Source organism: Tachyglossus aculeatus, chromosome 7 (genome assembly GCF_015852505.1).
Source record: "Tachyglossus aculeatus isolate mTacAcu1 chromosome 7, mTacAcu1.pri, whole genome shotgun sequence".
Taxonomy (NCBI): domain Eukaryota; kingdom Metazoa; phylum Chordata; class Mammalia; order Monotremata; family Tachyglossidae; genus Tachyglossus; species Tachyglossus aculeatus.
In genome coordinates this window covers 14,820,968-14,880,666 of record NC_052072.1, presented here as the reverse complement: position 1 = coordinate 14,880,666, position 59,699 = coordinate 14,820,968, and the positions used below count along the sequence as shown (strand labels likewise).

The following is a 59,699-nucleotide window of genomic DNA, read 5'->3' as shown; positions in this document are numbered from 1 at the left end:
CTTGGGAAGGACAAGTTGGCAGCATATAGAGATGATCCCTCAATCAATCAATCATATTTATTGAGCACGTACTGTGTGCAGAGCACAGGACTAAGCGCTTGGGAAGTCCAAGTTGGCAGCATATAGAGATGATCCCTCAATCAATCAATCAATCGTATTTATTGAGCGCTTACTGTGTGCAGAGCACTGGACTAAGCGCTTGGGAAGGACAAGTTGGCAGCATATAGAGATGATCCCTCAATCAATCAATCAATCAATCGTATTTATTGAGCGCTGACTGTGTGCAGAGCACTGGACTAGGCACTTGGGAAGTCCAAGTTGGCAGCATGTAGAGATGATCCCTCAATCAACCAATCAATCGTATTTATTGAGCGCTTACTGTGTGCAGAGCACTGGACTAAGCGCTTGGGAAGGACAAGTTGGCAGCATATAGAGATGATCCCTCAATCAATCAATCATATTTATTGAGCACGTACTGTGTGCAGAGCACAGGACTAAGCGCTTGGGAAGTCCAAGTTGGCAGCATATAGAGATGATCCCTCAATCAATCAATCAATCGTATTTATTGAGCGCTTACTGTGTGCAGAGCACTGGACTAAGCGCTTGGGAAGGACAAGTTGGCAGCATATAGAGATGATCCCTCAATCAATCAATCAATCAATCGTATTTATTGAGCGCTGACTGTGTGCAGAGCACTGGACTAGGCACTTGGGAAGTCCAAGTTGGCAGCATTTAGAGATGATCCCTCAATCAACCAATCAATCGTATTTATTGAGCGCTTACTGTGTGGAGAGCACTGGACTACGCGCTTGGGAAGTCCAAGTTGGCAGCATATAGAGATGATCCCTCAATCAATCAATCAATCGTATTTATTGAGCGCTTACTGTGTGCAGAGCACTGGACTAAGCGCTTGGGAAGGAAAAGTTGGCAGCATATAGAGATGATCCCTCAATCAATCAATCAATCGTATTTATTGAGCGCTTACTGTGTGCAGAGCACAGGACTAAGCGCTTGGGAAGTCCAAGTTGGCAGCATATAGAGATGATCCCTTAATCAATCAATCAATCGTATTTATTGAGCGCTTACTGTGTGCAGAGCACTGGACTAAGCGCTTGGGAAGTCCAAGTTGGCAGCATATAGAGATGATCCCTCAATCAATCAATCAATCGTATTTATTGAGCGCTTACTGTGTGCAGAGCACTGGACTAAGCGCTTGGGAAGGACAAGTTGGCAGCATATAGAGATGATCCCTCAATCAATCAATCAATCGTATTTATTGAGCGCTTACTGTGTGCAGAGCACTGGACTAAGCGCTTGGGAAGTCCAAGTTGGCAACATCTAGAGCAGGCCCCTACCCGACAGCGGGCTCACAGTCTAGAAGGGGGAGACAGACAACAAAACAAAACGTATTAACAAAATAAAATAAATAGAATAAATCATCATCATCATCAATCGTATTTATTGAGCGCTTACTATGTGCAGAGCACTGTAGTAAGCGCTTGGGAAGTACAATAAAATAGAGTAATAAATACATAATTATGTATTTATAAATACAAAATTATGTATTTATAGGGATGAAAAGGAGATGAAGACTGGGAGGTCCCCGGTGCGACAACCTCTTCTCCTTGTAACCACCCCAGCGCCTAAAACAGTGCTTCGCACATAGCGCTTAATAAACATTATCATTATTTTCAGCGCTTAGAACAGTGCTTTGCACATAGTAAGCGCTTCACAAATACCATTATTACTATTCTCTTCCTTCTATTACTACTATTACTATTCCTTCCCTTCCCCACAGCACCTGTTTATATGTATATGTTTGTACATATTTATTACTCTAGTTAGGTATTTATTTATTTTACTTGTACATATCTATTCTATTTATTTTTATTTTGTTAGTATGTTTGGTTTTGTTCTCTGTCTCCCCCTTTTAGACTGTGAGCCCACTGTTGGGTAGGGACTGTCTCTAGATATTGCCAACTTGGACTTCCCAAGCGCTTAGTACAGCGCTTGTATATATTATTTATTATTATATATTATATTATATATTATTTATATAACTCCTTGAATGAGTCACCTACACGCACTGCCTTAAATTCCTCAATGCCAACTCTCTCCTCGACCCCCTCCAATCTGGCTTCCGTCCCCTACATTCCACGGAAACTGCCCTCTCAAAGGTCACCAATGACCTCCTTCTTGCCAAATCCAACGGCTCCTACTCTATCCTGATCCTCCTCGACCTCTCAGCTGCCTTCGACACTGTGGACCCACCCCCTTCTGCTCAACACACTATCCAAAACCTTGCCTTCACAGACTCTGTCCTCTCCTGGTTCTCCTCTATCTCTCCGGCCGTTCATTCTCAGTCTCTTTTGTGGGCTCCTCCTCCCCCTCCCATCCCCTTACTGTAGGGGTTCCTCAAGGGTCAGTTCTCGGTCCCCTTCTGTTCTCTATCTACACTCACTCCCTTTGTGAACTCATTCGCTCCCACAGCTTCAACGATCACCTCTACGCTGATGACACCCAAATCTACATCTCTGCCCCTGCTCTCTCTCCCTCCCTTCAGGCTCGTGTCTCCTCCTGCCTTGAGGACATCTCCATCTGGATGTCTGCCCGCCATCTAAAACTCAATATGTCCAAGACTGAACTCCTTGTCTTCCCTCCCTAACCCTGCCCTCTCCCTGACTTTCCCGTCACTGTTGACGGCACTACCATCCTTCCCATCTCACAAGCCCACAAACTTGGTGTCATCCTTGACTCCGCTCTCTCATTCATCCCTCACATCCAACCCGTCACCAAAACCTGCCAGTCTCACCACCGTAACATCGCCAAGATCCACCCTTTCCTCTCCATCCAAACCACTACCTTGCTGGTTCAATCTCTCATCCTATCTCGACTGGATTACTGCATCGGCCTCCTCTCTGATCTCCCATCCTCCTGTCTTTCCCTGCTTCAGTCTATACTTCACACTGCTGCCCGGATCATCTCTGTGCAGAAACGCTCTCGGCATGTTACTCCCCTCCTCAAAAATCTCCAGTGGCTGCCTGTCAACCTACACATCAAGCAAAAAAGCCTCACTCTCTGCTTCAAGGCTGTCCATCACCTCGCACCCTCCTACCTCACCTCCCTTCTCTCCTTCTCCAGCCCATCTCGCACCCTCCACTCCTCTCCCTCTAAACCTCCTCACCGTGCCTCATTCTCGCCTGTCCCGCCATCGACCCCTGGCCCACATCCTCCCCCTGGTCCGGAATGCCCTCCCTCCACACATCCGCCAAGCTAGCTCTCTTCCTCCCTTCAAAGCCCTACTGAGAGAGCTCACCTCCTCGGGGAGGCCTTCCCAGACTTAGCCCCCTTTTTCCTCTCCTCCTCCCCATCCCCCCCACTCTACCTCCTTCCCCTCCCCACAGCACCAGTATTTTTACTTGTACATATTTACTATTCTATTTATTTTGTTAAAGGTGTGCATTTAGCTTTAATTCTAGTTGTTCTGATGACTTGACACCTGTCCATGTTTTGTTTTGTTGCCTGTCTCCCCCCTGATGACTTGACACCAGTCCATGTTTTGTTTTGTTGTCTCTCTCCCCCTTCTAGACGGTGAGCCCGTTGTTGGGTAGGGACCGTATCTATATGTTGCCGACTTGTACTTCCCAAGCACTTAGTACAGTGCTCTGCACACAGTAAGCGCTCATTAAATACGATTGAATGAATGAATACAACAGCCTGGCCAGTTGACCTGCTGGTTTTGAGATGACACTTTGGTCACTCGATTAATCTCAGAGATCCCTACCTAATAGGGTGTCCATACATGTGGCTTTTTTAAGAGAGTGGGGATTTCAGTTCGTTTGGCCCCATCCTTCATTGCATACTTTAATGTTCAATATTTTTTATTTTAAGCGTCTAAGCTCCCCCTTATTCAGCTTCAGCTGTGATTTTTATGGCTTGGAAGCACAGACTGCGGCAGGGTGGGAGTAGAGCTCTGGAAGAAAAAGGTTAGGGGGTGTTGTTGGAGACTCCATGGAGAAAAACTGTAGGTTTGCGCGGTCTTGCTCATACTTCCACAGAAAAGTGTGTTTGATGCCAAGCACTAGGGCAGATAAAATTAAACAGTTGGACACAGTTCCTGTCCTGCATGGAGCTCACAGTCTAAGTAGGCAGGAGTAGGATTTAACCCCCATTTTACAGATGAAGGAACAATAATTGTGGTATTTGTTAAGTGCTTACTATGTGCCAGCCACTGTACTAAGCACTGGAGTGGATCGAGTTGGACACAGTCTCTGTCCCACATTGGGCTCAGTCAATCCCCATTTCACAGATGAGGTAACTGTCCCAGCGAAATTATGTGAATTTACCCAAGATCACATAGCAGACAATTGACAGAGCCGGGATTAGAACCCAGACCCTCAACTCCCAGGCCCAGGTTCTTTCCACTAGGCCTTGCTGCTTCTGTACTGATATAAAGAGTTGTTCTTTGTACTTGAAGGCATTGCTGACGGTGAGATTTGCCTATGGGCGTGTGGGTGACAAACCTGTACAACTATTAATAATAATAATAATGGTATGTTAAGTACTTACTAGGTGCCAAACACTGTTCTAAACTCTGGGTAAATACTAGGTAATGAGGTTGTCCCACATGGGACTCAGTCTTAATCCCCATTTTACACGAGGGAACTGAGGCACAGAGAAGTTGTGACTTGCCCAAAGTCACACAGCTGGTACTTGGTGGAGGCAGGATTAGAACCCACAACCTCCGACTCTCAAGCTCGTGCTCTTGCCACTGGGCCACGCTGCAGACCCTAAGTAAACGCCAACTACCTATTCATGCCTGGGCAATCCACATGTTCGTGTATCCTAGTGATATGGAGATTGGCTGGATTGGCACGTCCCTCCAAACAACAGCCACCAGAACCTAGGGGTCAGGACCGGCTTGGCTGGACGCTAGCAGCTTCCTGAGCCTTCTGGACATGCATCAAACCACCAGTCCACCATGAGTCCTGACCTAGCCTGGAAAGAACGGAAGGCATTAGGCCCCGAGGCTATCCCCGGGAGTCTTAATGTAAACGTCAGAAGAGGCAGCAAGAGATTAATAATAATAATGATGGTATTTGTTAAATGCTTATCATGTGTGAAGCACTAAACTAAGCGCTGGGATGGATAAAGGCCAATTGGGTCAGACCCAGTCCCTGCCCTTAGTGGGACACATAGTCTCAATCTCCATTTTACAGACGAGGTAATAGGCCCAGTGAAGTGACTTGCCCAAGGTCACACACCAGACAAGTGACGGAGCTGGTATTAGAACCCACGACCTTTTGGCTCCCGGATCCGTGCTCTATCCACTATACCATGCTGCTTCTCCCACCCAGGATCATCCCCAGCAGCGACATGACCCGCAAAGGCTCGACCCCTGTGTTGGAAAAGACCGGACTGGGAGTTTTCTGGTCAAAGGCCTACTGAAGAACTACTATCCCTGCCCACTCATGACACTATCACGGGGATGGAGAGGGTGCAGAAGATGGTATTTTGTCCGGGCCTGCGTTTAGGATCAGCAAGGGAGAACCCAACTCTAAGGTAACAAACTCCAACAGCATCTTAGAGGCTACAGAGGGGCGGTGGTCAGTGCCAAGGTAACCACAGGTCGCTCCATCTACAGATCCTGCTCCACAGGGAGGCCCAGGGTGGAAACGGCTCCACCCCAGCTGTTGCCACTCCCGCCCTTCCCGCAGCTAGGGGTTGTCGGGGTTTGGGACAGTTAGGACCCCAAGGGGCCCTTCAAGTAACGCACCCACTGATCGGCCCACAGCGACCCAGAGAGCCGCAAGGTTTTCTCATCATTTTAATCGACTTTAATGATTATTGCTCATCTGCGAGGATTAATATTGCATTCATTAAAAATCATTCATATACAAAATAAACCTATTCCATCCAGGTTGCTCATAACATGCTCCCTCCGCTGTAAGATCTCATTCCACGGTCGTCTTGGTTACATGGCTTTAGGGAGATGGAGCTTCTACCTAGTGACACGGTAACAGATACAGGAATGGAGGGGCGAGGGGGCCCTGGTGGGAGTGTGGACCTTGGCCTTCTGGAAGAACCGGCCCCCAAAGGGGGGCTTGTCCTTGCCCCACCGGTGGATGGGATGTTCTGATTGACTGGGTGGGGGCCCGCCAGGCCACCTCAGCCAGTCGGAGCCCACCTGTTCGCAGCTCTGCAGAGAATAGGGGCCACTGCCCAAGAGGGAGAGGATGGGCCTGGTGGTAGAGATGCTAGAGGGCAAGAACCTAGGCAGGAAGTACCTACTAGGCATGAAGAAGCAGGCTGGAAGCCTCCCTTTTGTGTGGTCCAGATGACTCCCTCTGACCAGGGTGGGGGATCAGGGAGAGAGGGAGGCTAGTTCAGAGAGGGAACTCTGCCCTTTCACCACTAACTCTTGGGCAAACCCACAAAGAGTCAAAAGAAGGGTTTGAGATCCTGAGCAAGTGTCCCTCGAACTCCTGAGTACCAAGCCCTCCTGACCCAACAGGGTCCATGGGAAGCTAGCAGAAGTTTCTCTGCCCCGCCCCACTGAGGCCACAGCTCTGCTGCTGTTTCCAGAGTTGGGGTGACCCTAACTTGGAACCCACACCAAAGCCCAGGGCCCTGGCTGCTCTTTCCCCCTTACCCACTGCTGGAACTTTGGGGAACAAAGGTACAGTTGGCCAGGTGGTGGTTTGCTCTTTGAGGAAAGTCCCCAAAATTAAGCTGAACATCTAACCCAGTGACAGGTTGGGAAATTCACCTTCGGCTCCCATGAGAGGCTGGTGGATCTGACTGGTTAAGCTGCTTCAGCACCAACTCCTGGATTCTCTAAGCTACGGAACTAGAAATACAGTGGGCCATATCTCCATGGGTCTCTCCAGACCCGGGCATCCTGTCACACCAATTCCAAACCCTTGCCCCAGATGAGCAAAGGAGGGAAAAGAGAAACCAACAGCAACCACCCCAACAGTTCCACAGTGTTAACGCTAAAAGTTTTCCTTTAAAAAAAAAAATTCTTTTTTTTTTTTTACAACAGAACAAAGTGGGGAGGAGGCCCCAAATGTCCAACTGGGTAAGGTGCGGTTTGACGAGAGGCTACAGGAAAATGAAACGTTGCACGTTTGAACTCAGGCGGGGTGAGGTTTGCAACGGCCGATGCTCTGGGGGTCCTTCTCCCAGCTGGCCATGGAATCACCCGACACAGAAAGCAGGGCTTGGGGCTTCGAGGGGAAAGTGTCCCAGATGCCCTGGGACCTGCCCTTCCCCACGGGTGGGGGAGCGGCAGTCTCCTCCAGCACAAATTAGGGAACACTGATCAGCAGCAGCTTTTAAGGCAATTGAGAAATTGCAGATTGTTCCCCTTTAGGAGGGAGTACCTCAGCGTTCCCCAATAGAAGGTACCACCCAGTTAAGACTAAGGTCCCTTGGAGAGGGTGAAGAGAACCGCAGGAAGGAATCAATCCTGCGAGTGGGGATGGGACTTCACGCCTTTTCAAGTGAGTTGGATGAGAGGCCCGGTGGAACCCTCAAGGTTCACCTGTACACCAGAAAAGCAGAGTCCCTGTGTGGTCTGAAGAGTTTAGACAAAGACATGAGGAAGGGTGGGGGTTGGGGAGGGGATCATGACAGAGAAACTGGAGAGGGAAGGAGCAAAATGATAGGGAGAATGAAAATAAAAGCTGTTGTCGTTTTGTTTTTTTTTTAAAAATCTCTCTTCTAAAGGTGTCAGGTACAGTTCTGGTCCCATGGACTGTGGCCCGTCAGTACCTGTAAATCAATGAGAATCAGTCAATCGGTGCTATTTACTGAGTGCTTAAGGAGTGCACAGCACCGGGAGAGTCTACAGTACAGGTGGTGGACTTGATTCCTACCCTCAAGGAGCCTGTAGTCTAGTTAGGGGAGGCAGACATTAAAATAAATTACAGGTCAGGGAAGCATGTGAGTATAAGGATGTGTACCTATATGCTTAGGGGATGGGACTAAGTGCAGAGGTGAGACAGTAGGGAGGGAAAATAGGGTTGGTGGGGGGTGGACGATGACAGCTTCTTCGGGGAAGGCTTCTTGCAAAAGATATGATTTCAGCAGGACTTTGAAGATGGGGAGGTTGCTGGGCTGTCAGAAGGTTAGGGGGAGGGAGTTTCAGGCAGGAGGGACAGCCTGTGCAAAGGGTCGAGAGCAGGAGAGGTGAGTGTGAGAGACAACGGGCAGCGTCATGAAAAGAGGTGGATGGATCAGATTCTCCATCCCAATCGTCTGGCAGAGAATTCTGGGAGATGGGAAACGGGTTCCCTTTGAATGGTTGACGCCGAACTCCCTCACAGTGACCCCCATATTCCCATCCCCGCTCTGGCGGCCTTCTCTTCCAGGGCAATTCCATACCTTATTTAATTATCTGCTTCTGCCCTGGTCAGAATCTGTCCCAGCTCGGGCCACACCCCTCCTTGGCTACGCTCTTACCTGCTCCACCCAAGTTTATTGTGGTAAACACTCCCTTAGGTGCCCAACCACTGTGCTAAGCACTGAGGTAGATACAGGCAATCAGGAAGAATGCAGTCTCAAACTCTTCCAGGGTTCCTAATCTAAGAGATGGGGTGAGAGGTCTCATCCCCATTTTACAGATGAGGAAATTGAGGTTCGGGGCAGTTACGTGTCTTGCCCAGATTGGAATCTGTGCCTCCCGACTCCCAGTCCAGTGGTCTTTCCACTAACCAAGGGAGTCCCATGTCCCGATGACGAGAGTTTGCCAATCCTGGGCTCCACACCCCCTTTTCTGAGACAGAAGGGAGCCTCCCCATCCTTTGGCCAAGCTCCCCTCCAGCTTACCTGTAATAATTGGGCTTGAAGGGCCCGTTCTTGTTGAGTCCCAGGTATTTAGCTTGGTCGTCTGTCAGCTCAGTCAGATGGGCATCGAAAGAAGGCAGGTGTAAGCTGGCCACGTATTCATCTGAGAAGAGCAGAGGGCCAAGCCGGTTGCTTTGGGCCGGAGCTTCCGGCTGCGAAGCCAACACCCCCGCCCATCCCAAACCTGGAAGACCCCTGGCTCGAGGGATTGCTTAGTCCTTCAAAGGGCAGAAGAGAAGACACCAGCAGCTAAAGGTTCAAGCTAACCACCGGCACCTTTTCTGGGGCCCAGTTCTCCACATCAAGGTCGTAAGATGAGGTTGGTGGGTGCCTGAGGCCCTGTTGGGGCTCGTCACCTGCAGTGGTCCTCACCACCAGACCGGCAAGTCCATTAACCTCCGCCTGCTGCATGACCACAAAACAATCCATTTCCTGTGGAGGAGGGGGCACCCGGCCGGCCTAGTTCAGGGGAACCCCAGGTAGGCACATTCAGAGATAGATGAGGTGGCTTCAGGTCTGAGGCTCTTGAGGAGAACTGGGACCAGAACCTGGTGAGCCCTGGGCAGGGGAAGCTAAGGGCCCTAGAGGCAACTTTGGCTTCTCTTTCAGCTCTCCCCAAGAGCAATCCTTGCTCCTGGCACTCGTCCTCTCCCATCCACCCCAGAAACTCCTGCTCTTTTCTTGATCTGGGCCAGGGGCCAGTCACCAGGCAGAGCAGCAAAGTGGGAAAGGAGGTGTCTTCAGCAGCGGTTGGCCCCTGGGCTTTGATTGTCCTTGGATCTGTGACCTTTAAGCATTTGGTATTCACCCCACCTACAGTCCTAGAACACTTATGTGCAAATTATTTATGTATAGTCATGTCTGTCTCCCCGTCTCGGCTGTGAGCTCACTGTGGGCAGGGGAGCTTGTTTACCAATTCTGTGGTACTCTACTACTCTCCCAAGCGCTTACTGCAATGCTCTGCACACAGTGAGCGCTCAAGAAATACCACTGACTGTTTGAGGTGAACCCCGGGCCACTGAGTACTTGACCTTGCAGACCACGCAGGAGATCTAGTGGGAGAGCCTTTCCCCTGAATGTTTTGAGAGGAAGGGGCAGCTCCCTGTTGCTTTTTGCTCACCCATCTTCTTAGGCAGCAAGTACACATCCTGCTTGTAGCGGCCGTCTGGAGCGTTGTAGAGTTCTATCAGTGCCAAAGCCTGGGGGGTGGGAGAAAGATGGACAGAATAAAACTACATTGCTCTGGACTACTTACAAGGAGCTGGCATGAGGAGGGCACCTCAGAATCAGATCACACCCCAGGCTGAGGCCAGCACCAGCCCAAATGGACCTTAAAGCCCAATTTCCCCAGCTCATGGTTGCTCCTCTATGGAGGGATGGAACAAGCTTCTCGGGGGTCTAGAGCCAGAAGTTCCACTTCAGGGTCTCTGGCTCTCTGGGGAATGTGAAGTAGGAGACGGAGGGAGAGAAAAGAACAGGGGACTGGGGACTCCCACCAGAAGCTCCACAAATTCCTGTTTCACAAGTCCCAACTCCTAAGAGGAATCTACCTGCTCCCAGATGTTAATTCATTCAATTCAATCATATAATAATAATAGTAATAATAATGATGATGGTGTTTGCCAAGCACTGTTCTAAGCGCCGGGGGGGAGGGGGGAATACAATCAATCAATCAATCAATCGTATTTATTGAGTGCTTACTGTCTGCAGAGCAATGTACTAAGCACTTGGGAAGTACAAGTTGGCAACATATAGAGACAGTCCCTACCCAACAGTGGGCTCACAGTCTAGAAGGCAATCAGTTTATCCCACGTGCGGCTCACAATCTCAATCCCCATTTTACAGATGAGGTAACACAGGCACCGAGAAGTTAAGTACTTGCCCAAAGTAACACAGCTGACAAGTGGTGGAGCCGGGATTAGAACCCATGACCTCTGACTCCCAAGCCCGTGCTCTTTCCACTGAGCCACACTGCTCCTCAATAATAATGGTATTTGTTATGCGCTTACTATGTGCCAAGCACTGTGCTACGCACTGGGGGGGATACAAGGTAACCAGATTGTTCCACGTGGGGCTCACCAGTCTTAATCCCCATTTAACAGATGAGGTAACTGAGGCCCAGAGAAGTGAAGTGACTTGCCCAAAGTCACACAGCTGATAAGTGGCGGAGGCAGGATTAGGACCCATGACCTCTGACTCCCGAACCCAGGCTCTTTCCACTGAGCCACTGTACTAAGCGCTTGGAAAGTACGGTATGGCAACAGATAGAGACAATCCCTACCCAACAATGGGCTCACAGTCTACAAGGGGGAGACAGACAACAAAACAAAACAAAACAAGGAGACAGGCATCAACGTGGTCCAGGAGGCTGGAGCTTCCCCAGAAAGAACTGCCTCAGCAACCCTGGTTGCTAAGACCCTCTCCTGCCTCTGCCCCTCCCCCTCCAGGCTCTCTTCTAGGCTTGCCAGCCTAAGCCCCTTGCTAATAACCCCAGGAATCAAGAAAGCCAGTGTCAGTAGGAGGGAGGCGGCTGCTAGGCCCCCAGGCTCATACCTGAGTGGTGGCTGTGATGGACAGGACAAAGGTAGGGACCGTCGAGCAGCTCAGATTGAGAAGGCGACCCTGAAGTGGCAGTGGGAAGGTGGAAAGTGGGTCAGGTTGGTTCTAATTTCCCAGAGCTCCGCCCATTCACCCCCTATTCCACCAGGACCACCAGAGCCAGATGTGGTCTGGGCCGGCTATGGGTAGACAAAGGGAAACTCTTTTTCCCAGGACCCCCACTCCATGCGCGTGTGTGCACACATACACACACCCACACATACTCTCTCTCTCGGGGGTCAAAGCTCACTGCTATTTCGGTGGGCCAGGCCTGAGCACAGGAGTCCAGAGTACCCTTTTGACCCAACGTACCCCCCCCGACCCAACCCCACCTTCAGCTCCTCCCTCCTCTTCCAGTCCTCCAGACCAACCCCCCTCCCCGGGGGACGGACCTCAGCCAGTAGAACAACACGCTTGCCGTCAGGCCAGATGACGTGGTCCACCTGTGAGCGCACTCGCTCCCACGTCAGTTCAGGGGTGCGTAGGCTGGTCTGCAAGGGACAGGACGGGGTTAGCCGGTCTGGTATGGAGGGGTGGGGGGAGGCGGTGGCATGAAGGGGGCCCAGCTCCCAAGGACGGGCACCGTCCTCACCACATCAATCTCCGTGTTGGAATGGCCCATGTTGCACACGATACAGCTGTTCTTCATGCGGTCCAAGTGCTCCCGGGTCACCACATTCTTGTTACCTGGCGGGAAGGGGACAGAGGCTGAGGATGGAGGGGGCTTCTGGGCTCAGTCAGAGAAGGCAGAGGAAGCCAGTGGCTGGACCAGGAAGGGGAGAGGAGGGCTGAGTCAGGGTGGGAGGTGGAGACGGAAGAGCGAAGGAGCAATCCAGAGTGGACTATAGGGCTGAGCTGGACAAGGAAGTGGGCAGGGCTGAAGGGCCCTAGGAGAGATGCTTTGATCCTGGAGCCATAGGCAAGGTGCCGATGTGGCTCCCCTCAGCATTCAAGCCGAACTCAGGCCCCAGCTGGTCAGGAGTGCAGTAAGCACCTCCCACAGGGGCTTTCCAAGATTCGGTCTCACGTCCCTCTTTGTTCTCGGGTGAAAATCATTCATTCATTCAATCGTATTTATTGAGCGCTTACTGTGTGCAGAGCGCTGTACTAAGCACTTGGGAAGTACAAGTTGGCGACATATAGAGACAGTCCCTACCCAACAACAGGCTCACAGTCTAGAAGGGGGAGACAGACAACAAAACAAAACATGTGGACAGGTGTCAAGTCGTCAGAATAAACAGAATTAAAAGCTAAATGCACATCATTAACAAAATAAATAGAACAGAGACGACCCACCCAGCCCGGGTCCCTTGGGAATCTACCTGTGCAGGTTATAACCACGTCCACTTGCCGGATGACTTCATTTAGTTTCACCACCCGGAACCCATCCATGCTGGAGAAAGAGGAGAGAGGTTTGTGAGGACCTGGTGGGCAGCTCATCTGGGCAAGCCAAGAGGGGAGGCAACGGGACAAGTGCCAGCTGCAGAGATCCTGGAGATCCAATCACATTCTGAGAGCCAGGCCTAGGGCCCTCCCCACCCCCATTCTGTGGAGCAGTCTGGCCTGTGACCAGTTGGGTGGATCTCCTGAACACCCACCCCAGGAGCCCCAAGCCTCTATCGAAGTTAAAAGAGAGGATAGCCACTGTCCAGGACAGCCATCACTGTGGAGTTCAGGGAGGAGTCAGCCCCCACCTGCCCTGGGCCATCCAAGAGCTCCGGGATAGTTACAGGGGAGGAGGAGGAGGAAGAGGCCCAGATTATTCCCTAGGCAATAGGCTGCACCTTGGCTTCCATCTCCCTCACAGGCTGGAGACCCAACAGAGCTCAGCAGCAACTCCAGGCAGTTGGGAGAGCTCGTAAGGAGCCCCCAGGACCATGGACCACCCTGCTCCTTACCAGGCCTGGAGAGCACAGATGGGGTCGATCTCCGTGATATACACTATCGCTCCTAGAGCCTTCAGAGCCGCACAGCAACCCTTTCCCACCTATAGAGCAGGAGAGAAGGGAGAGACACACAGAGCAACAGAGAGAGAGGACAGAGATAGAGAGACAGGGAGAGAGGCATGGAAGAGAGAGATGTGTGTGATGGGGGGAGAGGGACAGAATGTGCGGGTGGGCTGCCAGAGGTCTGTCATGCCTAGAAGGGAGGGCCTTCCTCCCTCCCTCCCTCCCCTTCTTCCTCCCTCAGGAAAGAACCTGCTCCTGAGGACAGACAGGGCTCAGCCTGATCTCAGCCCGGGGGGCAGAAGCAGAAGCGGTAGCACGGCCGGCCGGAAGCAGAGGCATTCCAGCCGAGCCCACGGGGCCGGAGAGCCGTGCCTACGATAGTAAGGCGGGTTCCAGGCCTAGGCGGTCACCAGGCAGGAACTCAGGCAGGCTTGCAGGGCACTGAAACCAACAGCAGCTTCCAATCACTCAGCCTTCCCAGAGCCAGTTCACCAAGTACTGGTCACGTGAACTACCACAGTAGTCACTTGGTACTCTAGTGTATAAATTACATTTGGGTCTTTCCTTGCTCTGCAATCAGACTAAGCTAACGACAGGGACTGTCATCTTCTTTGGTCTGTGGCTGGTAGAGGGCTCCACACAGAGTGTGTGTGCAGAACAGACCGTTGGCTGTCCGGTAAGTTGGCCCCTCTGTTCTAGTGCCCAGCCCTCTCTTCCAGGTCCTTCCCGGGCCCAGGCATCTGCCAACCCACCCCTGGTAGGGACCCAGGCTATCACTTTGTTCTGGAAGGCAGGTGGCTGGCTTTGGGTTCCTCTGTGCCCACTGGATGTGTAGCCAGCATTCCAGATAAGACTAGCTCTCTAAGTTGGAGAGCCAGTACTCTACGCCTTCTTCTGTTCATTTCAAACTCGCTGGCCAAAATATAGGTGGGCACCACTGGCACTTGAGTGGAATTAGGGAAATGAGGCTGGGCTACTGTTCAAGAGCTGCTTGAGACTACAGCCTAGGAGTCAGAGGACCTGGGTTCTAATCCTGGCTCCACCAACGGCTTGCTGTGTGACCTTGAGTAGTCACTTTATTTCTGTGCCTCGGTTTCCGCAACTCTAAAATGGGGATTCAGTACCTGTTCTCCCTCCTAGAGGTGGGACAGGGACTGGGTCCAACATAATTAACCTGCACCTAACCCAGAGCTTAGAACAGTGTTTGACACATAGTAAGCACTTAAATACCATAAAAAAAAGGAGTTGGGTAACAGGTCACACTCCACTGATTCTCAATCAAGAATGAATGAAGTCAATTTCTCCCAGCCCCACGCCAATATCGTGGCCTGGAGTTGACAGTCTGCGCCAACTTGGGTCTGCTTGGGGTAGAGGCCCTGGCCACCGTGGAAGGTAAACACTGGCCCAGAAAAGAAGTGAAAACTCTGTCAGTAGTGCCGGACAGGCTCCGGACCACTCCCGGGTAGGACTGTCTCTATGTTGCCAACTTGGACTTCCCAAGCACTTAGTACAGTGCTCTGCACACAGTAAGCGCTCAATAAATACGAATTAATGAATGAATGAATTAGACCGGAATCTCTGCTGCACATGTGGCGGGTCCCGGCTCTGTCACTGGAAAGGAGAGCGATGGCAACTGTGAGGGAGGCAGGTGGGGACAACCCGCAAAGCAATGTCCCTGTCTCTCACTCACGGGCTTACCTCCCCATAGCCACACACTACCACTTGCTTCCCTCCAAACATCACGTCAGTGGTCCTCTTCAGGCTATGGAAAAGAGACGAGGGCTTGGATGGGGGCCGCATCCACGCCCCTGGGCGAGCTACGCTCCCAGACCCACCCGGCCCGAAGGAAAATGCCATATCGGAGCCCACAGTGCTCGCCTAAAAGCTAGGACCCTAGGGGCATGGACGATTACTCTGAGGTCCACCCGCAGAGGGCCGCCACTTGCAGGCTCCTACTCACCCATCCAAGATGGACTCTCGGCAGCAATACAGGTTATCAAACTTCTGTTTAGTAACAGAGTCATTGACGTTCATGGCTGGGACACACAGTTTCCCTGCCTTGGAGAGCTGGTACAATCTAGAAAGAGGAGAGTCCAAAAAAAGCCAGGTGACTGACAAGCAAAATGCCAACACTGCCCAATTTCCTTCCCCATCTCAACTCGTCTGCCTCCCCCATAGCCCGCTAGCTAAGTAAAAAACACCAACTCCTTGTCTTGCCCCTCTTACAGTGACGCACCATCACATCTATCAAGAGTGGTGCAGGGTTTGGCATTTCCCTGAACCCTGAAGAGCGCGAGGGAGATGACTTGATTGGGAATTGAGGAAAAACCACCCACCTCTCCTTGGAGACCATCCCAGCAGGCTGAAGTGGTTGGATACGTCACAAGTCCCAGGATAGGGGCTTGTGGGTAGCTGCTATGGGCTGCCCTACTCTGTCTGCCCCAGGAGAGATGACACCATCTGAAGCCTGGGTAAGTAGTCAGAGCCATTACCTGTGCACTCCAGTCACGCTCTCCTCCACAATGCCTCGGATCTTCTTAAACACATTTGGGTACTTCTTATAAACCCAGTGGGTTAAGTCTCCCCCATCATCCAGGATCTACAGAAGAGCCAGAATACTTCTATGGGCCTCCAGCTCGGCTAGAGCCAAAAGGAATTTTTAGCCCCATTTCTTCAGATGCCAGTCGAGTGAACCTTGCAGTGGTCTTTGCTGGTCTACAGCGGGAGAAAGCTTATGCACTGAAGATGCGTGCTGCAGCATTATTTTAATGGCATTTGTTAAGGGCTGATTATGTGCCAGGCACTGTACTAAGCGCTGGGGGTAAATATAAGTTAATCAGGTGGCAAGAAAATAGGTCTAGAGGAGTGATTTCCAAGGCTGGAATGCAGACTCCTAGCTCTGTTTCAGAGGTCTGCCAGAGAATGTTAGGTAAGAGATCACCCTGGATCTCAGTTCAGCTCCCACGTTTTCTCATTACAGGGAGGAAGCTGGCACTTCAACTGAAAAAAGAGTATCTGCAGCCAGAAGCCCAGAAAGGTCATTTCCTCCTAGGTCCCCCACGAAAGGACACGCCGACAGGCCACGCCCGCCCTTCCTACGCTCAGGCACCTTCCACGTCAGCAAGAGGGAAGACGTCTGCTCCTGCCAGGCAGCACCACCTTTGGGAAAAAGAAAACCCTCAGATTTTCCCATTAATTAGGCGGCTACAAAATGGCGGCAATGATCTGAAGGGGAAGGGTGAGGGAGAGAAAAGTCAGGAGGGAAACTCCATTGGCAGGAAGGGGAGGGAGGAAGAAAGGAAGGAAAGGAAGATTGTGGGTGAGGGTGGGAAGGAAGCCCTAGCGGGCAGCAGGGCTGGAGAGGAAGTTGTTCTTACCATGTTAGCCTGCCAGCCATCCATGCTGACACAGCGGTCGATGCACCACCAGAAATCATCTTCCGACTCTCCCTTCCAAGCAAACACTGCCACACCTTGAGATAAAAAGGTAGAATCCGTCAGCTCTTCTCCAGACTCTCAAGACCGTAAGCTCCTTGAAGGCAGGGATCATGTCTACCATCTCTGGTATTGTACTCTTCCAAGTGCTTAGTACAGTGCTCTGAACAGAGTAAGTGCTCAATAAGTGCCATTAATTGATGGATTCTCCTTCTTGACCAGAGGTCCCTAGGGAAGGCATGTGTTCAGGGCCTCAGGGCCTTCTGAAGATGTGCCCCTTGCAGGTTGCCAAAGGCCCAGCACCAATCCAGAAGGAACCAAGGAAAAGAGAGCACACGGATCCCATGCTGCAGCCTGGGGGTTTCGTTTGGAGGATGAGACGTTCCTTGCATAAGTGTTGCAGGGCCCTAAAGAAGGGTCTGCCTGGTTGGAAAATACTGTGGGAAACATGGGACTACATGAAGCCAAATGCGCGGAAACTTCCTATTGAACATCCCAGGCTGGCGCACACTGATGAATCGGGAAGAGCTCCAGGGACTGTCCTTCTGGGAACTTCCTGGAGAGAGGGACCAGGTGGGCTAAGATTCACCCCCTTCAATGCTATACTCTTTGACTGCCTCCATCACTTCACCCCAGCTGAGCCGAGAGACACCTCAGACTCCTCTCCCTCCCCAGAAAGTTGACCAGAAGCCTGGCTTGGGGGTCCTGCTGAGGCAGGGCAGAGGAAAGCAACTGAACAATCCATCAATCAAGTCAATCAATCAATGGTATTTATTGTGTGCTATGTGCAGAGCATTGTACTAAGCTCTTAGGAGAGTACAAAATAACAGAATTGACGGACATGTCCCCTGCCCGTAATGAGCTTATGGTCAATCACATTTATTGATTGGCCCTTCCTTCCTCTCCCCCTCGTCCTCCTCTCCATCCCCCCCATCTTACCTCCTTCCCTTCCCCACAGCACCTGTACATATGTATATGTTTGTACATATTTATTACTCTATTTATTTATTTATTTTACTTGTACATAGCTATTCTATTTATTTTACTTTGTTAGTATGTTTGGTTTTGTTTTCTGTCTCCCCCTTTTAGACTGTGAGCCCACTGTTGGGTAGGGACTGTCTCTATATGTTGCCAACTTGTACTTCCCAAGCGCTTAGTACAGTGCTCTGCACACAGTAAGCGCTCAATAAATACGATTGATTGATTGATTGAGCGTTGTGTGTAAAGCACTGTGCTAAGTGCTTGGAAGAATACAACATAAGAGTTGGAAGATGCATTCCCTATCCACAACGAGCTTATAGCCTTGAGAGAATACAGAGTTGGAAGACATGTTCCCTGCCCACAACGAACTTACAGTCCAAAGAGGGAGATGGACACTAATATAAATAAATTACAGATATCTGTATCTAAGTGCCGTGGGATCACACTTACCGGCTTCAGCCAGCGCCGCTGCGACCTCATTCTGGGTTGAGTAGATGTTGCAAGCAGACCAGCGACACTGGGCTCCCAGGGCACACAGGGTTTCAATCAATACCTGCAGTTTCAGAGAAGCCCAGGTGAGGACGGGGAGGCTGACGACAGGTGGAGGGAGCAGGGGAGGGTAGTCATACAAACCTTGGCGAAAAGCAACACCCACCAAAGCCGACGGGGCCATGTTCTAATCAGTTGGCACAATAAGACTACCCTGCCCTCTGGCGATGCTCTGGTGACAACTTCCCACTACCTAGGAAGTTATCGGAATTGGGAAGGAGCAGAAATCTGGAAAAGTGTGACCACCGCGCCAGCCCCGCCCCGAGGCCCGGCCCCTCCGGCCGCTCACCGCAGTCTGCGCCGTGATGTGCGTGCAGCCCACTATCTTAGCGCCGGCCAAGGGCTTCTCCCCCTGTGCACGTTTCCTGAGTGAAATCAGAGCAGACATGTCTGTGAAAGAACAGAGGGTTTGAGCTAGGTCTGAGCCCAGATCGAATCAGTCCCGTCCCAGCAACCTCTCAGGTCAGACTGACCCTTCCCACGGTGGGCCTGGAGACCAGCCCGGTTCATTCATTCATTCATTCATTCAATCGTATTTATTGAGCGCTTACTGTGTGCAGAGCACTGTACTAAGCACTTGGGAAGTACAAGTTGGGGGAAGTACAAGTTGGTTGACTTTGGGTAGCACCATGTTTCTTTCCCAATCCCCGGGAGGATCGAAGGCAGTAGGGGGAACCAGCAACGGGCCCGGGAGGAAACCCTTTTCCCGAGCAGGTCACCTTCCATTCCGCGAATTGCCTCGTTTCCTCCATCGCTCGCAGAGAAAGGATCTCGAGAGGCTGGGGATGGAGGAAGGAGAGCCCCACACCGAGCAGGCTGGTGGGAGGCTCTGGTCCTTCGTGGAAACGACAGCCCTGACTAACGTACAGTGAGTCAGACCAAGAAGAGAGACTTCACCCTCAGCGGAAGCCACTTGCTTCGACTTCTCCACGCTCTGTCTCAACCCATCCTGGAGCTGTGCCTGGCTCCCCATCTCCCTCCCCGCACAGCACACACCTGCAACGTGAAACCGACAAAAGGGTCACTCGGCACTTCGGGGACAGGGTGGGCTAGCGGGGAGCCGAGGTTTACCTGTTCAGGCTTCATAGGTTTTTCTGTTTCTGCAGCAGGGAGCACTCTAATGCACAGCAACCATTTCACCCCAATATCCACCCCAAAATTTCAGGCCCCCTGCCCCCCACCTTGGCTTCTGAAAAATTTGTCTTCAAAACTGGCAGCTGCGCTGTGGTCAAGAGACCATACCTCAAGAGTCACCTGCAGAGCTAGCAAGGGGTCCAGCAAACAGATGACCCTGTACAGTGGATGTCAGAGGTGGGTGGGGAGGAGACTTTTGGGAAGACAAAAAGGAACCTTTCTAAATGGGACTTCTGCCCACTGATGTTAGGAGGCGGGAGAGAGGGCAAGAGAAAAGGATCTGAGACTCCGGGGAAGGGCAGGAGAGGCTTCTCTCTCTGCCCCGGAAGCTATAGCACCTGCATGGTGAGAGCAGGCATGGATGAGCAAGAGAGGAGACAAAGATGTCAGGAGGCAGAAGCTGATTCCGGAACTAGCACACAGCAGTGGCACCTGTTAGCATCAAACACAGCGCAGTGTTCCCCTAAAGCAGGCTGGGGAGGGGCCTCCCAGGAGAGCTGCCTCCAAACTCTCCAGTGGTCGCAAACTATCAAATGGAAGGGGCCAAGTGGCACTGGCCATTCCAAGTGGTCTCTCCTGATGGATCACTGAGTTCCACGCTGGGTGCCTGCTGACAGCCCCAGCCCGGTGGGGCTCTGGCAGGGTCCAGTTTGGACTCCATGTGGCATCAGCCCCCCATCTTCAAACTCCCCCTACCTCCATCAGGCATATAAATACAAGGCCAGATGAATCCCATGGCTCTTCTGAGCCACCTGCCACATCCAGGAGCTGAGTTACTTGTGCCCTTTGGATCCCAGGCCCTCAATGGGAGGCAATGGGGGGAGCAGGGTCAGCAGGAAGGGGGTCATCTAGAGGTATGGCCCATGGGCTTCAGCTCCTGGTCCCGGTGACCACCCCTTTACCTTGTTCAGCAATCTCAATCTCCCGGCGCCCAAATTCTGCCTGCTTGATATTCTTCACGCAGAAGTTGCTGCTGCCCTTGGAGTTCGTCTGCTGCTTCTCTCGGGGGGAAACCTCATCATCAGAGCTGTCGGTATATGATGCGGCTAGACCAAGGAAGGAGAGAGAACACAGCCCCAAAACTCAGCATCCCGAAGTCAATCGTGGGCTGGTCTCCTCTGGGGCTCCCTTCCGAGGGCCAGCCCCTCTCGGTCACAACCAGCTACATTACAACTAGCCAATTCAATCACAGCAGAACACCCCCTCACTCTGGTTCCCTTTCTCTTGCAACCCAGTCCCTTTCACAAAATACCTGGTTCCCTCTCCCAGGGCTACTGCCAAGTCCCCTACTACCTACCTCAGACAGGCATCCACTCCCATTGTCCCACCAGGCAGGCAACATTCACTCCCACTTTTGATCGGGGCCTGGCCCTTCTCAAACCAGCCAATCCTACCGCAGAGTTCACCAAATCCCCTCGGCCTGCCAGGGTCCCCTTCAATCCACCCCAAACCTCCCTGTTCCTCACCTTGTCAGTGCCTCACTCACACCTTTGGCTATAGTAAAGGGCCCACGCCCTCAAGGAGCTTGCAATCTAACTCTTGCATCACCTGAACAGCCTTTCTACCAGCTCTGGGGCAACACCGCTCCCAACCTTCAAAGACCAACACCCCTGTGCCTGGGTTTCCTCCAGTCCTTATCCCTGGCCTGGCTGCCTCCCAGCCCCAGTGAACTCTGGTAAAGCTGAAAACTCCACCCAGACAGAGACCAGGTCATTTAGCATGGGGCGAAGCCTGCCAAAGGGCCTCAATAAATGAGAGCTGAATGACGAGATGACCAGTTCTAGGTGCCGTGCTCCCTCCTAATGAAGGTTCCCTGACTTTGAAGTAGCGAGGCTCCCCTCCTTTCCCATCCCAACCCCCTGCCCCCACCCCGACCCTCTAGGGGAGGAAAGGCTTAGGAAGTGAGCTAGCAGCCTGCACTATACCTCAGGAAAATAGGCCCCTATAATGGCAAGTGCTTCTAAGAAATCCACCCTGATTCAGGGGAGGGCAGGGGTAACATTTACATTCTCTAATCTGTAAACTAGTGGTGGGAAGAGAACACGTCTACCTAAACTGTTGCATTGTACTCTCCCAGATACTTAGTACAGTGCTCCACACATAGTAAGCACTCAAATACCATTGACTGAGTGGCAACCACCTTGTCTCTCCACATTAAATTGGCACTCCAAAGACACAAGGTCAACCAATCCTGTGCTCTCCCCCGGACCTCCCAATGAGGCAAAGCTTGAGAGGCGGGGCTCTTCTCTGGGTCCCCAGCCCCTCCCGAGCCCTGGCCCTCAGAGGACAGAAATAAAGCCTGTTTTCTTGGCCCTGTTCTTCCCCAACTGGGCAGGTCCAGGATTGGAGGGTAGAGCTGGGGGTGGGGCATCGAGGGCTAGTCCTACTCCTCCCAAAGGTCAGGTCCCCCCAGCAAGTCGTGGGAGCTCAACCAGGAGAGTCTGGTCTTCCTATTCTGCCAAAACAGGACCTGAGGAGGGAGGGAAAGACCCAGCAAGATGGTTGGGGGGCGTGCGGAATCTACTCTATTAAAAAACTGCCCTTGTTTGGAGGGACAGCTGAGCTGTTGGGTGAACTTTAACAGCCCAAATGCCACCCAGCATTTCCTCAAAATGGAGGGGTACCCAGGGATGGGCACAGCTCAGCATCACCGGTGCCATCGGGAAGCTGGGAGCAGAGGTTCAGGGTGGGCAGGGGGGACAAAAGCCTCCCCAGCAAGGGGTCCATTGGCCAAGATCCCAGTCCTCAGCCATTCCTCATCGGCCTCTGGCCCCAGGCATCATGGCCAATCCGTGGACCCCCAGGGGCGAGCCAGAGTGGGACCTTTGCCTACCTGAACTGTAGCTGTCGGTGGACGACTGAGAGATGGAGCGAGACAGGGACCTCCGGCCGGTCTTAGTGGGAAACTTGGAGAACTCCTGCATGTCATCAGCAAACTGGATTTGCTGTGGAAACAACACAGAGGAGAGGCTGGACAGTCAGACTCCCAACTCTGGGAAGGGACCCTCCACCAGCAGCCTGCTGGAACAGTCCCTGGCTGCCGGAGTGGCAGAAGCGGGGCTGTTGGCTGTTCCTTGCTTATTCATTAAGGCAGCAAGTGGGATTCTCTAGGAGCGCTTCCCGCTGCGGTCTCAGCTAAACCGGCCAACTGGGCGGCTGAATGCCAGTGAGAGAACAGGCCCCCAGAAGCCAACAAACAAAGCAAAACATGTAGACAGGTGTCAAAATCATCAGAACAAATAGAATTAAAGTTATATGCACATCATTAACAAAATAAATAGAATAGTAAATATGTACAAGTAAAATAGAGTAATAAATCTGTACAAATATATACAAGCGTGTGAGGAGGCGAAGGAGGTAGGGCCGGAGGGATGGGGAAGAGGAAAGGAAAAAGGGGGCTCAGTCTGGGAAGGCCTCCTGGAGGAGGTGAGCTTTGAAGGGAGCAAAAGAGCTAGTTTGGCGGATGTGGGGAGGGAGGGCATTCCAGGTCAGGGATAGGTCGTGGGCCGGGGATCAATGCGGGACAAGTGAGAACGAGGCACAGTGAGGAGGTTAGCGGCAGAGGAGCGGAGGGTGTGGGCTGGGCTGTAGAAGGACAGAAGGGAGGCGAGGTAGGAGGGGGCGAGGTGATGGAGAGCCTTGAAGCCGAGTGAGGAGTTTTTGCTTGATTCATAGGTTGACAGGCAACCACTGGAGATTTTTGAGGAGGAGAGTAACATGCCCAGAGCGTTTCTAAACAAAGATGATCCGGGCAGCAGAGTGAAGTATAGACTGAAGTCGGAAGAGACAGGAGGATGGGAGATCAGAGAGGAGGCTGATGCAGTAATCCAGTCGGGATACAATGAGAGATTAAACCAGCAAGGTAGCGGTTTGGATGGAGAGGATCAACAGCACCTCTGTGCACAGAGCACTGTAAGAAACACTTGGTAGAATACTCTAGAATTAGTTGTTGGGTAGGAACCGTCTATATGTTGTCGACTTGTACTTCCCAGGTGCTTAGTACAGTGCTCTGCACACAGTAAACACGCAATAAATACAACTGAATGAATGAATGAAAGAAAGCTTGTCATTTCACAGAAGGGTCATGCTAACCTTTGATTCTGAAGCCCAGATTTTAATTTTCAAGCAACTTCGGGCTGAAGGCAGGGATGCATTTCAGAAATTCTTTTCAAGGAACCTGCAGATGAGCATTTGCCCTTGTGGATAGAGGGGCCCAAGCGTGGGTGTCACATGACTTGGGCGGGCAGAGGAGCTAAGTCTATTCAAGACTTGTTAATGGCAGCTTTTAGGTGGTGTTTTTCACACATAGCTATTATTTTAGGTGGGAAAAAAAAATAGCCAAGTCCAGGGACCCTCCCAGCTATTCTGCATCACCAACCTGCTCCCTGTCCTAGAGTCTACGCCCCCTCCCTTATTCATCTTTTCACAGGGGTCTGAGCCTGCTCCTAGTCCCCACCCACAGCTGGAGAGAAGGCAAGCTTTATGGTTGCAAAAAGAACCACACAAAACAACAACAAAAAGGGGAGATTCTTTTTTCAAGCTAGAAACTTGTTTCTTTAGCAACCGGGAGCTGAAATAGCCACCGTAATCCCTGGCCAGGAATTAACAGAGCTCATCAGGAACCCTGGAGTTTAGCAAATCTGCCCCGTCTAAAAATACTAAGACGGCACCACAAGCAGTTTTACTACCCAAGAGAGTTGCCCCCACCCAACAAAGCCCCACAGAACGGGTCCCTCTGCAGCTAGAGTTGCAGGGAGAAGTTCTTGAGCCGGAACCGATGAGGACCCACTCAGTGGTTACTCTTTGCTTCCCTGACTCAGGTAAGCCGGAACTAGTGGGGGCTCTCACTAAAGTGTTACTCAATCACCTTGCTCCCTCCTACCTCACCTCATTATGGTCCTACTACAATCCAGCCCACACACTTCGCTCCTGTAATGCTAACCTTCTCACCATACCTCAATCTCGTCTATCTCACCGCCGGCCTCTCGCCCAGGTCCTGATTGTGTCCTGGAATGCCCTCCCTTCTCATATCCAACTGACAATGACTCTCCCCACCTTCAAAGCCTTATTTTGAAGACACATCTCCTCCAAGAGGCCTTCCCTGACTTTGCATTCCTTTCCTCTTCTCCCACTCCCTTCTGTGTTGCCCTCTCTGACTCCCTTTATTCCTCCTCCCACCCAGCCCAACAGCACTTATGTACACATTCGTAACTTATTTATTTGTACTGACATCTGTCTTTTGCTCTAGACTGTAAGCTCACTGCAGGTGAGCTTCCCCAACGGCTCCCCCTTTTAGACTGTGAGCCCACTGTTGGGTAGGGACTGTCTCTATATGTTGCCAACTTGTACTTCCCAAGCGCTTAGTACAGTGCTCTGCACACAGTAAGCGCTCAGTAAATACGATTGATTGATTGATTGCAGGCAGGGAATGTGTCTGTTTATTGTATTGTATTCTCCTAAGTGCTTAGTACAGTGCTCTGCACATGGTAAGCGCTCAATAAATACGACTGACTGATTCTTTGTTTTCCTGACTCGGGTGAGCTGAACTAGCAGGGACCCTTCTCAGCCCTGACTCAGATGGGCACCTACCTGTGCCTTGGTTTGTTCTTGGATGTCCCCCACAGTGCCTGGCTGACAGGGGGCTCTTGGTGGTGTTGAGTGACCATCAGCCCAGCAGCTTAAACCAGAGTTGGCTGAATCGAACTGCCTCAGACTGGTTGTCCCCTACCTTCAGGCGATAAAGAAGCACTGGCCAGAAGCCACCTTTGGGGGTCACAGGCTTTTGGTCTGGTGGGACTGGCCCTCCAGACTGGCTCTCCTTGGTGGGTGGCAGACCCAGCACTCGAGAGCTAAATACGGTCACTTGGGACAAAGAACAAGGGCTGAAAGTGGCCCAGAACCCATTCCGGCCTGGTCGCTAACTGCTGCTTAATCAGGCGGGTGCACTTTTGTGCTTGTTTTCCTCCAAACCCATTACTGCTGACCTCTGAAGCGAAACGGTTCAGAGACCACCTCTGGCCAAAGGGGCTTAAACACTGTGGGACAACCTATTTTTTTATGAACTGGTTCTCTAGCACCAAACACCAGCCAATAAACAGACTCGCTGTGTGCCCCTGCCTTGGGCTAATGGATCAGCTGACCAAGGATAGGATAGAGCAGCTTCTTCCCCAACGGCTGGAGACCATACAGTTCCCTTTTACTGGCTGGGACCAGAATTCTCAAATCAGTGCCGCCTGGGGCAGCACCTAAGGGTGGCTATCTCTGGTTTGGTCTCTTGGGAGAGGGGTGATGGGACCTGGAGGAAGGCACTGGGATCTTAGAATGGAAGGGCCAAGATGACCGGAGAAGAAGTTGGAAGAGCCTCCCAAAGGAACAGGAAATCAAATCTGATGTGATCCCAAAATGAATTCAAGGGATTTCTCAATGAGAAAGGCAAGTTGCAGGTGGTGGGGGAGGTTGAAGGAAGCTACCAGCTTCAAGAGGTGTGGAACAGTAGCTTATAACTGTGGTTTTTGTGAAGTACTTAATATGTGTCAAGCACTGTTCTAAGCACTGGGAGAGATACAAGATAACCAGGTCAAGACACAGTCCCTGTCCAACCAAAGGATTCACAATCTAAGGAGGGTGAACAGGCACTGAATCCCCAATTTACAGATGAGGTAACTGAGGCCCAGAAGAGAAGTGACTTGCCCAAGATCAGACAGCAGACAAGTAGCGGAGCTGGGATTAGAACCCAGGTCCTTTGGCTCCCACGCCCATGCTCTTTTCACAAGACCACACTGCTTATCCACAGGGATAAGCTACCTCTCTCCCCTCAAGCCTGCAGCTCCACTCGATTGCGTTCAGAAGAAATGATCCAGGTATACCCAAGAGGTATTCCCAAGCTGCCGAACCACATCTTGTATTCTATTATTTTGTTAATATGTTTTGTTCTGTTGTCTGTCTCCCCCTTCCAGACTGTGAGCCCGCTGTTGGGTAGGGACCGTCTCTATATGTTGCCAACTTGGACTTCCCAAGCGCTTAGTACAGTGCTCTGCACACAGTAAGTGCTCAATAAATACGATTGAATGAATGAATGAATCCTGCCCTTTTAGTCGCTCCCTCTAGTTCTGAAGCAGAGATAACCCAAACACATGCAGCGTTTGGAACCGGATGGGTCTTCTTGCTTTCCTCCCAAGTCCTAGATTTCACGGACGTCCCGATCGCTCTCTTTCCTTCCTCCTTGTCCTGGTCCCCCGGGTCCTCCCCTCCCCTTTCTCCAGGGCATCTCTTCGGACTGCCAGAGGGGAAAAGACAGACGAGAGAAAAGGGCTTCTGAAAAGAGTGCAGACTCGTTGGCACAATCATGATGAGCAATGGCTCTTTTCAGCCAGGTTGGGGAGTCGTCCAACTCCCCAGAAGCGTTCTGAGTAGCAGTTGTTGGCCGCTCCTTGGGCCAAGAGCTGCAAAAGCACCTGGGGTGACTCATCTGGAGGTTCAGGGAAGGGAAGTACAGCGCCTTCGGCAGGTCTGGGCTGCTCACGCCCCCACCTCAGCCCTCTCCCCTGCCCCCGATTTCAGAAGCAGATGGGGCCTGGATGAGTTCTGGAAGAAGGGGGCTGACTAATCACAGCACGGCCTCCACCTCTCACGGCCCACGTCTCCACGGTTACAGGACACGGGACACGCAGCGAGCACAGGTTCTGGCTTCCAACAGAGCTCAATCTGATCCACCCGGGTTGGCTGGAGGAAGGAGTGGAATGAAACCCAAAGCCTTGGGGGGCTTGTCGGCCCTCTGCCCTTCCCTGCACGTAAGACTCGGGTTTAATGCTCGTCTACTGATTCCTCACAAGTGAGCGGTGAAGATCAGGGCCCGATAAGGTGATCCAGACCCTGACCTCCTAAAGGTGGCCACTTGTAGTTTGAAGGAAAAGAAAACAGTGCCAGACACTGCAAACATCACATCAATAAATAGCGTTTATTGAGTGCTTATTATTAATAACATCACTAATAATGATGGCGGTGATGATAATAATAATAACTGGATTCCAAGCACTGTACTAAGCGCTGGGGTAGATATGAGAAATTCAGGTTGGATATAGTGCCTGTCCCAACCAGGGTTCACATTCTAAATAAGAGGGAGAACAGGTATTGACTTCCTATTTTACAGGCACAGAAAAGTTAAATGACTTACCCAAGGTCACACAGGAGGCAAGTGGCAGAGCGGTATTAGAACTCAGGCCCTCTGACTCCCAGGCTCTTTCCACCAGGCCATGCTGTTTCTCATCCTGCATCCAGAGCACTGTACTAATCACTTGGGGAAGTACAATTCAACAGACCCCTAGAGGAAAGCTGAGCTCTAAAGTGCTCTAGATTGTAAGCTTGTTGTGGGCAGGGAAAGTATCTAACACCTCTGATATACTGTACTCTCCCAAGGGCTTCATACAGTGCTCTGCACACACTAAGCTCTCAATAAATACAATCAATTGATTAATTGAGCTGGTAGACATGATCCCTGCCCACAAAGAGCTTAAAGTCAAACATGATGACACAATACGGGGCAGCCTTTTAGCGTGCACAATGTGGTTGGCACTGTGGGTGCTGCCTTTGTCTTTTCAGCCACAAACACACTCTTAGGTGTATTTCACTGCCAGGGGTGCCTTCAAATGTGAGGGACACACACACACACACACACACACACACACATATGACGACAAAAACTAGACAAGAATTTCACGCCAAGAGCCTAAGCTCAGGGAATTCTGGGATTTTCTCTTTCAAAAAGATGAGAACTTGCCAGCTGCCCAAATCCACAGCAAGGCCATTCCCACTGTGGGAGGGAGGAGGTGGGGAGGGGAGTAGGGAAGAATAGAGAGTACTTTGCTAGGCGCTTGGGAAGTACAGCTTTACCTCCCTTGCCCACAAGGAGCTTGCACTCTAAAGGGGGAAATTAATAGGTATAAGTTCATAAGTTCTAGAGTTGGCTGATGGGTTTAAATGATGCTGAGAAATTAATCGGGGAAGACTTATTGGAGGAGGTGCTCACTGTGTCCACTGAACTCTAGTTCGCTGCTGACCTCTTTCCCACACCCTTCCTCTCCATATTCGCCAGACTACCTTCAAGGTCTTAAGGTCCCATCCCCACCAAGAGCCCTCTTTCCCCAACTCCCTCCCCCATCTGTGTCATCTCTGCCCTTGGAGCCTTACCCCCTTGGGCGGCTGGTATTCACTCTACCCTCAGCCCCACAGCACTTATGTACACATGCATAATTTATCTATATTAATGTCTGTCTCTCTCTAGACTAAGTTCACTGTGGACAGCAATCCTGTCTACCAACTCTGTTGCATTGTAATCTCCCAAGCGTTTAGTACAGTGCTCTCCGCACAGTAAGCGTTAATAAATACCATTGATAGATTGATTTGAGATGGCATTTTTGGAGGGTTTTGAATAGAGAGAACTGTGGTCTGCCAGATTTGGGGTAGGGCTGAAGGCAGGGAGAGTCACACTGCGGGTACAGCGGCAGGAAAATCAAGAACAAGGGAAGGCTAGAAGACTGGCTTTGGAGGAGTGACGAGAGTGAGCTGAGGAACAGTGAGTGGAGAGAGCAGATTGGTTTGAGAGAGTGAGAGCCTGGAAGCAGACCGGGAGGAGGTTTTGTTTGACGTGGAGACACAGGAAACTGGGGACAGTTGAGGAGGGGAGAGATGTGGGTCAAGTGACGGTTAAACAGGGTGATTCGTGAGGCTGCGTAGGGTATGGATTGGAGTGGGGGGAAGTTGGAGGCAGGGAGACCAGCGAGGAGGAGGATGCAACAGCTTCTCTGCGACAGGACCACAGCTCGTACCCATGGTGTGAGCCAACTGGGTGGAGAGGGAGGGAGAGATCTGGGAGATGTTGCGTAAGAACCTGCGGGATTTGACAGTAGTCTGAAAGTGACAGTAGAAAGGCATTGACGAGTTGAGGTTGTGGGCTTCTGGGACAGGGAGGGAGATAAGAATAATAATAATAATAATGGCATTTATTAAGCGCTTACTATGTGCAAAGCACTGTTCTAAGCGCTAGATGGTGTTATTGACTGGGAGAGGGAAGAATGGGCTTAGGGAAAAAGATGAGGAGCTCTGTTTTCATTCATTCAATCAACCGTATTTAATGACCGCTTACTATGTGCACACCACTGTACTAAGCACCTGGGAGAGCACAACAGACGCATCCCCTGCCCACAACGAGCTTACAGTCTAGAGTGTAGACTGTTCGCTTTAGACATGTTGAGTTGGAGCCTAGCAGACATGGCTTTCGATCCACTGACTTCTGGGTTATGGACTCAGCCCAGGGTCCACGGACTACAAGGTCCACAGGTAGCAAGCGCTGTGGAACCCCATGCCTCACCTTCACCAGCTTCTCCGCCTTGGCCAGGCCCCAGAAAATGCCCAATTGGCAGTGGAAGAGTGACATCTCTTGCAGATCCCACTCAACCAAACCAAGCAGACAGTTCTTGCCCCAGATCTGCGCTTCCAGAAGCCAACCTCTCTCCTCCAACGTGGGGTTTTAGTGGTAGCCCAGGGGAGGGTGTCCCGTGGCAGTCAGGGGAGGAAAGATATGAGGTCAGGGCTTGCTAGGGGCCGAGGGAGGCAACCCTCCGGGTGACTTCTTGGATGAGAGGAGAAGAACTGGATTGGAGCTTTGGGGAGGAAGTTCTTTCTCTCCCCTGGCCCAGCCTCTCTGATCTCACCCACAAGCTTGGCTATGGACTAGAGGTCCTAGGACTCCCCCGCTATCTCCCAGTTCACACGGCTTGGGGCTGGACGGAAGCCATGAAGCAGCCAGCCAATTGCCCGGGCAGCCTGAGCTGGGCCACTGAGAGACAAAGGCACAGTGATGGGTGAATCTTGGAAAGGGTTTCTCCTACGTGCAGGCACCTGGCCCCCGGTGGCAAAATAGCCCGGCGGGCGCCATGCCCGAGATCAACAGGACGGAAACTACAGCACACCCCAGGCCTTTAGTAAAGGGTCAGTTCAAGGACGAGACCAGACGCAACTCAACGTTAAGACAAATGGGATTTTAAGGGTTACTCTTTAACCACGGCGGTAATTGTTCCAGCATCCAAGACCGACTGGAGCAAAGTTGAGAGTTTCAGTGATTCTTTGTGCTTGGGGCCGCGCTGGAAATAGGGGCGACCCAAGCAGAGAGAACACAGAAGTCAGAACCCGGATTGCACTCCAGTTCTGCCCCGGGCCTGCTGTATGGCCTTGGTAAGTCCTTAGCCTCTCTGGGCCTCAGTTCCTCAGCTGTAAAATGGGGATAAGACATCTGTTCTCCCTCCCTCTTCAATTGTGAGTCCCACGTGAGATGGGGTCTGGCTCTCACCTAAATGTCTTGTATCTCCAAAAGCACTTAACACAGTGCTCAATGAATACTTACTACTATTATTATTAAGTTGCATTCCCTCGAGAACAGAAGAACATCAAGTTGACTGGTTTTTTTAACAGCTCTAGGAAATTTAAAATCTTTTATCCTGCACAGTGGGAAACACTTTTGTTATGATAGTTGTTACATGCTTACTATGAGTCACGCACTGTTCTAAGCCCTGGGGTAAATACATGCTAATCGAATTGTATATAGTCCATGTTCCACATGGGGCTCTGTCTTAACCCTCCATTTTACTGATGAGCCAATTGAGGTACAGAGAAATGAAGTGACTTGCCCAAGGTCACATAGCAAACAAGTGGCGGAGTCAGAATTAGAACACCGGTTCTTCTTACTCCCAGGCCTGTGCTCTATCTACTAGACTATGCTGCTTCTCTAACTTGGAAAATTTAGGCTCTCTTTGGTAAAGAACGTGACCAAGAGGAAATGTCCTAGGGAGTCAGAAGACCTGGGTTTTAATCCTGGCCCTGCCACTTGCCTGCTGTGTGACCTTGGGCAAGTCACTTAACTTCTCTGTGCCTCAGTTACCTCATCTGTAAAAGGGGACTAAGACTGTGAACCTCAGGTGGGACAACCTGATTACCTTGTATCCTCCTGTCTCTCCCTGCTTCAGTCTATACTTCACTCTGCTGCCTGGATTATCTTTGTACAGAAACACCCCGGGCATGTCACTCCCCTCCTCAAAATTCTCCAGTGGTCGCCTATCAACCTTCGAATCAAGCAAAAACTTCTCACTCTTGGCTTCAAGGCTCTCCATCACCTCGCCCCCTCCTACCTCACCTCCCTTCTCTCCTTCTACAGCCCAGCCCGCACCCTCCGTTCCTCATTCATTCATTCAATCGTATTTATGGAGCGCTTACTGTGTGCAGAGCACTGTACTAAGCGCTTGGGAAGTACAAGTTGGCAACATATAGAGACGGTCCCTACCCAACAACGGGCTCACAGTCTAGAAGGGGGAACTAACCTCTGCAGCTATCCTCTGCAGCCAATCTCCTCACTGTGCCTCGTTCTCACCTGTCCCACCTGTCCCACCGTCGACCCAGCCCACATCCTACCTCTGTCCTAGAATGCCCTACTTAGAGCTCACCTCCTCCAGGAGGCCTTCCCAGACTGAATCCCCCCTTTTCCTTCTCCTCCTCCCCTCCCCATCGCCCCCCCGCCCTACCCCCTATCCCTCCCCACGGCACTTGTATATATTTGTCCATATTTATTACTCTATTTTATTAATGATGTGTATATAGCTATAATTCTATTTATTCTGAGGGTATTGACACCTGTCTGCTTGTTTTGTTTTGTTGTCTGTCTCCCCTTTCTAGACTGTGAGCCCGTTGTTGGGTAGGGACCATCTCTGTATGTTGCCAATTTGTACTTCCCAAGCGCTTAGTACAGTGCTCTGCACACAGTAAGCACTCAATAAATATGATTGAATGAATGAATACCCTAATGCTTAAAACAGTGCTTGGCACAGAGTAAGCACTTAACAAATACCATCATCATTATTATTATTCTCTGGGCCTCTGTTTCCTCATCTGTAAAATGGGGATTCAACACCTTTCACCCTCATATTTAGACTGTGAGTCCCATGAGACAGGAACTGTGTCTAAACTCTTGTACCTTGTACCGACGCCAATACTTAGTGAGGTGATTGGCACACTGTAAAGCACTTAACAAATACCACCATTAATTCGGTCAGCTTTAGTCACTTTTGAAAAATTGGTTTCCCACTTCCCTTTTCTGAAGGTTAAAAGATATCATCATGGGAAATGTTTTCCAACCTTCTCTCCTCGTCAGTCAGATTCACCCTCTTCTACCCCAGGGAAAGTGCTTACAGTTAAAACCTTTTCACAAGCTGCAGGGAATTTTGTAGGTTATAAGGAAGAGCTTACAAGGTTCAATCCCTCCATTTGCCCAGGATGAGCTGAGGAACCTGAGGAGTTCTGAAAAGACATTTCTGTTTGGTGTGGAGGTGGATGGGCAATCACTGGAGGTTCCTGAGAAGCGGGGAGATGTGGACTAAATTTTTTTTTTTATAAAAATAATTCAGGCAACAGAGTTAAGAAAGGAGTGGATAGAGAGACACAGGAGTTAGGGAGGTCGAGGAGGTTGTTGCAGTAGTTAAGTTGGGATACGCTAAGTACTTAGATCACCAGAGTAGCAGTTTGGATGGAGAGGAAAGGGCAGATTTTAGCACTGTTGTGAAGGCAGAACTGACAGGATTTGATAGACTGTATGGGATAACGACAAAGTTATGGGCTCATGAGACAGGGAGGATAGTGGTGTTGTCTACAGTTATGGGAAAGATGACGAATTCTGTTTTTCAGGAGGAAATAGGGGACTTCAGAGAAGAGAACTTGGGGCTGGAGAGGCAGACTTGGGAATCATCTGTGCAGAGGTGGTAGTTGAAGCCGTGGCAGCAAAATCAGTTCTCCGAAGGAGTGGGTGTGGATGGAGGATAGAAGGGGACCCAGAACTGAACCTTGAGGGATTCCCAGTTAGAGAAGCCTGTGAAGCAGACTGAGGAGTGGCCAAAGAGATAGGGGGAGAACCAGGAAAGGATCATATAATCAAATTTCTGAAAGAATCAGTTTCAACTGCAAGCATCCTCTCCTGATACAATCCCCATGAAAAAGAATGGCGACCAAAGCCTCCCCCAGGGCATTTTCCAAGCTGGATCGCCATCCATCTAATAATAATAATAATAATAACAATAATAATAATAATATCAGTAACACTACTTTCCTCAATGTGAGACCATGGGGCTGGATTCTTCTTCTTTGCACATAGTAAGCACTTAATAAATGCCATTATTATTATTCACAATAATTATTAAAATTAATAACTTCTTACAGAATTGATCAAGTGCTTACTATATGCCTAAGCACTGGGGCAGATATGAGAGAATCAGATCAGACAGACCTTGTCTAAGAGGGAGGAAGGACAAGTATTGTTTTCCCCGTTTCACAGATAAGGAAACTGAGGCACAGAGAGTTTAAATGACTTGCCCAAGGTCAGCGGCACAACTGCGTCTAGAATATGGGTCTTCTGACCTTTGAAATCACAAGGCTGCCACACACGAAGGATTAGTAAAATGATCTATCTCCACAAGCACAGAAAAACAAGGTTTGGGGTTTTTTTTTATGGTATTTGTTAAGTGTGTACTATGTGCCAGGCACTGTTCTAAGAGCTGAAAACAGGAGAATGCTAACTCTTTTTTTTAATGGTATGTTACGTGCTTACTATATGTCAGGCACTGTTCTAAGCGCTGAGGTAGAGAAGCAGTGTGGCTCAGTGGAACGAACACGGGCTTTGGAGTCAGAGGTCATGGGTTCAAATCCCGACTCTGCCAATTGTCAGCTGTCTGACTTTGGGCAAGTCACTTAACTTCTCTGTGCCTCAGTTCCCTCATCTGTAAAATGGGGATTTAAGACTGTGAGCCCCCCCGTGAGACAACCTGATCACCTTGTAACCTCCCCGGCGCTTAGAACAGTGCTTTGCACATAGTAAGCACTTAAATGTTATTATTATTATTATACAAGGTAATCAGGTTGGACACAGTTCATGCCCCACATGGGGCTCAGTCTTAATCCCCATTTTACAGATGAAGTAACCAAGGCACAGAAGTTAAGTGACTTGCCCAAGGTGGCAGAGCCAGAAATAGAACCCAGGTCCTTCTGACTCCCAGAACTAAGCTCTATCCACTAGACCACACTGCTATGGGGCTTGCCACCCTTCTGCTACAGCTGCCCCACCAATCAATCAAATCCTGGCAGAGGAAGTATGACCTCCAGGTAAAACAGCAGGGAGTCAAGAGGGGCTGGGCTCTACTCCTGGCTCTGCCACTTACCTGTTGTGGACCTTGGGCAAGTCACTTTAATTGCTCCATGCTCATCTGTAACATGGGGATTCAAAACCCCTTCTCCTTCCCCTTTAGACTGTGAGCTCCGGGGACTGTGTCCAATATGATTACAATGTTGTCTACCCCAGTGTTTAGTACAGTGCTTGAAGGCCCATAGTAAGCACTTAAATACCACCATTATGACTACTAAGGCTTTCTTCCTGGAGGACATGGTGGCCACGTTATTTCAAGGGCCCTACAGCCTTTGGCTCAATGAAGTCATAATAATTATGGTACTTGTTAAGCGCTTACTGTGTGCCAAGCACTGTTCTAAGCGCTGGGGTAGACACAAGGTAATCAGGTTGGCCCACGTGGGGCTCACAGTCTTCATCCCCATTTTCCAGATGAGGTAACTGAGGCACACAGAAGTTACGTGGCTTGACCCAAGTCACACAGCAGACAAGTGGCAGGGCCGAGACTGGAACTCACTTCTTCTGACTCCCGAGCCCATGTTCTTTCCACTAAGCTACGCTGTTTCTCAAGTCTTCCATGCCCAGAGTCCAAAACGTGCCCAGCAATAATAGAGGCTGAAGAAAAGGGTGGGTCCCTTTTCCCAGTTCCAGGAACAAGACATGTGGTTTGGGGATTTAAGGTAGGACGTGCTGCAACCCAATCCACAGCAAAGGCAGTAGGCGGGACTCCAATGAGGAGCTCTTTGCTTTTACTGTGATTGGGTGCACTTCGTGGGGCCCTGAAGGAAGGGCACGCCACACTGCTCCCCGGGCGGGTGGCTACATGCCACCAAATACAGCATCCAGAGCCATTGGAGGGATCCCAGCTGAGATAACCTTCCCCAGAAGCAGTGAGAAGGCCCTGGGTTCGAAGCCCAGCTCCACCACTTGTCTGCTGTGTGACCTTGGGCAAGTCACTTCACGTCTCTGGCTTCAGTTCCCTCATGGGAAAAATATTCTCCTCCCTACTAAGAATGTGAGCCCTATGTAGGATCTGATTATCTTGTACCTACCCCAGTGCTTAGTACAATGCTTGGCACATAGGAAGCTGTTAACACAAACTATGATCATTGTTATCATTATTAATAACAATATTAAAAAACACTGATTGATTGATTAGCAGCCAGGCAACACAAGTCTAAGCGGAGGAAAAGCCTCTCCAAGTGGAAGGTTCTCAGAGCCGGGGTCTGCTTACTCCCACTGCATCTACTGAACAGACCCCATGAAAAAGAATGACGACCAAAGCTTCCCCCAGGGCATTTTCCAACCTGGATCTTCAACCACCTAATAGTAATTATAATTGTAATAGTGGTATTTGTTAAGCGCTTTCTAGGTGCCAAGCACTGTACTAAGTGCTTGACTGTACTAGACTGTAGGTCCACTGTGGGCAGGGATTGTTTTTATTGCTGAATTGTACTTTCCAAGCGCTTAGTACAGTGCTCTGCACACAGTAAGCACTCAATAAATACGACTGAATGAACCCACTGGCCATTCGGTGGAGAGATTCACCCCAAAACTACAACCCCTAAACCCTCATTTCCCCTACTCCCTCTCCCTCCTGCATCACCCTGGCACTTGGATTTGTAATAATAATAATGATGATAATGGTAGTTGTTAAGCATTTGACTATGTGCCAGGCACTGTACTAAGCACTAGGGTGGACACAAGCAGATTGGGCTGGACACAGTCCCTGTCCCACTTAGGGCTCACACTGTTAATCCTCATTTTACAGATGAGGGAACTGAGGCCCAGAGAAGTGAAGTGACTTGCCCAAGGTCACACAGCAGACAAGTGGCGGAGCTGGGATTAGAACCCATGACCTTCTGATTCCCAGGCCCACGCTCTATCCACTACACCATGCTGCTTCTTTAGTACCTTTTACTCACCCCACCCTCAGCACTTATGTCCATTTCCATAATGCATGTTAATGCCTGCCTCCCACTCTAGACTGTAAGCTCCTTGTGGACAGGGAGTGTGAATACCACCTCTGTTATACCATACTCTCCCACGCACTTAGTACAGTACCCTGCACACAGTAAGTGCTCAATAAATACAAATGATTGACTAACTGGCAAGGTCAGTCACAATGGCCCTCTCCCTGCTTTCTTAAATTTTTGTAAAACATTTTTATTTTTCCAAAACACCTTCACACCAGTGATCAATCTCATCGTGTCCTGGCCACATCCCTAGAAGATAGGGAGGAGGCATCTATAACAGCAATAAGCAATAATCTATAATAGCAATAATAATAGCACTACTAATAATAACTGTGGTACTTGTGAAGTGTTTACTATATGCCAGACACTGTACTAAGCACTGGGGTGGATACAAGCAAATTGGGATGGACGGTGCCCTTGTCCCACATGGGGCTCACAATCTTAACCCCCGTTTTACAGATGAGGTAACTGAGGCACAGAGAAGTTAACTAACTTGCCCAAGGTCGCACAGCAGACAAGTGGCAGAGGCGGAATTAGAACCCAAGTCCTCCTGACTCCTGGGACCATGCTCTATATACTAGGCCATGCTGCTTCTCTATCACCACTCCCGTTTTACAGATCAGGAAGGGCGGCCCGGAGAGGTTACGAGATTGGGCCCTGATCCCGCAGCAAGCAGTCTGGGAACAATCCCGTTCTGTGGGATGGGAAGCTTAAACTAGGCCTGCCCACTCCTCTGAAGAGCAAGCAGAGAGTGCTTGCTGCTTCTCCCCCGGGCAGAGGAGAAGCTCAGCGGGGGCTACTGCATCCGTCCGTCCACCTGTCCTTCCTTACGGTCAGGAGCACAGCAAGGGCTCAGGTCACCTGGGAAAGGCTTGGAAAGTTCCACTTCCCTCTCAGGAACTGGAATTGGCCTGCACAGGGCCACCTTGGGGTGACTTTGGCCAGAGGTTGCGTCCGACCCCAGATGGAGCAGGGTGGGAGGGGGCTTTAGAGCCTATCCAGCTCCATATGCAGACTGGGTTTCCGCTATAGTTTCCTCTCTCACTTCCCTAAACTCAATTTCCCCCATGGTTCTCCATGGACACGTCTCACTCTGTTCTAAGGCTGCGGCTGGCGTACCGCCCTCTTCCCTCAAGTCCTTCGGAGAAGCGGCGAGGCCTAGTGGAAAGAGGACAGGCCTGGAAGCCAGAAGACCTGGGTTCTAATTCTGGCTCTGCCAGCTGCCTGCCATGTGATCTTAGACAAGTCACTTCTTGCCTCAGTTTCCTGCTCTGTAAAATGGGGATTCAATATCTGTCCTTTCATTCGTTCATTCAATCGTATTTATTGAGCGCTTACTGTGTGCAGAGCACCGTACTAAGCGCTTGGGAAGTACAAGATGGCAACATATAGAGGCGGTCCCTACCCAACAGCAGGCTCACAGTCTAGAAGGGGGAGACAGACAACAAAACAAAACATATTAACAAAATATAATAAATAGAATCAATATGTACAAGTAAAATAGAGTAATAAATATGTACAAACATATATACATATATACAGGTGCTGTGGGGAGGGGAAGGAGGGGGAGAGGAAGGAGGGGGCCTAGTCAGTCTGGGAAGGCCTCCTGGAGGAGGTAAGCTCTCAGTAGGGCTTTGAAGGGAGGAAGAGAGCTAGCTTGGCGGATGTGCGGAGGGAGGGCATTCCAGGCTGGGGGAGGATGTGGACCGGGGGTCGACGGCGGGACAGGTGAGAACGAGGCACAGTGAGATTAGCGGCTCCTCCTACTTAGACTGTGAGCCCCATATTGGACTGGGACTGTGTCCAATCTGATTGCTTTGAATCTACCTCAGTGCCCAGTACAGTGCTTGGCACATAGTAAGTGCTTCCTAACAAATACCATAATAATAGGAAGATGAATTATTAGAGGGCCCCGGGCCACCCACCACCAAAGCCTGATCCAGCACACGGCCTCACCTCCTACAGCTCTGATTTACAAACCACCCTTTCTGGACAGGAGTGAGCAGAGCAAACTCAGGAGATCTGAGCTCCCAGTCTTGGGACAGTGCCTTCCCCGTCTACTAAAGGTTTCATCTGCGGTCGTTAGTCCATCCTCAATCAGTGGACTTTATTGAGAGAATTACTGTGTGCAGAGCACTGTACTAAGCACTTGGGAGAGTACAGTACAGCAGGACTGGTAAAGACTTTCCCTGCCCATTAGGAGTTTACAGCCTGGAGGCAGGGAACGTGTCAGCCAACTCTGTTGTATAGTAATCCCTCAAGCTCTCAGTACTGTGCTCTGCACACCATAAGCGCTCAGTAAATATGATTGATTGCTTGAAGGGGACTTAAATCTGTATTAGGCGCTGGGGTGGATACTGCTGTACTCTCCCAAGTGCTTAGTAGAGTGCTCCGCACCCAGTAGGTGCTCAAAAAATACAATTGAATGAATGAATGACAGAAGGGCTTCCAGGTTCTTTCGAGGGGGCATGGAGATGAAGTCAGTGGTATTTACTGAGTGCTTATTATGTGCAGAGCTCTGTACTAAGCGCTGGGGAGAGTACAATACAACAGAATTGGCAGGCACATTCCCTGCCCATAATGAATTTAGAGTCTAGATTTTGCACACGGATGGCAAGCAGTCAATTCTACAGCTTCAGGGGTGCTTCTGCCACCGTCCCCACAACCCTGCTGCCCCTTAGATCACTACTTCTGGGTCCTAAGCCCCTGAAGTAGCAGTTTACACAGACAGGCGAGATGGGCAGGGATCCCGGGCTGGACACAGAGGACTGAGGCCAGTAGGGCATATGGTGCCGGCGGGTTGCAAAGTCTTGAAGCCACAAGGAGGGGGGCAAGATTGCTGGGCCACCCTGTGACCATGTGATGGGGGTCGACCCGGACTGTGGACATCATGGCAGATGGAGCTGCCCAAGGGAGACAAAAGCCCCAGGCTTGCGACAGTTTGATCCAAGCTCAAAAAAAAGAACTGGCAAAGTGTTCTCATGCCAGCTCTAGGCTAATCACCCCACTGTGGGGTTATTAGGGAATGTGTAAAAATCTGAGCTCTTAACTGGAAGAGGGAGACAGCAGCAGCCCCTCTAAGCTCAAATCGGTCTCTTTTATATGGTAATTGTTACGTGCTCACTTTGTGCCAGGCACTGAACTAAAACCTGGGTAGGTACAAGGTTGGACGCAGTCCATGTCCCGCATGAGGCTTACAGACTTAGTCCCCATTTTACAGAAGGGATTACAGTGTGCTTCAGAGAAGTTTAGTGATTTGCCCAAGGTGATCCAGCAGACAAGTGGCATAGGTGGGATTGGAGGTGGGAGTCCTCTGAATCCCAGGTCCACCAGGTTTAGCTGCTAGCTCCCACCAATTTCCCCATCCCAGCCATGGGGCTTTCCCTGATCTCTGAACCACTTCAGAGTTGGTTTACGCTCAACAGGCCAGTGAGAACGTGGCCCGCCCAGGCCACACGCTTTTCTCTCTGGTTCCACCGGCGGTGGGGGCCGAGAGGCAGCTTCCCTTGGCATCCCCGGGCCGTTTGTTACTCTCAGAACAGCATGTTCCCCTCCCCGCTCTGTTCCCGTTCTGCCTCAAACCGGCAGTGAGCAGATTCTCCCGCAGCCAGGAGCCCGTTACCAAGGCCACCGTATTGATCAGATGGAGAAATTAACATTCGTCACTCATCCGGTCCAGCAGAAGGGGGCAGCTGGGCCGTGCCCTGCTGCGCGGGGTGAATGATCGGGTCTGCTGTGTCCTGTTTGCTCAAAGCCCCGGTTCCCGGAGACTGGGCTCGGCTCCTTGCCCTCTCACGATACCTTGGTTGAGCCCGGATGTCACCCGGAGCCCGGATTACGCGTTTGCAGTCACTGGGAAGGCACCCCTCAGGAGGAGCTGTGCCCAGGTGGCACGTCTCACAGTCACTGAAAAGAGCTGGATGGTAAAGCCTGTGGGAGGGTCGGGCTGGCCTGGGGTTTTCTGTCCATTTAGGATTCCCCTGGCTTGGTTTGGGGGCGGGGGGATACTAAAGCACTTCAGATCCAAGTGGGTTCCCAGGCCATAGCTGGGGTTGGCACTGCCCCTGGTTCCTCAGACTGGTGTCCTCCAAGACTCCATCCCACCCTGTCCCCTTGGCTTCCCAGCTGGGTCAGAGCAGTAAATCAGGGCGGTGGACATGGGCCCAGGACTCAACAAAGGTTGTTCCCACTCTTCCTAGCAGAATCCCTGCTGTCCCCACCCCCTCCCACCACAGGGACCCCAGCCCACCCCATCCACTAATAAAGGGCATTTAGGACCCGTGTGCTGGGGCCAGCACGCCCAACTGCTGCAACAGCTGGGGGACAGCAGTGACTCCCTGGTTCTGGGGGTCCAGGGCTAGCTTTCCCGTGGCCCCAGCCCAACACCCTGCTGCTTGCCCCGGCCGGACTCCTCCCCGACTCCTCCCGTCTCCCTGGCATCCTGAAGGGCTCTGCTGAGCAGTTTGGAAAATTCCAGAAATCCCTCACCTGCACCTCACAGAACTCACTATCGCCCAGCGCGTGGGAGAACCATTCCTAAAACACGGGAGACAGGCCCGGGCCAGGGAGCGAGCCAGCTCGGCTAATCTGGCTCCATTCACTCATTCATTCATTCAATCGTACTTATTGAGCGCTTACTGTGTGCAGAGCACTGTACTAAGCGCTTGGGAAGTACAAGTTGGCAACATATAGAGATGGTCCCTACCCAACAGTGGGCTCACAGGGCATCTCGCGTGGAGCCTCGTGGAAAGGAGTCAGATTCCAGACAGTGGGGCAAATAGCCGGGGAACTCAGGACAATTCTACAGCAGGCCCGGTGGGACCACCTATTGCTAATGATCCAGCTTGGACTTGGTCCTTAAACAACCTTGTGCCAAGTTCCCCCAAGGGTCAAAAAAAAAAAAAAAAAGACTCCTGCACCCAGGATGGGATCTGGCAGAACCTGGCTGGAAGGACCGATCACCACTCAAAAAAGCTTTCTAACTGCTAGGACTGCCCGGCATGACTTCAACTCCCCCAGCGGGACCCTGGAGACATTTTTAAGTGGCAGAGGACCTGGGAGGTGGAGAGAACGTGGAGACCCTCAGTCTGGCTCCTTCCCCAAGGAAGGCAAGCCGCAGGCTGGGAGCGCGACCTCTCACCCTGGCCCAGTGAATCCTACCCCAAATGGGGATGAAACATCTGTTCACCCTCCTACTAAGACCATGATCCTCGGGTAGGACAGGAACCATGTCAGACTTGACTAACTTGAATCTACCCCTGCGCTTGGAGCAGTGCTTGACATAGTGGATAGAGCCCGGGCCCGGGTGTCAGAAGGCCATGGGTTCTAATCCTGACTCCACCATATGTCTGCTGTGTCCCCCTCTCCATCCCCCCCCATCTTACCTCCTTCCCTTCCCCACAGCACCTGTATATATGGATATATGTTTGTACATATTTATTTCTCTATTTATTTATTTTACTTGTACATATCTATTCTATTTATTTTATTTTCTTGGTATGTTTGGTTTTGCTCTCTGTCTCCCCCTTTTAGACTGTGAGCCCACTATTGGGTAGGGACTGTCTCTATATGTTGCCAACTTGTACTTCCCAAGCGCTTAGTACAGTGCTCTGCACACAGTAAGCACTCAATAAATAAGATTGATGATGATGCTGCGTGGCCCTGGGCATGTCATTTCACTTCTCCGTGCCTCAGTTAGCTCATCTGTCAAGAATCAGGGGGCAGCGAATCTCTGGTTCTGGGATTCCAGGGGTCCAGGGCTAGCTTTTCTGTGGTCCTGGCCCCAGTGCTCTGTTGCTTGCCACGGCCGGGATGAAGAACTAGATGCTACCACTTTCACACCGAGCTCCTCCCCTGTCTCCTCCCATCTCCCTGGGGACTGAAACTGTGAGCTAGGGACAGGGACTGTGTCCAACCTGATTTGTCTGTAACCACTCTAGCACTTAGTACAGTGCCTGACACGTAGTAAGAGCTCAACAAATCTGACTGTTATTATTACTACTACAGTAAGTTCTTTACAATTACCATAATACGATCTGTAAATACTCACAATAGTCTGTAAATACGATTGAATGAATAATAATTACTATCTGGGGGTGGGGGATGGTTGGGGGCGGCTCCTTTCCCTGAGTGACAGTTCCAGATGCCGGGGTGAATGGAAGCTCTTCACCTTCCAGCTCAGGGCAGAAACTGGAAGGGTAGACCGGAGAACGCAGATCGATCGTTTTGGGGCTAGTGCCAACTCGGAATCCAACCGGCTCTAGGCTAGCTGGGACTGGGAAGGCCGCAGTACAGAATTTCAGGATCTTCCTCACCCAGTGACTTGCAGAGAGATTTACGCTACTGAATTAACCAAATCAAAGGCCCCCCACCCTCCCCGACCCAGCTCCCCTCCTCTACGTCCCATCCCGACCGGCAGCCCACACACAGCAGTAGTGCCAACCACCTCTCTCTCTGCAGAACGGCAGCCCACTGGAATTATCCTCGGCCCCTGGAGCTCACAGGCTTGGTGCAGTCCCCGCTGCTGCCATCATACACCCGGTGGGTTGGCAGAGGAGAGAAAAATAGAAAGAGCTGGCAGAGCGGGGCTCCAGGGAAAGGGAACTGAGCAAGCAGCTTCTCGGGCTGATGGAAACCAGGAGCCGATAGCCCCCTCTCCTACTGGAAGCCCAGCTCTTTCACTCCAGCCCACTGTATGCTGTCTTCCATTGGACAGAGTGAGGAACCCCCTGGCCAGGGCTGGAGTCGGAAGCCGGCCCGTGGACCAGGAGTTGGCCTAGGGCTAGCGATTGAGAGCATTTATAGAACACCTCCTGAGTGCAAAGCGCTGTACTAACATCCTTGGGAGAGCACAACATCTTAGGAGACACAATCCCTACCCTCGAGGAGGCTTACAGTCTAGCAGCGGGGAAGATAAAGCCAAAAATAATCTACAGATAAGGAGAAGGAAAGTGAATCGAAAGATGGAGGCTAGGGGCATGGTGGCCGGGTTGGCCGCCCCATGAGTTTTCATTTCCCTATATGTTGCCAACTTGTACTTCCCAAGCGCTTAGTACAGTGCTCTGCACACAGTAAGCGCTCAATAAATACGATTGATGATGATGATGATTTCTGCGTGAGAGAAGAGGGAGAAAAAAAGAGTGGGGAGGAGACCGAGGTGAGCCCAGAGAGGCGGACCATTATATTTCTACCAGAGCACCTCTGAATTCAACACTACATATTTACCTACTTCCACATGGCCAATTACATGGGAGAATGAGAGCAGTTTCACCAATTACAGCCTATGGGGAGGGTGGGAAGGAAGAGAAACTGAAGCCAGAAAAGATGGACAATCAGATTTCTCATAATTCTATATTCTAGAGAATAAATAATTCTAATTATAGCTACAATTCTAACAGTTTTGACACCTGTCTACATGTTTTGTTGTCTGTCTCCCCATTCTAGACTGTGAACCCGTTGTTGGGTAGGGACCGTCTCTACATGTTGCCGACTTGTACTTCCCAAGCGCTTAGTATAGTGCTCTGCACACAGTAAGCGCTCAATAAATGCGATTGAATGAATGAATGAATTTCTCAGGGAGAAGTCCCCTACCACATCCAACTTACAGAGCCGAGGGAAGATCTACACATTTTGGGCACCACAGAGCAAGAAGATTCTAGACCGTAATCCAGCTGTGGGCAGGGATTGTGTCTGCTATACTGGTATATTGTACTCTCCCAAGGGCTTAGTACAGTGTTCTGCACACAGTAAGCACTCAATAACTGACTGATTTAACTGCCAGGACTGGTTGGTTTGAGAGATCCTGAACCAGTGTGAAATGTTCCACCCAGTTTGAAAACGGAACGGAACGGAAGAAGAGTCCTGAGCTACACCTAGGGGACAACTGGAGGATCTGGGATTATGCCCACTGGGCATAATCACAAGCCACCTAAAGAAAATACTTCCTTTGGCCTTTGGTGAAAGCCGCAGCTGGCCCTTTCATGAACCCGCAGAACATGAGATTTCTCCTCCTCGGGTGTATCAAGAAAACTAAGGTCAAAGCAGCCTCCTCACTCAAAAGCAATATGCTGAGGGTAGTAATAGCATTTATTGTGCACCTCCTGAGGGCCAAACAGCACGGCTCGTGGGAAAGTACAACAGAAAGCGGATTGATCTGCCCCAGACCAGAAGGAACCTGTTCTCTCTGAGCATATGTGGGGGTCAGAGGGAGGCACGTACTCAACATCCATTAGATCAGGTCTCTCAACTACTGAGAAGGTCCAAATGGGGCCACTGAAGTGGGGCCAATGCCCCAGTAATTACCACGGAGCACCCATACCCAAAGGGATCCGGCCCAGCTTCAGGCCTTCTCCTCACCAGGGAAAATGGAGCAGTTCCAGGAAGGGTCGGGATTCGGGCTCTGAACCCAAGGATCAGTGGAGGAACTGCCTGGACTCCCAACGCTACTCCAAGTGGGTCCCTTGGGGGGCTAGTTGAGCCCCTCAAATCCAAGCTACACTTCTGGCGTCTGAGTCACTGCAAGGGGTGAGAGTGGGGAAGTGGTGCTCTGTTCATCAGGCACTTGGCTTCATTTCCTTCTCTAGGAAAAAAGGGAGAAGCGGCATGGCCTAGTGAAAAGAGCATGAGTCTGGGAGTCGGAGGACCTGAGTTCTAATCCTACTTCTACCAATTGCTGGCTGTGTGACCTTGGGCAAGTCACTTAACTTCTCTGGGCCTCAGTTTCCTCATATGTATAGGGGGATGAAATACCTGCCCTTTATCCCCACTTACACCGTGAGCCTCATGTGGAACAGGGACTGTGTCCAACCTGATTAACTGGTAGAGAAGCAGCCTGGAGTGGTGGATAGACCATGGGCAGGGAGTCAGAAGGTTGTGGGTTCTAACTGTAGTTCTGGCACTTGTCTGCTGTGTGACCTTGGACATGTCACTTCACTTCTCTGTGCCTCAGTTACCTCATCTGTAAAATGGGGATTGAGACTGAGCCCCATGTGGGACAGGGACTATACCCACCCCACCAATCGTATTTATTGAGCGCTTACTGTGTGCAGAGCACTGTACTAAGCGCTTGGGAAGTACAAGTTGGCAACATATAGAGACAGTCCCTACCCAACAGTGGGCTCACAGTCTAAAACGGGGAGTCAGAGAACAAAACCAAACATACTAACAAAATAAAATAAATAGAATAGATATGTACAAGTAAAATAAATAAATAAATATGTACAAACATATATACATATATACAGGTGCTGTGGGGAAGGGAAGGAGGTAAGATGGAGGGATGGAGGGGGGACGAGGACTCATCACTTAGGTCAGTGCCTGGCACATAGTAAGCACTTAACAAATACCATAATTATTATTATTTTTGTACCTACTCCAGCACACAGAACAGGGCTTGACACACAGTAAGCACTTAACTAATATCATAATGACAATAAAGGGGAGTTTGGGGTAGCCCCTTGCTGCAACAGCATAAGAGGCAATCTGGTGACCAGCCCTCTGAGGAAGTGTCCACTGAAGTTCCCAACTCCAGTTCTGCCTGGCCACTGGGACAGCTCGCCTCAGACCTTGGGGCTGCAATCAATCAATCAATCAATCAATCAATCAATTGTATTTATTGAGCACTTACTATGTGCAGAGCACTGTACTAAGCGCTTGGGAAGTACAAATTGGCAACACATAGAGACAGTCCCTACCTAACAGTGGGCTCACAGTCTAAAAGGGGGAGACAGAGAACAAAACCAAACATACCAACAAAATAAAATAAATAGGATAGAAATGTACAAGTAAAATAAATAAATAAATAAATAGAGTAATAAATATGTATGTATGGCTGCAGCTAGTCCGTCAGCAAAACCCACGCTCCTTGACCTTCCTAATGGTGAGGAAGAATTAGGATCACAAGGCGTTACAAGAATGCTGAACCCCAGAGGTTCGGGAAGGCCAGACTTGCTGACAACCAGAGGAGGTCGGGGGAGGTGTTCACCGGCAAAAGAGACCCAATTATGGGCTCTGGGTCTTCCCACATCATTGGTAGAGCCTGTGTCTCTTTCAGCTAATGGACCCTGAGCCCGTGAAACCAAGAGCACTTATCCTAGCAATATGGCACATTAGCAGGTGGGTGGGGGGAGGAGGAACAGGGAAAATAGAAAGGAAACAAATAGGGTAGCAAGGAGAGTAAGAAGGAGGCAAATGTGTTGAGGGGAGGCAAGTGAGGAGGGGTAAGAGGAGAGGAGGTAAGAGGGGGAGTAAAGAGGCGAGGGACCTTCCATTGCTGGCTAGCTGGCCAGGAGGATTTTCAGGCAACCGAGACCAGACTCCTTGGCTTTGACAACAAAGACATTTCCCGGAAAAGCACGAAAGTGCCGAACCACCTTCAAACTGGGGCCTTCTGCCAAGGGGTGATGGGCCTGTGGTGGTGAGCACGAAGCAGCAGTAAGACAGCGAGACATGGAATTTTCTTCAGTTTACCCCGGAGGCCCTGGGAAAAGCCCAACTACGTGTTCATCTGTTCCTGGGCATTCTATCTGGGAAGGCTTCCGCAGGGCTAGTGTGAGGCAATGAATGGCCAAAATCTTTACATCTCAATCCTCAGAACCACACTGTCCACAAGATCAGAGGGGTCCTTTGCTTCTCCCCTAAATCCACTGATGTTTCCATAGCATTAAATATTCCCTGGGCAAGTCAGGTCTCTTTTGTGTGGGGGAGAAGGAGGGGGATCGAATCCCAGAATCAGACACTCTGTTCCCGGACTGGAAGTTCCGATTCCTTCCTAGGGGAGACGGCTCTGCCCAGGTGCAATGCTTCCAGTGCCCAGGCCGTCCGCAATGCTGGCTCTGCTGGGCTTATGCAAGCTCTGCGGGCCCGCGGCTCTTCGTGCCAGTCCAGAACCCAATCCCAGGCCTATGTGCTCTCCCACTCGGTGTTACCCGCTGCAGGCAGGCAAGTCCTGTATCAAATCAGGCTCATGAACCAGGCTGTGCGTTAATCATGCTAAAAACCCAGGATGCGGTTCTCAGCCTCACTGCTCTCCTGGCCCCAGAACCTGCCAGGGATCTTGCCCCGCACAATAGATTCCACTTGCTCTGCCTCAGGAAAGGCAGTGAAGGAGAATAAATTAATCCTGGCCCCCAGCCCACCAGCGGGCTGCCTGGATTCATACGCCTCTCTGCTGTCCTGGTCGCCAGTGTGGTACCCGCTCTCCCATCTCTCCATCATTTGGTACCAGGGGCACATCTTAGAAGGCGGCCCCGGCCTCGTGGCTTCCATTTTGCCAACCCATGCACCTCACCCTGCCACCCTGGGCCCTTCTGACCCAAGAAGGCGGTGGCAGCGGGCACGCAGTCCCCGGGGCTTGGCTGAGGGGGGAACCCACTGGGCACCTCGGCTGCCCCACTCTGCTCCTCGTTTGGGGGCAGACGGAGCCATCGGAGCGGTAGTGGGCCCGGAAGCCTCGTTTTCCCCCCTTCCCCATCCCTGAGACCCCCCGAAGCCAACAGCGGAGGGGCGCCGGCCCGAACCTGGGCTGGGCTGCCTTCAGACTGAAAGGGTGGGGCGGGGGGGGGGGAAGGTGTGGTGGGGCACAGAGGAGGGGGTGGGAGTTTGAAATGGGCCCTGGATAACAGGGGGTGGGAAGGGGCACGGGGTGGAGGGGGGTGAGAAGGGGCACGGGGTGGAGAGGGATGGAAAGGGGAACAGGGTGAAGGGGGGTGAGAAGGGGCACGGGGTGGAGGGGGGTGAGAAGGGGCACGGGGTGGAGGGGGGTGAGAAGGGGCACGGGGCTGGAGGTGAGAAGGGGCACAGGGTTGGAGGTGAGAAGGGGCATGGGGTGGGAGATGAGAAGGGGCACGTGATGGGGGGAAGGAAAGGGGCACGCGATGGAGGAACTGGGAAGGGACACGAGGTGGAAGTGGGTGGGAAGAGGCACGGGATGGGACACGGGTTGGAAGGGGGCACGAGGTGGAAGGGAGTGAAAAGGGGCACGAGGTGGAAGGGGTTGGAAAGGGGAACGAGGTGGAAGGGAGTGAAAAGGGGCACGAGGTGGAAGGGGGTGGAAAGGGGCACGGGGTGGAAGGGGGTGGAAAGGGGCACGGGTTGGAAGGGAGTGAAAAGGGGCACGAGGTGGAAGGGGGTGGGAAGGGGCACGGGGTGGAAGGGGGTGGGAAGGGGCACGGGGTGGAAGGGGGTGGGAAGGGGCACGGGGTGGAAGGGGGTGGGAAGGGGCACGGGGTGGAAGGGGGTGGGAAGGGGCACGAGGTGGAAGGGGGTGGGAAGGGGCACGGGGTGAGAAAGGGCACGTGGTAGGGGGGATGGAAAGGGGCACGGGGTGGAAAGAATGGGAAGGGACGGGGTGGGAAGGGGCACGAGGTGGACGGGGGTGGAAAGGGGCAGGGGGTGGAGGGGGGGTGGGAAGAAGCGGTGGGAGGGACCCCTAGGTGGGGTGGGTCAGGGGCAGGGGCAGGGGCAGGGGCAGAGTGAGGGCCGGGAGAAACAAAGGGCGGCGAGGCCCGGCTGAGGCCCGGCTCCGGACGCCACGACTCGGAGGGGGATGTGGGAGGGACGGAGCGAGGGAGCGAGGGACGGAGGGAGAGGGAGAGGGAGAGGGAGAGGGGGCAGCCCCGAGCCCCGGGCCCCCCAAACCTTCTTGGGCGCCTTGGTGACGGTGGCCATGAAGGAGAACTTCTCGGCGTCCTCGATCTCCTTGGCCTGCTTCACCTCGTCCCCGACCCCCGCGGCCGGCAGCGCCAGCGCCTCCGGCATCGACATCCCGCCGGGAAGGACGGACAAGGACGGACAAGGAGGGATGGACAAGGAGGGACGGACGGACGGACGGACGGACGGGACCCCGGCTCCGCCACCGACACGCTCCTTCGCTCGGGCCCCGGGCTCGGCTCGGCTCGGCTCGGCTTCGGCCCCCCGTTCGGCTCGGCCTCGGGCTCGGCTCGCTTCGGCCGCCGGACTCGGCTTCGGGTCGGCTCGGCTTCGGCTCGGCTCGCTTCGGCTCCCGGACTCGGCTTCGGCTCGGCTCGGCTTCAGCTCGGCTCGGCTTCGGCTCGGCTCGGCTTCGGCTCGGCTTCGGCTCGGGCTCGGCGAGCGCTGCCGCGTCGGAGCCGGCGTCGTCCCCTGAGCAGCGCCGCGGCACGCACGCACGCACGGCCCCGCGCCCTGACGCAGCGGGCACGCACTGTGAGGGCAGAGCGCGGCCGCGCCACGTCGAGTCCTGGCAGGCGCGGGGCGGTGGGAGGGGGGCGGAAGCCGGAGGACGCAGGGAGACGTCAGCGCGCACGAGCCGCCAGGTGGCGCCTGCAGCCCGGGGACCAGCCTCTTAACCGACGCTGCTCATTCATTCAATCGTATTGATTGAGCGCTTACTGTGTGCAGAGCACTGGACTAAGCGCTTGGGAACTACAAGTTGGCAACATCTAGAGACGTTTCCTACCCAACAGCGGGCTCACAGTCTGGAAGGGGGAGACAGACGACAAAACAAAACATATTAACAAAATAAAATAATCATCAATTCATAAAGTTATTGTAATATTATAATAACAGCATCATAATTCAATATCAGTTATTGGTTATAGCATTATAAGTTATTATATTGCTATGTAGCATATTATAACGATGATTGTAGCACTATAATAATATTACCGATAATATTAATGTTATTGATAACTATTACGATATCATTATCGTATTATTATAATATGATAATAATGATAAGTCATTATATGATAATATGATTACTGTAGTAATATAATGATATTATCAGTAATATTAATGTCATTGGTAACTATTATGATATCATTATCGTATTATTATAATATGATAGTAATAATATGTCATTATGTGATAATATAATTACTGTCGTAATATAATGATATTATCATTAATATTAATGTTATTGGTAACTATTATGATATCATTGTCGTATTATTATAATATGATATTAATGATATGTCATTATATGATAATGTAATTACCATAGTAATATAATCATATTATCAATACTATTAATATTATTGGCAACTATTATGATATCATTGTCGTATTATTATAATATGATAATGATATGTCATTATATGATAATATGACTACTGTAGTAATATGATAATATCACTAATATTAATGTTAAGGATGGCTATTATGATATCATTATCGTATCATAATATGATAATGATGATGTCATTATATGAGAATATAATTACTGTAGTAATGTAATAATATTATCAATGATATTAATGTTATTGATAACTATTATGATATCATTATCATATTATTATAATATGAAAATAATATGTCATTATATGATAGTATAATTACTTTAGTAATATAATCATATTATCAATAATATTAATGTTATTGTAACTATTATGATATTATCGCATTATTATAATATGATAATTATGATACGTCATTATATGATAATGTAATTACTGTAGTAAAATAATGATATTATCAATAATATTAATGTCATTGGTAACTATTATGATATCATTATCGTATTATTATAATATGATAATAATAATATGTCATTATATGATAATATAATTACTGTAGCAATATGATCATATTATCAATACTATTAATGTCATTGATAGCTATTATGATATCATTATCGTATTGTTTTAATATGATAATTAAAATATGTCATTATAGGAAAATATAATTACTGTAGTAATATAATACTATTATCACTAATATTAGTTATTGATACCTATTATGATACCATTATCGTATTATTACAATGTGATAATAATGATATGTCATTGTATGATAATATAATTACAGCAGTGATATAATAATATTATCGATAATATTTGTTATTGATAACTATTATGATACCATTATTGTATTATTATAATATGATGATAATGTGTCATTATATGGTAATATAATTACTGTAGTAATATAATAATATTAATGTTATTGATAGTTATTATGATGTCATTATCTTATTATTATAATATGATAATAATATGTCTGTATGATAATATAATCATTGTAGTGATATAATAATACTATCGATAATATTAATGTTATTGATAACTACTATGATATCATTATCATATTTGTATAATATGATAATAATGATGGCATTTGTTAAGCGCTTACTATGTGCAAAGCGCTGCTCTAAGCACTGTGGGGCTAAAGGGTGATCAGGTTGTCCCACGTGGGGCTCACAGTCTTAATCCCCATTTCACAGATGAGGTAACTGAGGCTCAGAGAAGTTAAGTGACTGGCCCAAGCCCAAGGTCACACAGCGGACATGTGGCAGTGCTGGGATTAGAACCCGTGACCTCTAGCTCCCAAGCCCGTGCCCTTTCCACTGTGCCACGCTGCTTGTACTGTTATGATGTAATATTATAATGGTGAATTTATATTATTAATATATAATTAATAATATTATGTGTTATATTGTAATAAGATAATGGCATTGATGATAATATTATTATAATAGTGAATATCATACTATTATATTATTATTATAATAGTGAAATTTGGTAATAATAATAACGGTGTTTGTTAAGCTGTGAGCCCACTGTTGGGTAGGGACTGTCTCTATGTGTTGCCAATTTGTACTTCCCAAGCGCTTAGTACAGTGCTCTGCACATAGTAAGCGCTCAATAAATACGATTGATTGATTAAGCGCTTATATGTGCCAGGCACTGTACTAAGCACTCATAAATTATTATTATTATTAAGGGAGGAGGGAATAATAATAATGATGGCATTTATTAAGCGCTTCCTATGTGCAAAGCACTGTTCTAAGCTCTGGGGAGGTTACAAGGTGATCAGGTTGTCCCATGGGGGGCTCACAGTCTTAATCACCGTTTTACGGATGAGGTAACTGAGGCTCAGAGAGGCTTAGTGACTTGCCCAAAGTCACACAGCTGACAATTGGCGGAGCCGGGATTTGAACCCATGACCTCTGACTCCAAAGCCTGTGAATAGCTGCTACTTCTTCTACGCCGATGGAAGAACTTGGGATGTGAGCACCGGCTTGGGCTATGTGAATGGCTCCTTCTTGGTTGTGCTCGAAGACCTGCAGGAGCTGCCCAGCGCGCACCCTCCGCTCCTCTGCCACTAACCTCCTCACTGTCCCTCATTCTCGCCTGTCCCACCATCGACCCCCGGCCCCCGTCCTCCCCCGGGCCTGGAATGCCCCCAATCCCTCTGCCCATCCGCCAAGCTAGCTCTCTCCCTCCCTTCAAAGCCCTACTGAGAGCTCACCTCCTCCAGGAGGCCTTCCCACACTGAGCCCTCTCCTTCCTCTCCCCCTCCTCCCCATCCCCACCCCCCCACCTCCTTCCCCTCCCCACAGCACCTGTCTATATGTTTGTACAGATTTATTACTCGATTTATTTTACTTGTACATATTTACTCTTCTATTTATTTTGTTAATGATGTGCATTTGTGCTTCCCAAGCGCTTAGTACAGTGCTCTGCACACAATAAGCGCTCGATAAATACGATTGAATGAATGAATGAATTTAGTTTTAATTCTTTTTGTTCTCATGACTTGACACCTGCCCACTTGTTTTGTTTTGTTGTCTGTCTCCCCCTTCTAGACTGTGAACCCACTGTTGGGTAGGGACCGTCTCTATATGTTGCCAACTTGTACTTCCCAAGTGCCTAGTACAGTGCTCTGCACACAGTAAGCGCTCAATAAATACAAATGAATAATAATAATAAAAATAATAATGGCATTTATTAAGCACTTACTATGTGCAAAGCACTGTTCTAAGCGCTTCTCAAACGCTTCTCAAACTTCTCAAATGCTTAGTACAGTGCTCTGCACGCAGTAAACGCTCAATAATTTCTTCTAGACTGTGAGCCCACTGTTGGGTAGGGACTGTCTCTATATGCTGCCAACTTGTACTTTCCAAGCCCTTAGTACAGTGCTCTGCACTCAGTAAGCGCTCAATAAAAACGATTGATTGATAAATACGATTGAATGAATGAATGAATAGGGTCATTCATTCAGTCGTATTTTATCGAGCGCTTACTGTGTGCACAGCACTGTACTAAGTGCTTGGAAAGTACAATTCGGCAAGAAATAGAGACAATCCCTACCCAACAACGGGCTCACCGTCTAGAAGAGGGGAGACAGACGACAAAACAAAACAAGTAAACAGGCATCAATAGCATCAATATAGACAGAATTATAGATATATACACGTCATTAATAAAATAAATAGAATAATAAATGAATACATAGATACACAAGTGCTATGGGGCGGGGAGGGGGGTAGAGCAGAGGGAGGGAGTCGGGGCGATGGGGAGGGGAGGAGGAGCAGAGGAAAAGGGGGTCTTAGTCTGGGAAGATCATTCCATTCCCTATTGAATTTACTGAACATTCTGGTTCTCAGGTAGTCCAAGCCCCTGCCCCATATAGAAATGACACCAAATGTGTTTATGTCCTCTATTTTATTATTATAATGATTATAGTGGTTAAGGGCTTACTATGTACTAAACATTGTTCTAAGCTCTGGCATAGATACAAATGAATCAGGTCAGACAGTCCCTGTGACTCACACGGGACTCAGTCTAAATAGGAGGCAGAACAGGGATTGAATCCCCATTTTATAGATGAGGAAACTAAGGCACAGAGATGATAAGTGACTTGCTGAAAATCACACAGTGGCCAATTGACCGAGGCAGGATTCAAACCCATGTCCTCTGATTCACGGGTCCATGCTCTTTCCACTAGGTCATACGAGGCGGAACAGGGATTGAATCCCCATTTTAGAGATGAGGAAACTAAGGCACGGAGACGATAAGTGACTTGCTCAAAATCACACAGCGGCCAATTAACGGAGGCAGGATTCAAGCCCATGTCCTCTGATTCACGGGTCCATGCTATTTCCACTAGGTCATACGGCTTCACTATGCAGTAGTTCCTGTCGCTGAGCTCTAAGGCTCAGAAATGTTGCCTTTGTTCACAAGGGCCTGGAAGAGGAACGCATGGGTTCTGGAGAAATTTGGGGTGAGGGGTGGGGGTGGTTGGAAGTCTCCCTTGGAGGAAAACTTTAGGTTGAGGATTTCTGCAAAAGTTTCCACATATCGTTATTCTGTTCCATTGTGTAACCAGCATAGCACACATAGCATCACACCGTGTGTCTCTGTTACTTTTGGATTGGCAAAGAATGCCCAGTATTCCCGAAGGCCATTTACTGGGCAGATGGCTCCAAGAATTCAGCAGTCATATGAGGTGACACTATGAAAACTGGAATTGCTTTGGGGCAGAAAGACTGGGCTCCACCCACCAGGAAGATCTGCCCTTGACCAGTCCCCAGTCATTTGCATCTTCAGCCCACCTACTTTTTTATGGTAACTATTAAGTGCTTAACTATGTTCTAGGCACTGGAAACACTGGGGTAGATACAAGATAATCAGGTTGGACACAGTCCCTGTCCCACATGGGGCTCACAGTCTTCATCCTTCCTCTCCCCCTCCTCCCCCTCCCCACAGCACCTGTATATGTTTGTACATATTTATTACTCCATTTTACTTGTACATATTTACTATTCTGTTTATTTTATTTTTTTAATATGTTTTGTTCTGTTGTCTGTCTCCCCCTTCTAGACTGTGAGCCCGCTGTTGGGTAGGGACCGTCTCTAGATGTTGCCAACTTGTACTTCCCAAGCGCTTAGTACAGTGCTCTGCACACAGTAAGCGCTCAATAAATACGACAATGAATGAATGAAAGATAATCAGGTTGGACACAGTCCCTGTCCCACATGGGGCTCACAGTCTTCATCCCCATTTTACAGATGAGGTAACTGTGGCCAAAAGAAGTTAAGTGACTTGCCCCCAAATCATACAGCAAACAAATGCCAGGGCCCAGATTTAGAACTCAGGTCCTTCTGACTCTCAGCCTGGTACTCTATTCACTAAGTCATACAACTCTCTTGTCTGTCTCACTGCATACCCCGGCCCAAAATCCTCCTCTGGTTTGAAACGCCCTTCCCTTTCATATAGGGCAGACCGCCACTCTCCTCAACTTCAAAGCCATAGAAAAATTACATTTATCCATTCATTCAATTGTATTTATTGAGCGCTTACTGTGTGCAGAGCACTGTACTAAGTGGTTGGGAAGTACAAGTTGGCAACATATAGAGACAGTCCCTACCCAACAGTGGGCTCACGGTCTAGAAGGGGGAGACAGAGAACAAAACAAAACATATTAACAAAATAAAATAAATAGAATAAATGTGTACAAATAAAATAAATAGAGTAATGCGTACAAACATATATACAGGTGCTGTAGGGAGGGGAAGGAGGTAAGGCGTGGGGGGGATGGGGAGGGGGAGGAGAGGGAGAGGAAGGAGGGGGCTCAGTCTGGGAAGGCCTCCTGGTGGAGGTGAGCTCTCAGTAGGGCTTTGAAGGGAAAGAACATCTTTCCTACATCTTTTCTACATCTTTCCTACATCTCCAAGAACGCAAGAGAAGCAGTGTGGTCTAATGGTTAGAGCACAGGCCTGAAAGGCAGAGGACCTGGGTTCTAATCTCTGCTCCGCCACTTGTCTGCTGTATGCCTTGGGCAAGTCACTTGTCTCACAAGAGGCTCATAGTTTAAATCTCAGTTTTACAGACAAGGTGCATCCAACCTGATTACCCTGAATTCATTCATTCATTCATTCATTCAATCATATTTATTGAGCATTTACTGTGTGCAGAGCACTGTACTAATTGCTTGGGAAGTACAAGTTGGCAACGTAGAGAGACGGTCCCTACCCAACAGCGGGCTCACAATCTAGAAGGGGGAGACAGACAACAAAACATGTGAACAGGAGTCAAGTCATCAGAATAAATAGAAGTAAAGCTAGATGCACATCATTAACAACATAAAATAAATAGAAGAGTAAATATGTACAAGTAAAATAAATAGAGTAATAAATCTGTACAAACATATATACAGGTGCTGTGGGGAGAGGAAGGAGGTGAATCTACCCCAGCACTTAGTACGGTGCCAGCATAAAGCAAGTGCTTAACAAATACCATTAAGAAAAGAGAGAGATCCCCTCCTCCACAATAGCCTTTCTTTCCCTTTCCCCATCTCCTTTTAGCCTGTGCACTTTGCTTGGCTCATGGTAAGCACGCAAATACCATCATTATTATGCACTTGGATCTATGTTTTGAGCACTTCATATTCACCCAACCCCAACTCCTCAGCATTTGTGTACATATCCTTATACTCACCCATCTCCCCTATCTGCAATTTATTTTAATGTCTCCCCCTCTAGAATACAAATTCCTTGAGGCCAGGGATCCCGTCAACAAACCCTATTGTACTGTACCCTCCCAAGTACTTAGTACAGTGCTCTGCACACAGTAAATGCTCAATAGTTACCATTGTCTGATTGAATGTGAGGGAGTTTGGAGGGATAGGGAGGAGAAAGGGTGAAATTTAGAAGGGGTCATCCGTCTGGCCTTACCCAGTCTGAGAGCACAAGGAGTCATTGTTTTCTAAGATTGGATGGTGGGAATGGATGGATGGTGGGCAGGAGCCTCCTCATCATCATAATCAATGTTTAGTTTTGATTGTGTGCCCACTCTCTCTCTGTACTAGGTGCCTAGAACATACAGTAGAGCAGTGTGGCCTCACGGAAAGAGCAGAGGCCTGGGAATCAGGGGACCTGGGTTCTGCCACTTGCCTTCTTGGGTGACCTTGGTCAGATCACTGGTCACTGATGAGGAGCAGCGTGGCTCAGTGGGAAAGAGCACGGGCTTTGGAGTCAGAGGTCATGGATTCAAATCCCAGCTCTGCCAATTGTCAGCTGTGTGACTTCGGGCAAGTCACTTAACTTCTCTGGGCTTCAGTTACCTCATCTGTAAAATGGGGATTAAGACTGTGAGCCCCCCGTGGGACAACCTGATCACCTTGTAACCTCCCCAGTGCTTAGAACAGTGCTTTGCACATAGTAAGCACTTAATAAATGCCATTATTATTATTATTATCACCTAACTACTCTGGGCCTCAGTTTCCTCATCTGTAAAATGGGGATGAAATATCTGTTCACCCTCCCCCGACCCTTAAACTGTGACCCCACCCCAAATGGGACAGGGACTAGATTGCTTGTCTAAATAAAGGGGCAGAGATGTGCTCTCCTCTCGGGGTAGAGGAGCAGCGTGACACAGCGGATACAGCCCACACCTGGAAGTCAGAAAGTCATGAATTCTAATCCCGGCTCTGCCACTTGTCTGCTGTATGGCTTTGGGCAAGACACTTCACTTCATTCATTCATTCATTCAATCGTATTTATTGAGCGCTTACTGTGTGCAGAGCACTGTACTAAGCGCTTTGGGAAGTACAAGTTGGCAACATCTAGAGACGGTCCCTACCCAACAGTGGGCTCACAGTCTATAAGGGGGAGACAGAGAACAAAACAAAACATATTAACAAAATAAAATAAATAGAATAAATATGTATAAATAAAATAAATAAACAAATAGAGTAATAAATAATTACAAACATATATACATATATACAGGTGCTGTGGGGAGGGGAAAGAGGTAAGGGGGGGATGGGGAGGGGGAGAAAGGGGAGAGGAAGGAGGGGGCTCAGTCTGGGAAGGCCTCCTGGAGGAGGTGAGCTCTGTGCCTCAGTTAACTCAATGGTAAAATGGGGATCGAGACTGTCTTTTAGACTGTGAGCCCACTGCTGGGTAGGGACTGTCTCTATATGTTACCAACTTGTGCTTCCCAAGTGCTTAGTACAGTGCTCTGCACACAGTAAGCGCTCAATAAATACGATTGATGATGATGATGATGAGCCCCATGTGGGACAGGGATAGTATCCAAAGCGATTTACTTGGATCCACCCTAGTGCTTAGTACAATGCCTAGCACACCTAGCAAGCACTTCACAAATACCAGGATGATGATGATGATGATGATGATTATTATTAATAATAATATTATTATTGTTAGAGAAGCAGTATGCCTCTGTCATTTGTCTGCTGTGTGACCTTTGGCAAGTCACTTCATTTCTTTGCACCTCAGTTCCCTCATCTGTAAAATGGGGATTGAGACTGTGAGCCACATGTGGGACAGGGACTGTGTCCAAACTGATTTGCTTGTACCTACCTATCACAGTTCTTGGAACATAGTAAGCACTTAACAAATACCATAATTATTATTATTCTTGACTCCTCTCTCTCATTCAACCCACATATTCAATCCATCACTAAATCCTGTTGGTCCCACCTTCACAACATTATTAAAATCCGCCCTTTTCTCTCCATCCAAACTTGTACCACAGTAATACAATTACTCGTCCTATCCCACCTAGATTACTGCATCAGCCACCTTGCTGACCTACCAACCCCCTGTCTCTCCCCACTCCAGTCCACACTTCACTCAGCTGCCTGGATCAAAAACGTTCAGGACATGTCACCTCCCTCCTCAAAATTCTCCAGTGGTTGCCTGTCAACCTCCGTATCAAACAAAAACTCCTCACCATTGGCTTTAGAGCACTCCATCACCTTGTCCCCTCCTGCCTCAGCTTGCTTGTCTCCTACAACCCAGCACATGTACTTCTCTCTTCTAGTGCTAACCTTCTCACTGTGCCCCAGTTTCTCCTGTCTCACCACTTACCCCTGGCCCTTGTCCCCTTCCTGCCCCTGGCCTGGAACACACTCTCTCCTCAAATCCGCCAGATAATTACTCTCCCCCCATTGAGGACACATCTTCTCCAAGAGGCCTTCCCAGGCTAACTTCCCACTTTTCCTCAACTCCCACTCCCTTCTTGCATCGCCCTGACTTGTTCCCTTTGCTCTTCCCCACCTCTCCCAGCCCCCCAGAAGTTATGTATATGTCTGTAATTTTATTTATTTTTATTGATGTCTGTCTCCCTGCATCTGGACTGTTTGCTCATTGTGGGCTGGGAATGTCACTGATTATTGTTGTATTGTACTTTCCTAATAGCTTACTCTGCACACGGTAAGCAGTTAATAAATACAATTGATTAAACAGTAAGTCCTCAATAAATATGATTCATGCTGCTTCCAGCAGTCCAGC

General features: G+C 49.8%; 1 protein-coding gene across 2 annotated transcripts; it reads right to left on the bottom strand.

Moving 5' to 3' along the window:
• Positions 1–5,813: 5,813 nt before the first annotated feature.
• AHCYL1 (adenosylhomocysteinase like 1) lies at positions 5,814–49,540 on the bottom strand. Of its 2 annotated transcripts, XM_038748815.1 has the most exons (17): positions 49,319–49,538; positions 22,329–22,440; positions 20,398–20,541; positions 18,651–18,751; positions 18,263–18,365; positions 16,775–16,869; positions 15,890–15,996; positions 15,358–15,474; positions 15,096–15,159; positions 13,347–13,435; positions 12,771–12,841; positions 12,041–12,135; positions 11,841–11,939; positions 11,404–11,472; positions 9,971–10,049; positions 8,833–8,953; positions 5,814–7,776 (listed from the first exon to the last, which is right to left on the bottom strand). In XM_038748815.1, the coding sequence occupies exons 1-17, from the start codon at positions 49,442–49,444 to the stop codon at positions 7,770–7,772; spliced, it is 1,599 nt and encodes a 532-aa protein (XP_038604743.1). In that variant the 5' UTR covers positions 49,445–49,538; the 3' UTR covers positions 5,814–7,769. The 2 variants fall into 2 exon arrangements, with proteins under 2 accessions (XP_038604743.1, XP_038604744.1); XM_038748816.1 differs by lacking the exon at positions 5,814–7,776 and having other exon boundaries at positions 8,829–8,953; positions 49,319–49,540.
• Between the last annotated feature and the right edge of the window lie 10,159 nt (positions 49,541–59,699).

What these genes read in the sequence shown, in the direction of transcription:
- AHCYL1 (XM_038748815.1), bottom strand. Translation starts at nt 49,444, where the DNA reads ATGTCGATGCCGGAGGCGCTGGCGCTGCCGGCCGCGGGGGTCGGGGAC. An exon ending in CGAGAGTCCATCTTGGATGG is followed by an intron (nt 15,160 to 15,357) that starts GTGAGTAGGAGC and finishes TCTTTTCCATAG; the next exon opens with CCTGAAGAGGACCACTGACG. An exon ending in CTTGCTGCCTAAGAAGATGG is followed by an intron (nt 8,954 to 9,970) that starts GTGAGCAAAAAG and finishes TGCTCTTCTCAG; the next exon opens with ATGAATACGTGGCCAGCTTA.